A 68660-nucleotide genomic window follows, 5' to 3' on the forward strand; every position below is an offset into this window, starting at 1 on the left:
ATGCCAGCTGTGGCTGTTCTACTTCCTGTGATTCTGCTGCTTTAGAGTCACACAGGAGCTTGAGTATGTTCTTCACAGCCTTCTGGCCTTCGTTTCGTGTTTGGCTTTTGGAAATTTCCTTCTCTGTGAATTCCTTATTCACATTCTTTGCTCATTTTCTGTTGGGTTCTTAGACTCTCTCTCTCTCTCTCTCTCTCTCTCTCTCTCTCCTTTTTTTTCTGTTTTTGTTTTTGTCCTTTCTTAGCACATTGTCCTTCTAAAAATTTAACCCAGGGTGCAGGTACAGTACAATCATTAGGAACTTGCACGTGGCCGACCTGGGTTTGATCCCCAGCATTCCATATTGTCCTCCAACCACCCCCAGGAGTAATTCCTGAGTGCAGAACCAAGAGTAACCTCTGAACACAGCCAGGAGGACTGGTCCCAAAATAAAACAACAACAATAAGAACAAAATTAACCGAGGTTCAATTCCCAGCACCCCATATGGTCCCCAGAGCACTTCCAGGAGCACAAAGCCAGGGCACTTCTGGGCATGCATGACCCAAACCCTCCCCACCTCAATAAAACAAAATAAAACTAAAAAACCAAAAATTAACTTTGGGGCTGAAAAGATAGTACAGTGGATAATATATTCAATCCCTGGCACCACATATGGTCCTACAAGCCCTTCCAGGAGTGATCCCTGAGTGCAGAACACCATTGAATATGACTCATACATACACACACACACACACACACACACACACACACACATACACACCTGTAAAACAAAAAAAATGCCTAAAAATAAAATTATCAATTTAATCTCTTGTTGGAAAAGTGATCTTGACTTTTTGCATCGGAAATTTGACTAACCCAATGGATATTGTTTCTGGCACAAGGTTATTATATCCCATGTTTGTTGCTTTTGTTTGGGAGGCAACACCTGATAGTGCTCAGCTGCTGGGGGGATGTTTAGGGTCGAATAAGGAGCTGGGGACTCCGCTCAGGCTCCCTGCACTTGCTCTGTTCCCCTACAGAGGTTTTCATATCCACATGGAATGTGATTTATTTTCCCACCAGACCCTGTGGCCTTTGCCTCATGGATGGGGATGTCACCTCCACAGCTACCACTTCCTGGGTTTGTCTTCGATGATATTTTTATGGATTTCTTTCTAATGCTGAAGCCTGCTGGCCATTTTTGTAAGTGGGTGAAATCAGGTGGGAGCTTGTAGTTCTTTTCCCAGACAGGACTTTTCCAAGGATCATTTAGTATTTGGATTTGGGGCCACACCCAGCTGTGCTTAGGGCTACTCCTGGCTCATTGCTAAAGGGTCATTCCTGGTGGTGCTTGGGGGACCAGGAGAAGCCAGGAATAAACCCTGAGCCCCACGGAGTCACTGACCAAGCCTGTAGGCCAATCATTAGCTGAACCATCCTTCGTTGGTGAAGGTGTGTGTCATTGTCATAACTGTCCTAAGTGTCATATCTGTCATGGTCACATGATCACTCAGACTTGAAATTGCTCTTAGACACTTAGATCCTTGAAAGGGTCACCTGATATATTTTTCTGGTGTTGTCCACATTAATGCACCATTTGATAATTCACAATCCATAGTCCATTCTGACACTGTGTTTAAAAGTGCTCTCCCGGGGCTGGAGCGATAGCACAGCGGGTAGGGTGTTTGCCTTGCACGCAGCCAACATGGCCGACCCGGGATCGATTCCCAGCATCCCATATGGTCCCCTGAGCACCGCCAGGAGTAATTCCTGAGTGCATGAGCCAGGAGTAACCCCTGAGCATCGCCGGGTGTTACCCAAAAAGAAAAAAAAGTGCCCTCCCTCCAGCTCAGGAGAGCTCTGACACTTGACATAGGAAGAGCAGAGCAGGGATGTTGGAGTCTCTGCAGGTAGCATTGCAGGAAGCTCTTAGACTGGCACTGTCTTGGGTCACCTTCACTTCAGGTAGAGGAAGAAATGACTCATAAGGAGGGAGTTGATCGTTGAAGTGAATGTGGAGAGGGCCGGGCCTCTGCGGCTGGAGCAAGGCAAGTACCTTTCCTAGTACTAGCGCTCTGGGCCCAGAAATATACTTTGTAAAGATAAAAGATGTATGACACAAGATGCATCTCATAGTCATGATTGCAACTACAAGCCAAATAAAAAAAGCATCAGAATTTAAACATCATAAACTATATACAAGAGGAGGGAATACATAAATATATATCTGTAGAGATGCTGGAGTGATAGTACAGTGGTGAGGGTATTTGCCTGAATACAGGTTCAGTCCCTGACATCTGGGTTCAATCCCTGAATCCAATATGGTCCCCCGAGCATTGCCAGGAGTGATTCCTGAGTGCAGAGCCAGGAGTAAGCCCTGAGCACAGCTGGTTGTAGCAACACACACACACACACACACACACACACACACACACACGCTCTCATATTCATAGTAAAAACCGATTTTAATTTACCTTTATCAGGCAGTGGAGACTCCATAAATACATTAGCCAAGATGCTAGAATCTTAAGGTTTTTTTTGTTTGTTTGTTTTTTGGGTCACACCCAGCGATGCACAGGGCTTATTCCTGGCTCATGCACTCAGGAATTACTCCTGGTGGTGCTCAGGGGACTATACGGGATGCTGGGAATCGAACCCGGGTCGGTCGCATGCAAGGCAAACACCCTACCCACTGTGCTAATGCTCCAGCCCTGCTTCTTAAGTTTTTAAAGTGAAATAAATTCAAGTTTCATTTACTCAGTCACAACCGAACAAATGTTACATGGTGCATGTGGACTGCACTAGCCAGCACAGGCAGGGAATATTTTCATTACTAAGGAACACACAGGTACAGACCACATAGCAGTGTGAACACTTACATGACTCCTGACTGAAAATCAGACACCACCACCACAGCGCAAAAACTAAAATAAAATAAGAAGGAAGAAAAGCATTTTCCAACACAAGACCCAAGAGAAAAATCTAAAACATATTTCAGAATATCTAGAAAATAACCATATCATAGAATATAACCCAGCAGAATGTAGTCATCTCAGTGGCTAAAGAAATTTGAAAGTCATTAAGATAGTGGTAGACTCTAAAGTCTTCTTATGTGTGAGAAAAACAGGGGTTAGGAGGACTGGTCAATGGTTGGAACTAACCACAAGATGGGGAGGGGAACGAAGGGTAGGTAAGAGAGAGAAGAGACCAGTATGACAACAATATGACAACAATAGCTGGGAATGATCACACTGGACAAGATCTGGGGATTAAAAATAGGTAAAGGGATAGTATTGATAACCTTCCAGTATCAATATTGCAAACTACAATGCCCAAATGGGGAGAGAGAGAGAGAGAGAGAGAGAGAGAGAGAGAGAGAGAGGTAAAGCAACTAAGCACCTGGCATAGAGGCAGGCAGGGGTGGGGGGTGGGGGGTGATGGGAGGGAACCTGGGGACACTGGCGCTGGGAAATGTACACTGGTGGAGGGGTGGGTGTTGGACTATTGTATAACTGAAATCCAATCACAAGCAGCTTTGAAAGGGTCTATTTTACAGTGGTTCAGTGAAAAGGTTTCAAAAAAATAAAGTCTTTCTATGTGTGCTGAGTGGAACAATAAACACAATTATGGTTTCTCTTGACTTGCTAGGGAAGGTACTAGAAAGGAAATTGGAATGGGTGGAATATACATGAGAAATGAGAAGGCAAATAAATGATATGACTTCTCTGGAAACCCCAAAAATATCTACAGGAAAATCTTGGAGCATACCAACAGGTTCTTTGATTTGGTAAGACACATTTACATTAAGATCTTACAAAGAAGGACCCAGAGCGCTAGGACAGTGGAAAAGATATCACCTTGCATGCAGCTGATGGGGTTGGACCCCTGGCATCCCACAGGGTCCCCACCTCCTCTGAGCATAGAGCCAGAATCAGTCCTGAGCATCACCAAGTGTGGTCCCCAAACAAACAAACAAACAAACAAACAAAAAACACCAGAAAGATCTTAACAAAAGGGCCAGAGAGGTTTTAAGTGGGGAAGACCCACCCCCAGGAGAGAACCCCTAAGACCAAGACCCGAGGGACCCCTCACCTTCACACATGCCCATCCTCAACCTCCCCTGTGTTCATTGTCACCTCCCACAGGTGGCTTCTGCCTCAGAGAAACATTTCATCTGTGACTCTGGGCATTTGGGCTTCTGAACTCCATTCTCTGGTGAGTCCGCGAGTGCCACTGACTCTCTGCCTCTTTAAAAACAAGAGAAATTGTTTTTCTTTTATGGTTTGTTTGTTTGTTTGGGGACCACACCCTGCGATGCTCAGGCCTGTCTCCTGGCTCTGCACTCTACACTTAGTGGTATGCAGAGGACCACATGGGGTGCCGGGGTTCAAATCCAGGCTTGCCGCGAGCAAGGCCAGCGCCCTCCCTGCTGTGCTATGACTCTGGCCCCCAAGAGGGATTATTTTAAGGTTTTTGCAGATTGACACTGAATCCAGGTGTTTCTGTTCTGCGATTTGGAGTAGGGTGAGGGGGCACTGTGTGTCGGGGGAGGAGGAAGGGCTTCCAAGAGTCGTGCCCTCCCTCCCCTGTGACCTCACTTGATCACTTGATCACTTGACATCCTGTTACTCATCGATTTGCTCGAGCGGGTGCCAGTAACATCTCCATTCGTTCCTGTCAGTGCTAGTGTAGCCCAATGGCATCTGCTCATTCTAGGAACACGAAGAGCCTCAAACCGATCGTTCAGGGTCTTGACAAAGAAGTCCGACCATCTGGTAGGTGGGCGGCCACGCGGTCTTTTGACATCCCGTGGAATCCAATCAGTAACAGCTCTAGTCCAACGGTCGTCTCCAAATCTCATTATGTGTCCAGCCCATCTGAATTTCGACACCTTGGCAAACGAGACAGCATCCCTGATTCTTGACCATCAACTCCGGATTCTTTCTCTCATTTGAGTGAAGAGTGATACTCCAAACATAGCTCTTTCGATTCTTCTTTGGGAGATTCGAAGAGCGTTCTCATCCTATTTTCATAGGGCCCAGGTCTCTGAGGCATATGTTAATGCAGGAAGAACAGTGGAATCGAAGAGATGTGCCCGGAGCCGGAGGTTCTTCATCTTCCTAGCTATTTCTTCAATGCTCTTGAAGGTGTTCCTCCTGCACAACTCAGCTGCCAGGTCATTCGTCATGTTGACTTCTCGACCTAGGTACACATAACTGTTGCATTCGGAGATGGTCGTTCTATTGAGAGCGAATAGAACGTCAGAAACGAGACTGTTTCTCATAAACATTGTCTTTGTGAGATTCAGCTGTAGTCTAACCTTTCCACACTCACGGTCGAAGTTGGACAGCATTTGTGCCGCTTGGCTAATGTTTTGTGTGACCTCATACGTGCCAAGCACCCCATCGACACTGAGCTACATTCACAGCTTGTCCCTTGGTTATTTGGGATACGATTTTTTTTAAATTTTAATGAATCACCATGAGATGTAGTTACAGACTACAAACTTTTGTGATTAAGTTTCAGTCAATGTTCAAGTACCCATCCCTCCACCAGTGCCCATTCTCCACTACCAATGTTCCCATTGTCCCTCCTGCCACCCCCACCCCTTTCCACCCCCTGCCTCTGTGGCAGACACATTCCCTCTCACTCTCTCTCTCCTTCTGGGTGTTACAGTTTGCAGTATAGGTACTAAGCAGCCATCATGTTTGGTCCATAGTCTACTTTCAGCCCACATCTACCATCCCAAGCGATCCCTCCAACCATCATTTACCTAGTGGTCCCTTCTCCATCCTACCTACCTTTTCCCCCAGTACATGAGATTGGCTTCTAAGCCGTGGACCAATACTCCTGGCCCTTACCTCTACTATACTTAGGTGTTATTCTTCTATTATGTTACTTAATACTCCACAGATGGGTGCAGTCATTCAGTGTCTGTCCAGCTCTTTTTAATTCATTTCACTTAGTATGATACACTCCATGTTGATCCACTTATATGCAAATTTCATGGTTTCGTCTTTTCTAGGGCTGGAGCGATAACACAGCGGTATGGCGTTTGCCTTGCGCGCAGCCGACCCGGCCGAGCTGGGTTCGATTCCTCCACCCCTCTTGGAGAGCCCGGCAAGCTACTGAGAGTATCTTGCCCACACACAGCAAAGCCTGGCAAGCTACCCGTGACGTATTTGATATACCAAACACAGTAATAGAAGTCTCACAATGGAGACGTTACTGGGCCCGCTCGAGCAAATCGATGAACAACAGGAGGACAGTGCTACAGTGCTACATCTTTTCTAACAGCTGCATCATATTCCATGTGTAGACATACCAAAGATTCTTTAACCAGTCATCTGTTCTCAGGCACTCGGGTGTTTTTCAGATGCTGGCTATTGTAAATAGTGCTGCAATAAACATACAAGTGCAGATGTCATTTCTACTGTACTTTTTTGCGTCTCTGGGATATATTCCTAGAAGTGGCATTGCTGGGTCAAATGGGAGCTCAATTTCTAGTTTTTTTGAGAAATGTCCATATTGTTCTCAAAAACACTGGACCAGTTGGCATTCCCACCAGCAGTGAAGGAGAGTCCTTTTCTCCCCACATCAGGATGCGGTTTGTTTTTGGGTTTTTTTTTTTGTTTTGTTTTTGCTTTTTGGGTCACATCCGGTGATTCACAGGGGTTTCCTGGTTCATGCACTCAGGAATTACTCCTGGCGGTGCTCGGGGCACCACTGGAATGCTGGGAATCGAACCCAGGTAGGCTGTGTGCAAGGCTTGCAGCCCTACCCGCTGTGCTATCACCCTGGGATGCGTTTTTTTTGTTGTTGTTGAAGGCAGAGACTTGTGTGTCTACCCGGGGTCAAGGCTGACTGCGGAACTCCTCTGGTCCGGCAGGGGGAGCCCGACACCTTCCATCTGCTGGTCCAGCGGCGGCCAACACCCTCGGAGGCGCCCCCTGGCAGAGGCCCTGGGGCAGCCCAAAGGACAGGGCAGTGTAGCAACAGGCAGGAATCGCCCACCTTTTGCGTTGGCTTCAGGGGCAGTAACAGCAGAGTGCAAGGTCCTGGCCTTTCTCCACCTGGCTGCAGTCACCAGGGAGACCCACCGGTCCCCGATCCCCGAGGAAATCCACTTTCCTGGATCCCTACTAGCTGCGACATTTCAACTCAAGGTTTAAGATTGCTCGTCCAGGTCAGCCAGACCATGGCAGAAGATGTGCAGAGCACGCGCCTGCGTGTGTGAGGCCCGAGTGCAGCTGTCCCCAGCTGCATGAGCACACGCGCGCGCACACACACACACTCATACAAACTCACACTAATACTCATACAAACTCATACACACATTCACTCATACACACACTCATGCAAACTCATATTTATGCACACAAACACATTCATACACACACTCATACAGACTCACGCTCATACAAACACACACACTCTTACAAACTCACACACACACACTCATACACACATACTCATACAAAAGCACACTCATACACACTCTCATAATAAGACATATTCATACACACTCAAAAACTCATACAACTACATACTCATACAACCACATACTTATACAAACACACACTCACACGCTCAAACACATAAAAACTCACATACACACATCCTCATACAAACACACACTCATACATTCATGCAAACACACACAAACTCATTTTTGCACATATACTCACACAAACACACGCTCATACACACACTCCTGCACACTCACACTCATACTCAAACTCTCACATAAACACACCTCATGCAAACACACGCACTCACACTCATACAAACACACTTATACACACTCATACAAACTCACACACTCATACAAACTCTCATACACATTCATACACTTACACATGAACATACACACATTCACACACAAAACATTCATCCAATCACAAGCATTCACACACTCAAATACTCACACACACTCATACACTCACACACTCGTACACACACTTGCACATATACAAACACTCACACAAGTTCACATACTCACATAACACTTTCACACATTCACATGTATTCACACTCATACACATATACACATTCAAGTACACGCTCATACACTCACACATGCACACAAACACACATAACATTCACATACATGCACTTCCACACACGCATACACTCACACAAACACACACACACAATTCACAGGCACACATCCAGTTACACACCTGCATAAACACACACACTCCAAACCATGCCAGCCAAGTCAAGTTTAAGTGTAAACTGGTCCTGGTCCCCACAGGGACAGACAGAGAGAAGAGAGGTAGGTGCTCTGGCATCATGCATGATCTGCTTGATTCCATCCTTTCCTCCACAAAGGGGGTGGGGGAAGCAACAATATGATTTATAAGAACTCCCTGTCTGGGTATATGGATATTCCATACCTATTTCTCCTCTCTGTGAGGTCTTCATAGTTCCTGGATCCCGCCCCTAAGTGGTTAAGAGATCTGGGTGTTTCTTGGTGTGCCATGAAAGTGACTTTCAGTGGCTGAAGTGATAATACTGTGAATTCAATCCCTGGCACAATATATGGTTCCTCGAGCAGTGCCAGGAGTGATCACTGAGCACTGAGTTAGGAGTAGGTCCTGAGCACTATCGGATGTGGCTTTTTTCACTGCCACTGTCTCTGTCAGTAATCGAGTAATTATCGATTACTCGAATGGGCGTCAGTAGCGTCTCCATTTGTCCCAGCCCTGAGATTTTAGCATCGTAAACTTTATGCTCTCTCTCCACAGATGCGGCACGCCAGCTAGATGTCCTTGGACATATGGTGACGCGCTTAGTGGGGAATGCGCAGAGGTTGGTGTCCTCAAAGAGCCCCACTGGTAGGCCTCGCATGCCTCCTGCTGCGCCCTGAAGGCTCAGCTTTGGGAGCGCAGGTTAGCCTTGAAGTCCTACGCAATCTCGAGCACCAGCCGCTGGAACAGCAGCTGGTGGATCTCATGTAGCACCATGATCTCAGGCTGGTTGCGGTGTGGCTTCTTCACGCAGCCTGTGGCTGGTGTGCTCTTGCGGGCCTCCTTGGTGGCCAGCTGCTTGCTGGACACCTTCCCGCCTGTTGACTTGCACACCGTCCTGCTTAGTACGAGCCCTCTCATTCTTCCCAACTCAGCTGGAGACTCCTTCAGGGTTAGGGAAATGAGACCCATTTTAGCTACTGTTGTTGGCATATTTGGTACATCATGGGTGGCTTGCCAGGCTCTGCTGTGCGGGCTTGGATACCCTCGGTAGCTTGCCGGCAAGTGGCTTTTTTTAAAAAATGAAAAAGATTTAGATTCACTTTACCACAGCTGGAGGGAGTACTGGCCCTCCCCAGCCTGTGCTGGCCAAGTTCCTCTTCTGGGAATGGCCACAGGTTCTTGCCCAACTTCCCATTGGTGCCTGCTGGGTCCCAGCCCACCATTCTGGCTACTTCCTTCCCTGACAGAAGGACCCACTGACACTGGGTACTCGAACATGGGGTCCCCGTGGCTGCTGCTGCTGCTGCCCCTGCTGTGTGGGGGTGAGTGGGGCTGAGCCAGGGTACCAGCTGTGCCTAAGGGAGGGGGAAGAGGGGGGAGGGGAGTGGGGGTGACTCTGTGCCCCCACCCAGGGCTCAGGCAGGGGGATGAGCTGTGCCTGCAGGAGGAAGAGGGGGGAGGGGAGTGGAACTGACTCTGTGTCCCCATCCAGGGCTCCAGCAGGAGGACCAAGGGTACCAGCTAAACCTGAAGGAGCAGGTGGTGGTGGTGCAGGAGGGGCTGTGTGCCTCCGTGTCCTGCTCCTTCATCATCCCCAGATCTTATCAGTTCTATCCACTCACTGTCTACTGGTTCCGGGGAGGGGATTCACACAGGGATGATCCTGTGGCCACAAACGACCAACAGAGACAGGTGAAGAGAGAGGCCTTGGGCCGATTCCGCCTGCTTGGGAACCCCAGTGACCACAACTGCTCCCTGGGCATCAGACGTGCTAGACACACAGACCAGGGCATCTACTTCTTCCGAGTGGAGCAAGGGAATGTGAGATACAACTATAAGGCCACGATGCTGCAAGTGCTGGTGACAGGTAGGGGAACTGGGACGAGAGCAGGGCACCTGGTCCAGGGCCAAGCGGGGTCCTCTCTGGCCATGCTGCTGGCCACCCTCAGGGTGCCCCATATCCTCAGCACTCACAGAGAAACCTGCCATCCACGTGGCTGAACCACTGGTGTCGGGCCACCCAGGGCGCCTCACCTGCAGCCTGCCGGGAGCCTGTGAAACAACATCCCTCCAGTTCTCCTGGGCAGGAGAGATGCTCGGCCCCTCCCCACCCACCTCTGCAGAGCTCAGCCTCACCCCGGGACCCAGGGACCACGGCAAAAACCTCAGCTGTCAAGTGAGACTCCTGGGAACTCTGAGAACCACGGAGACGACCATCCGCCTCCACGTGTCCTGTGAGTGGGGCCTGGCAGTGTCGGTCAGGGGGGTCCCAGAAACGGGGGTCGCAGGCAGTCGCAGTCCCAGAGGTGGGGGCCCTAAAGCACCACCTCTTTCAGGGAGGGGACTCCCGGGTGCAGGGATAGCATCCCTGCCCATGGCCCCCAGCACCTCATCCCTCCCTAGACACACCAGAGTCAACGACGATTGATGTTTTCCAGCACACCCAGACAGGTATGAAATGGGGCCCCTCGCTGGCAGAGCTCAGAGTCCCCTCTCTGTGACTGTCCTGTGCCATTGCCTCCCCCCACCACCAGCTCTCCTCAATAGTTACTCTGAGCTAATCCCTGATCTGCTGCATTAACTATGACATGGGCTGAGGATCAGGGGTCAGGGGGCTCTCCCTGCAGTGCTCAGGGCTGACTCCTGGCTCTGCACTCAGAGGTCACTCATGGCGGGCTCAAGGGACCATAAGAGGTGCCGGGGGAAATCAAACCTGGGTTGACTGTGTGCAAGGCAGACACTCTTGCCACTGCCCTCTCTCTCTGGTCCCACCCGTGTTCTCTTAAACCTCTCTCTCTCTCTCTCTCTCTCTCTCTCTCTCTCTCTCTCTCTCTCTCTCTCTCTCTCTGCACCTGTGCTCTGCATGGTATTCCTTGCTTATCTTTGCCAGGAGCTTCCAAGTTCCCATCCTGTAACTGTGCTGTTGAGGGAGTCGAATCCAAAGTGCATGTCTGGCATTGAGAGACAGAACAAAGGTTCAGGGATTGGTGAACAGCCAACACAGCCCTGGTTCGAAGCCTAGCTCTGCAAATGGTCCCCTGAGCACAGCCGAGTATGGCCCCCCAAACCAGAAGGAAAATAAATACACGTTTACTTGCCGACCCGAGGGCTGGCAGGCCAGTCCAGGCTCTCCAGAATCCCACCCCTGAGGATGTGGACTGCCCCCTTTTACTGCACCCCTGGAAGCTGCCCAAGGTCATGTCACCGAGACCAAGGATGCAGCTGAGGCCATCTCGTCTGTGAGATTTAGGCACCAGCCTGTGTCAGTCGACCCTGGTTCCATCCCCAGCACCACATGGTCCGAGCACTGCTGGGAGCAACCCCTAATCACAGAGCCAGAAGTAGACCCCCCAAGTACTGTGGGATGTGGCCCAGCCCTTCAGTCATCCCCAAAGCACGTAAGGGATTCTGGGAGGCAGGCAACGGGCTGAGCACCGCGCTGCAGGGAGAGCCCCCTGATTCCAGCACAAGAGGTGCCACGAGCACCCTAGAGAGCTCCTGAGCACAGAGCTGACTTGGGACTGATATACACAGGGGTGGCCCCAAATTCCCCCAAACCTCACGAGATTCCCGTGGTGTGGCCACAGTTAAGCTAGACACTAGACGATTCCATGTACCCCACCGTCACCGCTCAACTTTATCCGTCCTTTCCTGCCCCTTGGCCCAGCTCCTGCCTTGGCCCTTCTAATGGCCATCTGCACCCCTCCCCCAGCCTGTCTGTCCCCATCCGAGCCGCGGGATCTCTCCGCTGGGAGCTGGGGGTGCAGGAGCTATGCTGGGGGGTGCAGGATCCTCTCTGCTAGGGGTTGGGGGTGCAGGATCTTCTCTGCTGGGGGTTGAGGGGTGCAGGGTCTTCTCCTAGGCACTGTGCACTGATCCCCTTTCTTGTACTGACAGTTTCCAGCCACCGTGCGTAGTGCCCAAGCCCTGGCCGGCAGTTTACCGGCACCTCAACAACCCTCAGCCCCACCTGGCCCTGTGCCATACAAGTGGGGACCCTTCCTCCACCAGGCTCAATTCTCGAAGGCTCCCTCACCCCTCCTTCCAGCCTCCACAGTGCCCCCAGAGCCCTTCGCCTCCTCTGGACACCACGACCCCCAGGACATGGAGTGGGGGGGTTTCTGAGGGGGTCCCAAATGTGCCCTCCGCTGTGCTGCTCTCCACAGTCCTGGAGACCACCAGCAAGGATTCCCTCTCACTGGCTTCCTGGAGGGCCAGTACCTGCCCAGCGCCCCCCCCCACCCTGTCCCACGAGCTGAGCTGGTCCCCAGGGGAAAGCCCTGAGCTCCCTCTGGCCCCAGAGCCCCGAGGTCCTGGAGCTGCCATGGAGCACTGCTCACCTGCCATGCCACCAGTGCTCTGCCCCCGCAGGGTTTCTGTCCTTCTATCCTGGGTATGTGCAGGGTGGAGGGGGGCGGGGGCTCCAAACATCTAGGGGTGAGGGGCAAGAGTGGGGTACGGGGTGGGTGCAGGGATGCAGGGCAGGAATGTGGAGAAGTGAGGAATGCGGGGCAGGTACAGGCAAGTGTGGGGTGCAGGGTGGGTGTGGGGTGGGTGCGGGGATGTGGGCAAGTGAAAGGGGAGGGGCAAGTGCAGGCGGTGGGGTGTGCGGTACAGGGGGTGGGAGCAGTGGTGTGGGAGAATGCAGAGATGGGGGGCAGGGGGGAAGTGCGGGTAAGGGTGCGGGCGGGTGTGGGGTGGGTGCAGCCTGCTAGGGCTTCTGGGTGGAGACAACTCCTTCCCCTCCCCTTCTCTGCAGAGCCCCGCTCCTGCAGCTGTGAGCCCCCGGAGCAGCGGGGCTCCTGGCCCCTGGTGCTCACGCTGATCCGGGGCTCCCTCATGGGGGCCGGCTACCTCCTCACCTATGGCCTCACCTGGGTCTACTACAGCAGGTGAGAGGTGCACCGAGCCCCAGCAGAGAGGAGGGGAGGTGGGACCCTGAGATTCGTGTTCCACAGATGCAGGGACACACAGGACCGCTGAGCCCCCCCCCACCCCCCACCTAGAGCTCAGGACTCAGCTGGGGAGTGGATCCCTAGGGCTGGAGGTGGTGAAGGACCCCAGCACTTGGCTTCTCCTGTCCTTAACTTGCACCTGAGTGATTTCCAGTGCAGCTGGTTTAGCCCGGATTCAAAAGCGGTTTTGGATCCACTTCATGTTCCCTGAGAAGGCGGGGTGTGTCCTGCCATGCGGGGTCAGGGGGCCCAGCCTTTCCTGGGCTTCTTTCTCCAGAATGACTGGTTGGGGGGCCCAGAGCCACATTCCAGCTGGGAGGGCGCTGGCCTTGCACGCAGGGGACCTGGGCTCAATCCCGAACAGCCCATATCGCCCCCCCCCAGAACCACCAGGAGTGATCCCTGAGCACAGAATCAGGCAGCAGCCCTGGAGCACCAGCCATGGCCCCAAACCCCCACCAAAGAGGGAAAAAAATGGAACATCACATTTGCTCACATAAGCTGACGTTTGACTAAACGGTGAAACTCAGGATTTCTGCCGGCTTTTCCAGGACAGAATGAGCAGGAATCTCCAAATCCTCGTTGCTGTTGTTGAATGTGTTTCTTTTGTTTGTTTGTTTTAATGGCTAATGTCAAATGAAATAAAATGTATGAATCCCCAAGTGTCATGACTCATGAACAGTACATGGGCACCCAAGCCTGTCACTGTCCTCCAGCTCCATACACAGGTTCTGTCTGGGCCACCAGAAAGCCTGCTGGGCCTCTTGCAGATTTAAAAATGATCATCAGGTCCCAGGTGATAGACAGCAGATTGGGCACTCGCCTTGCACACAGTTGATCCCAGCTCAGTCCCCAACTCCACATGCTGGCCCCCAAAGCCTGCCACCAGCAACTCCTGAGCACAGAACTAGGAGTAAGTTCCTGGATGACCTTGCATCCACCAGGAAGAGCCCCTAAATAAAACAGAAAAATACTAAATGCATGAAGGCCGGCGCCCACCCAAAACTGGGACCTGAGTGATAGTACAGTGTGAGGGTGTTTGCCTTCCACATGACCTACCCAGGTTCGATTCGCAGCACTGTATATGTTCCCCCAAGCACTGCCACAAGTGGTCCTTGAGCACAGAACCAGGAGTAAGCGAGCCCTGAGCACTGCTGGGTGTGGCCCAATAAACTAGCAAAGCAAACAAAAAAAATCAAAGTGAACAAAAGGTCTATTTTTGTATTATATATAATTGAGCAGAATAAAAGTCTTAAAAAATGTTGTGAGGCCAGAGTGAAAGGACTTCAGGTAAGGAAGTCACTTGCTTTATACTCAACAACCAGGTTCAAACCTAGGTGCCCCATATGGTCCCTCGAGTGCATTGGGGGGGGGGGGTGATTCCTGGCAACACCTGAGCACAGGGTCAGATCTGAGCCCTGCCTAGTGTGGCCCAAAGGCAAACAAAAACATCAATGAGGTGGAGGAGGAGGTTCCTGGTTCAGAGCCCAGGATCTCACACACAATAGACACGTGCTCCACACCTGAGCTTCACACACAAGTTTTTCATAGGGACTACACCCAGCAGCACCTGGGGCCACTCAGGTCACACTCATGATAGTCCAGGAGCTGGGGACCGACCTCAAGGCTTTGTACATGCCAGTCACGAGCTCTGACTCTCAGCTCTTTATCAGATCACTGGGCACAGAACCAGGAGTAAGCCTGAGCACCGCTTGGGCATGGCCCAGAAAATAAATGAACCAACCCCCAAGCAACATTCCTACAATCCTGGAGCAAGAGGACAGGGATGCTGACACTCCAGTGAGCTGCCCCCTAGAGCAAGAGCAAGAGTGTGCACAGGGTGGGGCACATCTGAATGTGTCCTGCACTTATTTGGAAGTTGCGTTGGGGGGTTGAACCACACTCGGCAGGGCTCAGGGCTGACTCCTGATTGCTCAAAATTCACTGCTAGGCAGGATTCATGGACCCTATGGGTGTCAGGGGTGGAACCTGGGCCAGCCTCATCAATGGCAAGTGTTTTAGCACCTGTCTATCTCTCCACCCCTCCAATGTGCTTTGATATAAGGAATCGTGTGTCATCAATTCACAACAGCACAAATCACTTGATCACTTGACTTCCCATTAATCATCGATTTGCTCGAGCGGGCACCAGTAACATCTCCATTTGTCCCTGTCACGTGCTACTGTAGCCCAACAGCATCTGCTCGTTCTGGGAACACGAAGAGCCTCGAACCGATTGTTCAGGATCTTGATGAAGAAGTCTGACGATCTGGTAGGTGGGCGGCCACGCGGTCTTTTGACGTCCTGTGGAATCCAGTCAGTAACAGCTCTAGTCCAGCGGTCATCTCCAAATCTCATTACGTGTCCAGCCCATCTGATTTTTAACACCTTGGCAAATGAGACAATGTCCCTGATTCTTGATCATCGACAGAACTCTGAATTCTTTCTCTTATTTGAGTGAAACGTGATACTCCAAGCATAGCTCTTTCAATTCCTCTTTGGGAGATCCGAATAGTATTCTCATCCTGTTTGCATAAGGCCTGGGTCTCTGAGGTGTATGTTAATGCAGGAAGAACAGTGGAATCAAAGAGATGTGCCCGAAGCCAGAGGTTCTTCATCCTCTTAGCTATTTCTTCGACACTCTTGAAGGCATTCCAAGCCGCTCTCTTCCTCCTGCGCAATTCAGGTGCCAGATCATTCATCATGTTGACTTCTCAACCTAGGTACACATAACTGTTGCATTCGGAGATGGTCATTCTGTTGAGAGCAAATGTAGCATCAGGAACGAGGCTGTTTCTCATAAACATTGTCTTCGTGAGATTCAGCTATAGCCTGACCTTTCCACACTCACGGTCGAAGTCGGCCAGCATTTGTGCCGCTTGGCTAATGTTTGGTGTTATTAGAATGATGTCATCAGCAAAGCGAAGGTGGTGTAGTTGCCGACCGTCTATCTTCACTTCCATTCCTTTCCATTCCAGTTGTCGCATGATATTCTTGAAGGTGGCACTAAAGAGTTTCGGTGAAATAGTATCACCCTGCCAAACCCCTCTCTTGACATGGATGATCACTTCCTTGCAGAATGGTGAGATCCTGGTAGTGATCCAGGTTCAATTCACCTGCCCCTCTCAGAGAGCCCGGCAAGATACCGAGAGTATCTCGCCTGCACAGCAAAGCCTGGCAAGCTACCCGTGACATATTCAATATGCCAAACACAGTAACAAGTCTCACGATGGAGATGCTACTGGGCCCGCTCGAGCTTGAGCTATCTCTCTCTTGGTGTTCCTTGCGCAATCATGGAGGTACTGAACCAGTCGATCATATTCCTCGTCAATGTTGTCAACAACGGCTTCTTCCCATGTTGCCGCAATAGTACCAAAGAGTTTCCAGTTGCTGCTCATTCTGGGAGTTCTCTTCTTAAACTTTGCAGCTCTTTCTCCCTGCTCTGTGAAGTAGAATTTTGCACAAAGGAGACGGTGGTTTGATCCCATTTGGAATTTTGGGACAACAGCGACATCGGTCAGGCAAAACCGTTGATTGAATATGATGTGGTCTATTTTGTTGTGGAACCGTCCACCGGGAGACTCCCATGTCCAACGTTTAGATTCGGCCTTCTGGAACTGTGAGTTACCATGGATGGTCTTGGCCGACATGATGAACTCAGACAGTCTCTCACCCTGTTCGTTCCATTCTAGGCCTTGGGTCCCAATGTGGAGTTCTTCGGCTGATCTTCTCGGTCCTATCTTGGCATTAAAATCACCAACAATAATCTGGTAGAAGGTGTGGTCTTCTTTATAGAACTTCTTCAGCTCCATGTATAACTTCTCAATTTCTCCATCATAATTGGATGTAGGTGCGTAGACAACGAAGATACAAACTGCCGGCAGTGAGTCACATCTATACAAGTGTAAACGTCCAATTCGGATTGTTAGGCATTCGAATGAATCAATGCTCATGGCCAAGTTCGTATTGACAAGAACACCGACGCCTCTGACACCTCTTTTATCGCATGTTCCGAGGAACAATTCTTCTCCCGTGTCGAAAACGGCGTGCTGTGATTGCTGCCTTCTTGTCTCGGTCAGACCAATGATGTCGTACTTGATCTTTCGCGCTTGTTCCATCAGGTCCTCGATGGATGCATCCGACGCTAGCGTACGTGCATGGAAAGTACAGACAATCGTTTTTGTCTTCCATCGTTTTGGCAGCCTAGTTCAGCCTTGAGATTTTATTAGTCTCTCCTTCCTCATCCTTCTCAATGCTGCCATCTTAGTGACACTTTCAGGGTCAGGGGAATGAGACCCATTGTAATTGCTGGTGTTGGCATATCGAATACACAACGGATAGCTTCGAGGCTCTGCCTTGCGGGCAGAATACTCTCGGTAGCTGATATTCGAAACGAAATAAATAGAAGAGGGGCTGGAGCGATGGTCCAGAAGGGAGGGGCTGACCTTGCATGCAGCTGACCTGGGTTTGTTCCCCAGCATCCCTTATGGTCCCCTTAGCACCACCGGGAGTCATTCCCCATCCTTCCCTCATTCCCCCAACCTCCCTCACGTCCCCCGGCAACCCCTCATGTCCCCTAACCTCCCTCATGTCCCCCAGCACCCCCTCACATCCACCTACCCAATGTCCCCTCAATTCTCATGCCCCCCTATCTCATGGCCACTCAGAAAATGTGCTTTCAGCTCAGCTCTCCTGGGGTCCCACCCTTCACCCCTTGAATCTGGACATCTCTCTGCTTCTTGCCATGGCTGTTCAAACATCCCATTGTTCTTCCTCGTGCTGGGTGAGTCTCGGCTAGATCTGGATTCGGGGAGCACCCAGTCCACTCCCATGTCCCCTGTGCTGTGGCCACCTGCGCTGGCCCTGGGGTTGGCATCATGGAAGGTGCTTCAGGCCTCGTCGGAAGAGCCAGTCCCTGGGGTCTGTGCACCAGCAGTCGATACGTGCGGGAGGGGGCTGGGTCAGGTCTCGGCCCTCCCCGGCCTGTGCTGGCCAAGTTCCTCTTCCGGGAATGGCCACAGGCTCTTGCCCCACTTCCTGTTGGTGCCTGCTGGGCCCCAGCCCACCATTCTGGATACTTCCTTCCCTGACAGAGAGACCGACCCACCCACACTGGCTCTGCCCTGGCAGGTGCAGACATGGGGTTCCCATGGCTGCTGCTGCTGCTGCTGTTGTCCCTGCTGTGTGGTGGTGAGTGGGGCTGGGCCTGTGTCCCCATCCAAGGCTTGAGCAGGGGGACCCAGGGTACCAGCTGTGCCTACTGGAGGGGGAAGAGGGAAGGGAGTGAGGGTGACTCTGTGCCCCCACCCAGGGCTCGGGCAGGGGGATAAGCTGTGCCTGAGTGAGTAAGAGGGGGGAGGGGAGTGAGGGTGACTCTGTGCCCCCACCCAGGGCTCAGGCAGGGGGATGAGCTGAGCCTGCGGGAGGAAGAGGGGGAAGGGGAGTGGAACTGACTTTGTGTCCCCATCCAGGGCTCCAGCAGGAGGACCAAGGGTACCAGCTAAACCTGAAAGAGCCGGTGTTGGTGGTGCAGGAGGGGCTGTGTGCCTCCATGTCCTGCTCCTTCATCATCCCCAGAACTTATCAGTTCTATCCACTCACTGTCTACTGGTTCCGGGAGGGGGATTCACACAGGGATGATCCTGTGGCCACAAACGACCAACAAAGACAGGTGAAGAGAGAGGCCTTGGGCCGATTCCACCTGCTTGGGAACCCCAGTGACCTGAAGTGCTCCCTGGGCATCAGACGTGCTAGACACACAGACCAGGGCAACTACTTCTTCCGAGTGGAGCAAGGGTATGTGAAATACAACTACAAGGCCACGATGCTGCGTGTGCTGGTGACAGGTAGGGGAACTGGGACGAGAGCAGGGCACCTGCTCCAGGGCCAAGCGGGGTCCTCTCTGGCCATGCTGCTGGCCACCCTCAGGGTGCCCCATATCCTCAGCACTCACAGAGAAACCTGCCATCCACGTGGCTGAACCACTGGTGTCGGGCCACCCAGGGCGCCTCACCTGCAGCCTGCCGGGAGCCTGTGAAACAACATCCCTCCAGTTCTCCTGGGCAGGAGAGATGCTCGGCCCCTCCCCACCCACCTCTGCAGAGCTCAGCCTCACCCCGGGACCCGGGGACCACGGCAAAAACCTCAGCTGTCAAGTGATACTCCTGGGAACTCTGAGAACCACGGAGACGACCATCTGCCTCAACGTGTCCTGTGAGTGGGGCCTGGCAGTGTCGGTCAGGGGGGTCCCAGAAACGGGGGTCCCAGGCAGTTGCGGTCCCAGAGGTGGGGGGCCTAAAGCACCATCTCTTCCACTTAGGGGTTCCAGCAGTGGGTTCCTGGGACTGGGGTGATGTGCAGAGGGACAGTGAGTGGGGATTTGGCTCCTGGGGCCCTGTGCCTGGATCTGATCTCAGAGGGACATGTGTGGCGCTTCTCGGATGTGTGAGGGTTCACCCTGACCTCTCTTCTGACACTGTTCTCTGTACTCCAGATCCCCCACAGAACCTCACCACCCACATCTCCTTCGAAGCCACCTCAGGTAGGAGGGACCCGGAGAGTGGGAGTGGGGGCGACCCCAGTGACCCAGCACCTCCTCCACCCCAGGGTGCCTCTCAGGGCTCTCACTAAAGCCCCATTTGACCATCTTCGCTCTGTAGACACCCAGGACCCTATTTCCCAAAGCCTGAGAGGCAGGTGTGTGCATGTAGATGAGTGCATATATGTTTATGTGCATGTATATAAACTGTGCTGCATGTGTCCATGTATGTGTCCATGCGTGTACATGTATTTCATATGTGAATGTGCACATACTGTGTACATGTGTGCATGTGCATTGCATATGTTTGCACATGCATATGTGTACAGTGTGTGCACATGTATGTGTGCATTAGTGTATGCATTATGCATGCATGTATAGTATGTGTGCATATACAGTATATGTGTGTACATGTACTATGTGTGTATGTGTGTACAGTGTTATGTGTACATGGGCAGTGTGTGTATGTGTGCATTACTGTGTGTGCACAGAGTTTATGCATGCACGTGTGTGCGTATGAATGCCCATGTGTTCACATGGTATGTCTTGGTACTCTCCATCAAACAGCCCAGGCATGTCCTACTGAGACACTGAACATCGTTTCAGACAGGACCCCCCACTTTTGGCCCTACCCAACCTTTGTGGGTGCAAAGTCTCAGCTGAGGCAGAGTGAGGAGAGGAGAGCAGGAGGAGCCCTGACCCGGGCTCTCCCGCCTTACCTCTCTCCTCCTCTCCCCAAAGTCCTGAAGATCAAGAAATCCACCTCAGCCCTATCAGTTCTGGGGGGCCAGACGGTGTGGCTGCTCTGTGGAGCTGACAGCAACCCCCCTGCAGAGCTGAGCTGGTTTCCCAGGTCCCCAGGCCTGAAGGCCACCACCCTCTCCACCAACACGGCCAAGCTGGAGCTGAGGCTTCCAGAGACCACAGAAGATGCGGAGTTCAACTGCCATGCTCAGAACCCTCTGGGCTCCCGGAACGTCTCTCTCAGGCTGTCTGTGCTCTGTGAGTGGGGTGGGGGAGGGATGGGGTGGGAGTGACACCTGGGTCCTGGGGAGGGGCCGCGCACCTGACGCTCCCCCTCCCTCCCACAGCCCCTCTGCAGCTGCTGGGCCCCTCCTGCTCCTGGGAGGCCCAGGACCTGCGATGTAGCTGCTCCTCCTGCGCCCGGCCCGCCCCTGCCCTGAGCTGGTGGCTGGATCAGCGGCTGCTGCCGGAGAACCGCAGCAACGCCTCCTTCCAGGTCACCTCCAACACCGAGGAATACTGGGCCAACAGCTCCCTGAGCCTCCGGAAGGGGTTCGGCGCCGGCCTCCCGGTCCGTTGCGAGGCCCGGAATGTCCAAGAGAGGCAGAGCGCCTGGGTCCTGCTGCAACCAGGTCGGGTCGTGGCGGGCGGGGAGGGGCAGGGCAGGGCGTGTACGTCTAGAGAAGGTGGAGGCGGGGCCTAGGGGCGGAGCCTAATGGGTGTAGACGACGTGGGCGGGGCGGGGCGTCACTGTCCGTCCGGAAGAAGAGGGAGCCGGGCCGAGGGGCGGAGCCCAGTTAGTGGGTGTGGCCTACGGGGCGAGGCAGGGCGGGGCGTGACAGTCCGTCCGGAAGAAGGTGGAGCCGGGCCCGAGTGTAGGAGCCTGGGGGGAGTGTGAAAGGGGAGGGGCAAGTGCAGGCGGTGGGGTGTGCGGTACAGGGCTGGGAGCACTGGTGTGGGAGAATGCAGAGATGGGGGTCAGGGGGGAAGTGCGGGTACGGGTGCGGGGCTGGTGCGGGGTGGGTGCATCCTGCTAGGGCTTCTGGGTGGAGACAACTCCTTCCCCTCCCCTTCTCTGCAGAGCCCCGCTCCTGCAGCTGTGAGCCCCCGGAGCAGCAGGGCTCCTGGCCCCTGGTGCTCACGCTGATCCGGGGCGCCCTCATGGGTGCCGGCTACCTCCTCACCTATGGCCTCACCTGGGTCTACTACAGCAGGTGAGAGGTGCACCGAGCCCCAGCGGAGAGGACGCGAGGTGGGACCCTGAGATTCGTGTTTCACAGATCCAGGGACACACAGGACCGCTGAGCCCCCCCCCCCCCCCCCCCCCCCCCCCCCCCCCCGCGAGCTCAGGACTCAGCTGGGGAGTGGATCCCTAGGGCTGGAGGTGGTGAAGAACCCCAGCACATGGCTTCTCCTGTCCTTACTTGCACCTGAGTGATTTCCAGTGCAGCTGGTTTAGCCCGGATTCCAAAAGCGGTTTTGGATCTACCAGGGCTGGAGCGATAGCACAGCGGGTAGGGCATTCGCCTTACAAGCGGCCAACATGGCTGACCCGAGTTCGATTCCTCCGCCCCTCTCGGAGAGCCCGGCAAGCTACCGAGAGTATTCGATATGCCAGACACAGTAACAACAAAGTCTCCAATGGAGACGTTACTGGGCCCGCTCGAGCAAATCGACGATCAACGGGAGGGCCTTTACCTTTACCTTCATATTCCCTGAGAAATCGGGGTGTGTCCTGCCATGCGGGGTCAGGGGACCCAGCCTTTCCTGGGCTTCTTCATATGAATGACTGGTTGGGGGGCCCAGAGCCACATTCCAGCTGGGAGGGCGCTGGCCTTGCACGCAGGGTATCTGGGCTCAATCCTGAACAGCCCATATCGCCCCCCCAGAACCACCAGGAATGATCCCTGAGCACAGAATCAGGCAGCAGCCCTGGAGCACCAGCCATGACCCCGAACCCCCACCAAAGAGGAAAAAAATATGGAACATCACATTTGCTCACATAAGCTGACGTTTGACTAAACGGTGAAACTCAGGATTTCTGCCGGCTTTTCCAGGACAGAATGAGCAGGAATCTCCAAATCCTCGTTGCTGTTGTTGAATGTGTTTCTTTTGTTTGTTTGTTTGTTTTAATGGCTAATGTCAAATGAAATAAAATGTATGAATCCCCAAGTGTCATGACTCATGAACACTATATGGGCACCTGTTAGGTCCCTAGGGACCCTAAGGGAGATTCCAGAGTTAAAACTCTATAAATTTTAACTCTCCCTTTCCTGCCCTCCTTATCTGTTACCTCCCTTAAGAACTATTCCCTTATCCACCTCCGGAATGCAGGGCTGAGAATCAGAGGAAGCAAGGTGATAACCAAATGTCCAAGTTACCTGATGCCCACTAGTCACAATGCCTATGTACGTAAATGCTGATCTTTGAATCTATAGGCTAAGGAGTGATGTACTTCTACATGGATTGGTTAAGAAAGCATATGTTGTTACAAATCTATTGGCTATGAAATGCGCGGGCTTTGCTGTAACGGCCAGTGAAGGCCTATATAAGATCCCCTTTGAAGAGGTTCGGGGTCTTGCCTCACCTAACTGACCTGCGTGTCTGTGTAGGCGGCTTGACCCTGGCTAGCCAGTCTTACAATAAACCTTGCTTGCTGTTTGCAGTCTCTGGAGTTTCTTTGTCGTTAAAGGGAGATCACGATCCGCGCCCTAACAACCCAAGCCTGTCACTGTCCTCCAGCTCCATACATGGGTTCTGTCTGGGCCACCAGAAAGCCTGCTGGGGCTCTTGCAGATTTAAAAATGATCATCAGGTCCCAGGTGATAGACAGCGGGTCAGGCACTTACCTTGCACATGGTTGACCCCAGCTCAGTCCCCAACTCCACATGCTGTCCCCCAAAGCTTGCCACCAGCAACTCCTGAGCACAGAACTAGAAGTAAGTCCTGAGTCCCACCAGGAATAGCCCCAAAATAAAACAGAAAAATACTAAATGCCATGAAGACCAGCAACCACCCAAAAATGATCAAACTGGAACCTGAGTGATAGTACAGTGTGAGGGGGTTTGCCTTCCACATGACCTACCCAGGTTCGATTCCAAGCACCTTATATGTTTCCCCAAGCACTGCCACAAGTGGTCCTTGAGCACAGAACCAGGAGTAAGCGAGCCCTGAGCATTGCTGGGTGTGGCCCAATAAACTAGCAAAGCAAACAAAAAAAATCAAAGTGAACAAATGGTCTATTTTTGTATTATATATAATTCAGCAAAATAAAAGTCTTAAAAAATGTTGTGAGGCCAGAGTGAAAGGACTTCGGGTAAGGAAGTCACTTTCTTTATACTCAACAACCAGGTTCAAACATAGGTACCCCATATGATCCCTCGAGTGCATTTGGCAGGGGTGGGGGGGCGGGGGCGGGGAGTGATTCCTGGCAACACCTGAGCACAGGGTCAGATCTGAGCCCTGCCTAGTGTGCCCCAAAAGCAAACAAAAACATCAATGAGGCGGAGAGGAGGTTCCTGATTCAGAGCCCAGGACCTCACACACAATAGACACGTGCTCCACACCTGAGCTTCACACACAAGTTTTTTATAGGGACTACACCCAGCAGCACCTGGGGCCACTCAGGTCACACTCATGATAGTCCAGGAGCTGGGGACCGACCTCAAGGCTTTGTACATGCCAGTCACGAGCTCTGACTCTCAGCTCTTTATCAGATCACTGGGCACAGAACCAGGAGTAAGCCTGAGCACCGCTTGGGCATGGCCCAGAAAATAAATGAACCAACCCCCAAGCAACATTCCTACAATCCTGGAGCAAGAGGACAGGGATGCTGACACTCCAGTGAGCTGCCCCCTAGAGCAAGAGCAAGAGTGTGCACGGGGTGGGGAGCATTTGAATGTGTCCTGCACTTATTTGGAAGTTGCGTTGGGGGGTTGAACCACACTCGGCAGGGCTCAGGGCTGACTCCTGATTGCTCAAAATTCACTGCTAGGCAGGATTCATGGACCCTATGGGTGTCAGGGGTGGAACCTTGGCCAGCCTCATCAATGGCAAGTGTTTTAGCACCTGTCTATCTCTCCACCCCTCCAATGTGCTTTGATATTAAGGAATCGTGTGTCATCAATTCACAAAGCACAAATCACTTGATCACTTGTCTTCCCATTAATCATCGATTTGCTCGAGCGGGCACCAGTAACTTCGATTTGTCCCTGTCACGTGCTAGTGTAGCCCAACGGCATCTGCTCGTTCTGGGAACACGAAGAGCCTCGAACCGATTGATCAGGATCTTGATGAAGAAGTCTGACCATCTGGTAGGTGGGCAACCACACGGTCTTTTGACGTCCCGTGGAATTCAGTCAGTAACAGCTCTAGTCCAGCGGTCGTCTCCAAATCTCATTACGTGTCCAGCCCATCTGATTTTTAACGCCTTGGCAAATGAGACAGTGTCCCTGATTCTTGATCATGGACAGAACTCTGAATTCTTTCTCTTATTTGAGTGAAATGTGATACTCCAAGCATAGCTCTTTCAATTCCTCTTTGGGAGATCCGAATAGTATTCTCATCCTGTTTGCATAAGGCCTGGGTCTCTGAGGTGTATGTTAATGCAAGAAGAGCAGTGGAATCAAAGAGATGTGCCCGAAGCCAAAGGTTCTTCATCCTCTTAGCTATTTCTTCGACACTCTTGAAGGCATTCCAAGCCGCTCTCTTCCTCCTGCGCAATTCAGGTGCCAGATCATTCATCATGTTGACTTCTCAACCTCGGTACACATAACTGTTGCATTCAGAGACGGTCATTCTGTTGAGAGAGAATGTAGCATCAGGAACGAGGCTGTTTCTCATAAACATTGTCTTCATGAGATTCAGCTATAGTCTGACCTTTCCACACTCACGGTCGAAGTCGGCCAGCATTTGTGCCGCTTGGCTAATGTTTGGTGTTATTAGAATGATGTCATCAGCAAAGCGAAGGTGGTGTAGTTGCCGACCATCTATCTTCACTTCCATTCCTTTCCATTCCAGTTGTCGCATGATATTCTTGAAGGTGGCACTAAAGAGTTTCGGTGAAATAGTATCACCCTGCCAAACCCCTCTCTTGACATGGATGATCACTTCCTTGCAGAATGGTGAGATCCTGGTAGTGATTCAGGTTCAATTCACCTGCCCCTCTCAGAGAGCCCGGCAAGATACCGAGAGTATCTCGCCTGCACAGCAAAGCCTGGCAAGCTACCCGTGACATATTCAATATGCCAAACACAGTAACAAGTCTCACGATGGAGATGCTACTGGGCCCGCTCGAGCTTGAGCTATCTCTCTCTTGGTGTTCCTTGCGCAATCATGGAGGTACTGAACCAGTCGATCATATTCCTCGTCAATGTTGTCAACAACGGCTTCTTCCCATGTTGCAGTAATAGTGCCATAGAGCTCCCAGTTGGTGGTCATTCTCGGAGTTCTCTTCTTAAACTTCGCAGCTCTTTCTCCCTGCTCTGTGAAGTGGAATTTTTCACAAAGGAGATGGTGGTTTGATCCCATTTGGAATTTTGGGACAACAGCGACATCGGTCAGGCAAAACCGTTGATTGAATATGATGTGGTCTATTTTGTTGTGGAACCATCCACCGGGAGACTCCCATGTCCAACGTTTAGATTTGGCCTTCTGGAACTGTGAGTTACCATGGATGGTCTTGGCCGACATGATGAACTCAGACAGTCTCTCACCCTGTTCGTTCCATTCTAGGCCTTGGGTCCCAATGTGGAGTTCTTCGGCTGATCTTCTCGGTCCTATCTTGGCATTAAAATCACCAACAATAATCTGGTAGAAGGTGTGGTCTTCTTTATAGAACTTCTTCAGCTCCATGTATAACTTCTCAATTTCTCCATCATAATTGGATGTTGGTGCGTAGACAACGAAGATACAAACTGCCGGCAGTGAGTCACATCTATACAAGTGTAAACGTCCAATTCGGATTGTTAGGCATTCGAATGAATCAATGCTCATGGCCAAGTTCGTATTGACAAGAACACCGACGCCTCTGACACCTCTTTTATCGCATGTTCCGAGGAACAATTCTTCTCCCGTGTCGAAAACGGCGTGCTGTGATTGCTGCCTTCTTGTCTCGGTCAGACCAATGATGTCGTACTTGATCTTTCGCGCTTGTTCCATCAGGTCCTCGATGGATGCATCCGACGCTAGCGTACGTGCATGGAAAGTACAGACAATCGTTTTTGTCTTCCATCGTTTTGGCAGCCTAGTTCAGCCTTGAGATTTTATTAGTCTCTCCTTCCTCATCCTTCTCAATGCTGCCATCTTAGTGACACTTTCAGGGTCAGGGGAATGAGACCCATTGTAATTGCTGGTGTTGGCATATCGAATACACAACGGATAGCTTCGAGGCTCTGCCTTGCGGGCAGAATACTCTCGGTAGCTGATATTCGAAACGAAATAAATAGAAGAGGGGCTGGAGCGATGGTCCAGAAGGGAGGGGCTGACCTTGCATGCAGCTGACCTGGGTTTGTTCCCCAGCATCCCTTATGGTCCCCTTAGCACCACCGGGAGTCATTCCCCATCCTTCCCTCATTCCCCCAACCTCCCTCACGTCCCCCGGCAACCCCTCATGTCCCCTAACCTCCCTCATGTCCCCCAGCACCCCCTCACATCCACCTACCCAATGTCCCCTCAATTCTCATGCCCCCCTATCTCATGGCCACTCAGAAAATGTGCTTTCAGCTCAGCTCTCCTGGGGTCCCACCCTTCACCCCTTGAATCTGGACATCTCTCTGCTTCTTGCCATGGCTGTTCAAACATCCCATTGTTCTTCCTCGTGCTGGGTGAGTCTCGGCTAGATCTGGATTCGGGGAGCACCCAGTCCACTCCCATGTCCCCTGTGCTGTGGCCACCTGCGCTGGCCCTGGGGTTGGCATCATGGAAGGTGCTTCAGGCCTCGTCGGAAGAGCCAGTCCCTGGGGTCTGTGCACCAGCAGTCGATACGTGCGGGAGGGGGCTGGGTCAGGTCTCGGCCCTCCCCGGCCTGTGCTGGCCAAGTTCCTCTTCCGGGAATGGCCACAGGCTCTTGCCCCACTTCCTGTTGGTGCCTGCTGGGCCCCAGCCCACCATTCTGGATACTTCCTTCCCTGACAGAGAGACCGACCCACCCACACTGGCTCTGCCCTGGCAGGTGCAGACATGGGGTTCCCATGGCTGCTGCTGCTGCTGCTGTTGTCCCTGCTGTGTGGTGGTGAGTGGGGCTGGGCCTGTGTCCCCATCCAAGGCTTGAGCAGGGGGACCCAGGGTACCAGCTGTGCCTACTGGAGGGGGAAGAGGGAAGGGAGTGAGGGTGACTCTGTGCCCCCACCCAGGGCTCGGGCAGGGGGATAAGCTGTGCCTGAGTGAGTAAGAGGGGGGAGGGGAGTGAGGGTGACTCTGTGCCCCCACCCAGGGCTCAGGCAGGGGGATGAGCTGAGCCTGCGGGAGGAAGAGGGGGAAGGGGAGTGGAACTGACTTTGTGTCCCCATCCAGGGCTCCAGCAGGAGGACCAAGGGTACCAGCTAAACCTGAAAGAGCCGGTGTTGGTGGTGCAGGAGGGGCTGTGTGCCTCCATGTCCTGCTCCTTCATCATCCCCAGAACTTATCAGTTCTATCCACTCACTGTCTACTGGTTCCGGGAGGGGGATTCACACAGGGATGATCCTGTGGCCACAAACGACCAACAAAGACAGGTGAAGAGAGAGGCCTTGGGCCGATTCCACCTGCTTGGGAACCCCAGTGACCTGAAGTGCTCCCTGGGCATCAGACGTGCTAGACACACAGACCAGGGCAACTACTTCTTCCGAGTGGAGCAAGGGTATGTGAAATACAACTACAAGGCCACGATGCTGCGTGTGCTGGTGACAGGTAGGGGAACTGGGACGAGAGCAGGGCACCTGCTCCAGGGCCAAGCGGGGTCCTCTCTGGCCATGCTGCTGGCCACCCTCAGGGTGCCCCATATCCTCAGCACTCACAGAGAAACCTGCCATCCACGTGGCTGAACCACTGGTGTCGGGCCACCCAGGGCGCCTCACCTGCAGCCTGCCGGGAGCCTGTGAAACAACATCCCTCCAGTTCTCCTGGGCAGGAGAGATGCTCGGCCCCTCCCCACCCACCTCTGCAGAGCTCAGCCTCACCCCGGGACCCGGGGACCACGGCAAAAACCTCAGCTGTCAAGTGATACTCCTGGGAACTCTGAGAACCACGGAGACGACCATCTGCCTCAACGTGTCCTGTGAGTGGGGCCTGGCAGTGTCGGTCAGGGGGGTCCCAGAAACGGGGGTCCCAGGCAGTTGCGGTCCCAGAGGTGGGGGGCCTAAAGCACCATCTCTTCCACTTAGGGGTTCCAGCAGTGGGTTCCTGGGACTGGGGTGATGTGCAGAGGGACAGTGAGTGGGGATTTGGCTCCTGGGGCCCTGTGCCTGGATCTGATCTCAGAGGGACATGTGTGGCGCTTCTCGGATGTGTGAGGGTTCACCCTGACCTCTCTTCTGACACTGTTCTCTGTACTCCAGATCCCCCACAGAACCTCACCACCCACATCTCCTTCGAAGCCACCTCAGGTAGGAGGGACCCGGAGAGTGGGAGTGGGGGCGACCCCAGTGACCCAGCACCTCCTCCACCCCAGGGTGCCTCTCAGGGCTCTCACTAAAGCCCCATTTGACCATCTTCGCTCTGTAGACACCCAGGACCCTATTTCCCAAAGCCTGAGAGGCAGGTGTGTGCATGTAGATGAGTGCATATATGTTTATGTGCATGTATATAAACTGTGCTGCATGTGTCCATGTATGTGTCCATGCGTGTACATGTATTTCATATGTGAATGTGCACATACTGTGTACATGTGTGCATGTGCATTGCATATGTTTGCACATGCATATGTGTACAGTGTGTGCACATGTATGTGTGCATTAGTGTATGCATTATGCATGCATGTATAGTATGTGTGCATATACAGTATATGTGTGTACATGTACTATGTGTGTATGTGTGTACAGTGTTATGTGTACATGGGCAGTGTGTGTATGTGTGCATTACTGTGTGTGCACAGAGTTTATGCATGCACGTGTGTGCGTATGAATGCCCATGTGTTCACATGGTATGTCTTGGTACTCTCCATCAAACAGCCCAGGCATGTCCTACTGAGACACTGAACATCGTTTCAGACAGGACCCCCCACTTTTGGCCCTACCCAACCTTTGTGGGTGCAAAGTCTCAGCTGAGGCAGAGTGAGGAGAGGAGAGCAGGAGGAGCCCTGACCCGGGCTCTCCCGCCTTACCTCTCTCCTCCTCTCCCCAAAGTCCTGAAGATCAAGAAATCCACCTCAGCCCTATCAGTTCTGGGGGGCCAGACGGTGTGGCTGCTCTGTGGAGCTGACAGCAACCCCCCTGCAGAGCTGAGCTGGTTTCCCAGGTCCCCAGGCCTGAAGGCCACCACCCTCTCCACCAACACGGCCAAGCTGGAGCTGAGGCTTCCAGAGACCACAGAAGATGCGGAGTTCAACTGCCATGCTCAGAACCCTCTGGGCTCCCGGAACGTCTCTCTCAGGCTGTCTGTGCTCTGTGAGTGGGGTGGGGGAGGGATGGGGTGGGAGTGACACCTGGGTCCTGGGGAGGGGCCGCGCACCTGACGCTCCCCCTCCCTCCCACAGCCCCTCTGCAGCTGCTGGGCCCCTCCTGCTCCTGGGAGGCCCAGGACCTGCGATGTAGCTGCTCCTCCTGCGCCCGGCCCGCCCCTGCCCTGAGCTGGTGGCTGGATCAGCGGCTGCTGCCGGAGAACCGCAGCAACGCCTCCTTCCAGGTCACCTCCAACACCGAGGAATACTGGGCCAACAGCTCCCTGAGCCTCCGGAAGGGGTTCGGCGCCGGCCTCCCGGTCCGTTGCGAGGCCCGGAATGTCCAAGAGAGGCAGAGCGCCTGGGTCCTGCTGCAACCAGGTCGGGTCGTGGCGGGCGGGGAGGGGCAGGGCAGGGCGTGTACGTCTAGAGAAGGTGGAGGCGGGGCCTAGGGGCGGAGCCTAATGGGTGTAGACGACGTGGGCGGGGCGGGGCGTCACTGTCCGTCCGGAAGAAGAGGGAGCCGGGCCGAGGGGCGGAGCCCAGTTAGTGGGTGTGGCCTACGGGGCGAGGCAGGGCGGGGCGTGACCATCCGTCCGGAAGAAGGTGGAGCCGGGCCCGAGTGTAGGAGCCTGGTGGGGGGGAGTGCGGTCGACGGGGCGGGGCGTGTCGGTCCGTGAAGGTGGAGCACGGCCGAGGGGCGGGGCCTGGAGGCGGAGGCCGCCGGATGCGCAGGCGCCCTAGCGGAGGTGGGGCGGTGGCGAGGCTCTGTGCGTCTCTCTGCAGGCAAGCCCGAGGCTCAGTCTGCGGCAGTTATCCCGATTCTCGGAGCTGCCGGTGTCCTGACTCTGCTGTCCCTCTGCTTGTGCCTTGTGGCTGTCGCCTGCGTGTAAGCACATCCAGGGTGGCTCATGGAGCGGAGCGGTGGGGAGAGCGGGGCAGCCCCCGTCCTGGCGGGCAGCGCCCAGCGGGCCGGGTCTAAGTGGGGGTCTCCGAGAGCCAGCCCTGATGTCGTCACTCGATCCGCTTCTCCTGCGCGCGAGTCTCGGCACCATTGTGTCCACTCCCCAGTTCTCTCTCCTGAGCCCCAGATCTAAAGGAAGTGTCCCTCCCCTTCTGGACCACCGTGCCCCCATCCCGAGCCCACCACGGAGCCACTGCCCGTCCCCCTGGACGGATTGCGCCATCTGTGCGCGGTGATGCACTTCTTCCAGTAGCATGGCGGGGTTTTCTTTTCTCACCCTCTTTTCGGTTTGGGGTCCACATCCAGCGATGTGGCTCCTGGCTCTGTGCTCAGGGCCACTCCCGGCGGGGCACAGCGTTGCCAGGGATCAGACCATTCAAGGTCAACACCTTCCCCACTGCCCTGTCTCTCCAGCCTCGCCTGGCATTTTTATTTCTACCTGTGGCATATGTCAGGACTTCTTTAGCATTTCCGAATCGCTTGTTCCTTTGGAGCACATTTCGCCTGTCCGTTTCACCCATGCTTGGGATCTTCCCACTATTTTTTATTGGGTGGGGGGGTGGAGAGGCACATCCAGCAGTGTCCACGGGCTATTCCTGGCTCTGTGCTTAGGGATCCACCTGGGTCAGCCATGTGTAAGGCGAATAAGTGCCTTGTCCCTGTCCTCTCTCTCCTGTGTGACTGCCATGACTGGCAGGGCAGTTGTCTAGGCCTGTCACAAGTGTCCTGGTGACAAGTTGCAGTCGTAGACAGCTCTGTGCTCCTGGAGGACAGTGCTGGCTCCAGCCTGGCTCCAGTCACCTGGTCAGTGCTCAGAGCAGTAGCTGCCCCCTTTTGCACACCTGGGCCAATAGAATCATTTTTTCCCTAGGGTGAGAGCTCGCAGGAATGTGGTCAGCGCAGGATCAGGGGCCATGGCCAATGAGGACCCCGTCATGGACTCTGTGGCCTGGGTGAGTGCGGGCATTGTTGCCACACAGAGGGCAGCCAGGGTGCCCAGGCACCGGGCCTACACTGAGCATTTCTTCCCCCACACCTCCCTGCTTCACCCACTTTAAATTCCCTCTGCGTCCACTTCCTCCCCCGGCATCAGGGGTCAGCCTCCCTCCTCCTCCCTGCTGACCCCAGAGCCCACCTTCACATCTCTCCAAATCTGCTGCTGTCCTTCCATGTCTGGGCTTCACCTTGCCACAGCTCCCAGGCATTTTTCTTGGGCCAACCAGGCCATGAGCGTCTGTACATTGCTCCTCCCTGTCCCCCCTTCTCCCAGCAGCCACATGTCTTGACCTTTTGGCTCCAGTGTCATTTTCCATTCTTCCAGGCCCCCTTCTCATCTCTCTCCTTGCCCATCGCTCCCCACTAGAATGTCCTTGTCGCTCGTGCCCATCGCTGTCCCAAATCTGTGACACTTTCCCTTTTCTGGTCCTCTCACCTGCCTGCCTTGTGAAGTCCCTTGAGAGCAGGGGCCGTGACTGTCACTCACTCTGTCACTCCATCCGCTGGCCAGCATCTTGCTCTTCCATCTCTGTGCAAGTGAGTCGTAGAGAAAAGGATTCTCCAAACTGCTGGGTCTGCTAAGCAATTGCTCCCGCCATGTTCACTCTTATGCTCGTTTTATTCATCAGCCTTGACCCCACTACCCCAAGTTCTGACTTAAGACACCAAACATTGGTGATGGTCATCCCTGCCCTTGTTGACCCCTGGCCACTGAGGACCACCTGCTCCGGATCTTCTGTCATGAGTCACAGACATGCTTGCCTGAAATAGACCGCTGACTTCATTGCTGCTTCTCTGCCAGAGTGCTCCTTCTGAGCCTGCCCCATGTCTTTTTTCCTGGACTGTCTTAGTAGACTCAGCTTGTATTGAGGGACATTTGAGGAATTTGCTGTTTTGAACATTCTTACCCTGCCCTGTGGTATTCATGCAATTTTCGTCCTTTGGCATTTCTTCAGAACCTACTTATCTAATGACCAGACTATGGGCAGTGTGACTGTCCATAAGACAACATCATGACCAGCAGCTTTTCAAATCCCTTGCATTCATTTATTCATATCCCCATCTATACCTTTCAGATTTTGATAATCAGTCATTTTCCTGGTTTTTTTTTTTGTTTGGTTGATTTGGGGACCAACATGGCAGTGTTCTGGGCTTGCTCCTGGCTGTGTTCAGGGATCATTCCTGGTGGGGATCAGGGGACCATAGGTGGTGCGGGGAATAAGACTTGGGGCAAGTGCCCACCCCACTGTCCTGTCCTTCTGACTCCCCAGTCATCTGGTACGTAGGTTTCTCTATTTTTTCCCCTGGCCCTCCCCTGCAGTGTCGTTGGTTGGTTTAAACAGGGATAAAGATCCTGACATCATGATTTGCCTCTGACCGTCTCTTCCATAAAACACCTGATCACATCCAACTCTGGTGTTCAGCTTTCCCTAATGAATTTCTTGGCAAGTTTTACACATTTTAGCACTAATTTTTCTGGTTATATGCCGTGTACATGTTTTCTACCCATGGCTATCTTGTCTCCACTTTATTTTTTAAAAGGGGCCTCTGGTGAAAATAAGTTCTGTTCTATGACAACCATTTTTACCACTTTTCATTCTTTATCCATGCCTTAAGGGTCTTATTCAAGAAAGTTGTTCTTGTTCTAGCGGGAAAGGCTTTTTAAGTTTAATGCCTCATCTCTGTGGCCTCTGTTCTATTCCAGAGGTCAATTTTTTTTTTGTCTCCATTCCTACTCCAGGACCTAAAGGAGACACAGGGTCCATAGGATTGAAAAATAAGTCCTGGTAACTGATCAAGCAAGACCTCACCCTGAAACTCTTTCAGAATCTTCCATCTTGGCCCTTCACTGTTCTTTGTAGAGTTAGAATAAGGTTTTTTTTTTCCAGTTCCCAAAACTGTTCCTGTCACTGTCTTTTAAACATTTCAATTAACCTTTTGGGGGTTAGGGGGTTGGGTCACACCCAGCGGTGCTCAGGACTTATTCCTGGCTCTGCACTCAAGAATCAGTCATGGCAGGCTTGGGGAACCATAAGGGATATCGAGGATCAAACCAGGTCACTGCATGCAAGGCAAATATTCTACTTTCTGTACTAGTGCAGGTTCCCATCCTGTCGCTGTTCTCTTTCTTTTTTTTTTTTCAATGTCTTCCACAATGTCAGCTTCTCATGCTGCCAACTGTCTTCGTTCATCTTTAGGTGCAGAATGAATGAAACACAGTTATATTCTAACTGAGCTGATATTCTTTCATCTTGCTAACTTGCTAATAACTTGCCTATAGACCTCAAAGCATCCTCACCCCTTTGCTGCCTGTGTACGGGTGAGAGAGCTGCCTGCCTTGTGCATGACTGACTCAGGCTCAACCCCTTGCAATTTGATGAGCCTGATTCCCAATGCCCAGCACCCCATATGGTCCCCTGAGCACCACCACCCAAGACTGGTGGGTGTGGTTCACAGAGATCCTGCCAATTGAGACTTCTGTGTTTTGGTTTAGTTTATTGAGCTAGTTGGCTTCTCTGTTACTCTCCCATCTAGCTTGGCAGTGCTCTTACTGGGATGTCAGTGCTGTGGAGTTGGAGATGTTGCTGATCCCTGAACTCTAGGACCTATAGAACTGGGCCGAACAGATGAGTTTACATGGCGGCGACTGTGGGTTGTGGCTGTGGCTGCCAGGGCATCTGAGAGTACTGGGGGGCACGGCTGCCACCCACACTGCTTCCTGGGTATTTCTAATCTGAGCTGTATCTTCTCTTGTGTCCTCCAACATCCTCTCTCTTTCCATATATGGCAAGGAAATGGATGCATGTTCTAATTTCCTCTTTTTGGAAAGGAAAACACACCTGTTTCTTTACTGTCATTTCATCTTGTTCAAGTCTAATAGGAGGAACCTCTACATCGCTCTGCTTTCTTTTTTGGATGTTGTGAGAAAGTATTTTTTGTTTTGGGGGGCCATATCTGGTGATACTCAGGGGTTACATCTTGCTCTATACCCAGGACTCACTCCTGATGATGCTTTGGGAACCATAAGGGATGCTGGGGATTAAACCTGGGTTGGCTTCATTCAAGACAAATGCCCTGCATGCCGTGCTATCACTCTGGCCCCTGTAAGACCAATTTCGACCATTCTGGAACTCTTTTCTTCTTTGGAAGGTGGTGGGGGGTAACACCCAGAAGTGCTCAGGAATGACTCCTGGGTCTGTGTTCAAGGATCCTCTCTGATGCTTTGTGGACCATATGGAGTACTGGGGGTTGAGCTGGGGTCAGCCACCTGCAAAGCCAGTGACTACCCAGCTGTGCTACCTTTCCAACTCCTTTGAAATCTACTATTTGGAGGCTAATGTTGCTTCTGACATATTTTACCCCATAGTGTGATGGGGTGAGTGGCAGGTGGGGAGAGGGCGGGAACCACTCTGCACAGTGACTGGATGGTGTCTCTGAGGTCCCATGGCTCCTGCTCTGTCTCTGTATTCTGGGTCCTGCACCCACGGTCTAAACTGCCATCTCTGGTCTGCTTTCTGCACCAAATTAGTTCATAAATGTACCAAAGTGTGCTGGCTCCCTTTTCACCCTGTCCCCCGTGTGTCAGCTGCTGGCCAGGGCCCATGGCCGCATTCTGTTAACTGTCCTCTCATCCAATTCCTGCCGTGCAGGGTGGGGGTGACCACAGGTGAGTTCCTTTACCTCCCCATCCTGGCTCTGTTTCCCGTGTCTGTAAAGTGGGGACCACGTGGGTGTCCGTCATACTGGGCTGTGGCTTGGGGGAGGGTAAAATCCCATTTATTCATCCCAGATGTGGTCCAATCAGCAGCCCTGGTTAGGAGAGAGAAGTTGCTTTTGGGGGGAACGTGTGCAGAACAGGAAGACAAGTGGTTAACTGTCCCGCCAGACTCACTTCATTGGGGGGCCTGGGAGCCTTTACTTCTCTCTCACCCCCTTGTAACCCCAACACAGGGCTCCAGGACAAAGCACTGGCCAGATAGCCCCCCAGACCAGATGTGCCCCGAACCAGGGGAGGCACAGGAACTCCACTACGCCAATCTCAGTTTCCATGAGAGGGCGGAGAGGGAGCCTCAGGACCGCGAGGGCTCCGAGCGCACCGAGTACTCTGAGATCAAGACCAGCAAGTGATGGTCAGGACTCCGTGCTGATGCCTGCCTGGCCTCAGGGCTGCTCATGCTCGGCTCCCAGTGGGCCCAAACACAGCACTGGCCTCAGACCAGGGTCCCTGCAGGCCCCAGCCCTGCCCAGCAGCGACTGCTCTATCCCTCAGTTCCCCTTCCAGAGACCCAGCAATGACACAGTGACTTTGAAGGCTGTTGGCGCCATGGAAGAATCAAGTGGAGACAGCGCTGGTGGCATGGTCTCCTTCCTCCAACAGAAAGACCTTGCCAGCAAGTCCCCTGAGATGCGGGTGACCCAGGGTCTGAGCATGTGTGGGCATTGTTCTCTTTCCCGGATCCTGTGAGGAACAAGACTGGCCCCTCTGAGGACTTCTGGTTCCCCAGCTGGAGATCCTCTGCCCTCTAGGTGTTCCAATCCCCCTCAGCTGTCGACTGAGTACATCCTTTCACTAGGTCACCTCTGGCCCTTCCGTTTGTCACCCGTGGACACTGATAGTTGATGTGGACCCTCCTGAGGGCCCTGGCACATTGACCAGGACAATGCGGAGTAGCAGGCCCCAGCTTGTGTTCCTGTGACCCCACTGCTGTTGACACTCCTCTGCAAGCAGCCCTTCCCCTCATTAAACTTTTGCTGCACTGACTTGGCAATTCGAGATGCCTTCCCCAGAGACTTTCAGCAGAGTCCCTCCATTGTTTTCCTTTGTGGGGGGCAGGAGGTGGGAATTTTGGGCTATGCCTGGTGATGTCTAGGGGTCACTCCTGGGCTGTGCAGTGGTGGACACTTGTGAGCCAGACGCTTAACTCTCACACTATCTTTGCAGCACTGGTTCACACCATCTCACCCTTCAAAACTGAGTTCCTGGACAAATTTGGGTTAAGGGCCAGATTGATGGCACAGTAGAGAGGGCACTTGTTTGCACATAGCTGACCCGGATGGAATCCTGGCATCCCATGTGGTCCCCAGAGCCCGCCAGGAGTGATCCTTGAGTGCAGATCCAGGAGTAACCCCTGAGTACCACCAGGTGTGGTCCAATAACAAAATACAAAGTAAACAAACAAAAATTTGGGTTGAGGGTATACTGAAGAAATGACGTCTTTAAGTTGAAGTCATTTGAGGCTGTTTTTTTTAAGGAAATAACTAAGAGGCTAGAGAGATAGTACAGTGGGGAGTGAGCTTGTCTTGCACATAGATGACCTGGGTTCAACCCCCAGCATCCCATAGGGTCCCCTCTGCCCCCAATGGGACTGATCCCTAAGTCAGAACTAGGAGTAAGCCTGAGCACCACCACGTGTGACAAAAAAAAACAACAGCAATATACACACACACATATATCACTAAAATAAAAGCAGCACAGTTGTGTCAGATATGCCATGTTAGCTCACTAGGGCGAATGTTTCTGAGACTCCATTTAGAGATACACATTGGCAGCTTCAGAGCTAAATCCAGGATCTTCAAACTTCAGACTTCAGAAAACCCCAAGTGACCTGGAGAAAAGACCCTGCTTTTCCTTTTCCTGTGCCCTGTTCCCTGCTCTTATGTTTTTTTTTCTTTTTGGGGTGCTACACCTGGTTGTACTCATGAATGACTCCTGGCTCTGTGCTCAGGGATCCTCCTGGCATAGATTAGGTGCTCGTCATCCAACTGGGATCAGTTGCCTGCAAGGCAAGCACCTCACCTGCTGTCCTATCTCTCAGCGCTCTTACATTTTAAATCACCAGTAAAGAACTGACACATGAAAACCTGCCCTCCTTGAATCCAGCACAGGAAGAATGCTAATTCCAGCTGGTGCAAACCAGCATAATGACTACTGGGTCAGAGGAAGTGTCTGTGGACCCAGGTGAGTCCCCAAGGCATTCTAGCCAACAGTATCACAGCAGTAGGCTGGGACCCACACAGAACCAGCCCCAAAACCCAAACATACCGAGAGGGCTCTGCAAGTAGCTGGGAGAAGGTGCTGGGAGCTCGACCTGGGAGACTCTGGGTCCCATTAGAGTCCCCCTTATTTGGAAGGTTGCTCTCTCCTCCTGCTTTCTGCTGCCATCATCTTCTTGGACTGTTTTAGACAGAAAACCCAGGCAGAGCACATCAACTGCTCCTCTGGTTTCCTTTGGAACCTGGCATAGCTTCCTTTGGAACTGTGCATTCTTCGTGGTGGTGGTGATGGTGGTGGTGGCTGGGTTGTGTGTGACAGCCCCAGCCTCTGAGTCAACAGTGCATCAGCGATGCAGGACCCCCTTCAGGTGCCTGTGGCCTCCCTGAATCTCAGCCTTCCACTGTTAAAAGAGAATCACTAACAACTCTTTTTTGGATTAGCTGGGATGATTAAATGGGCAGATACAGAGGAAGACACAACCAGGAATCTGGTAGGCCTTCATAGAACTTCGTCCCTTCCTAATCTCTTACCTAAACGGGCGACTCCAGCGCAGGTCTCCCACTGAAAGTGTGGTGTGGACCTTCAGCAGCAACATACCCTGGGTGCTCAGATCACAACTTTGATCTCACAATCTTCACTTGCAACTGTGAATTCCAAAGAACTCTGGGCAACCAAAAGGATGAGGGGGAAAGGAGAGATCAGTCCAACCCATTCTCACCTCCTGCTTCTGTCCTTCCCACGGGTATCCCAAACTTATAGGGGGGTTCTGTCCTTTTATTTTTTTATTTATTTTGCTTGTTTTTTAGTTTTTGGGTCACACCAGGCAAAGCTCAGGGTTACTCCTGGCTCTGCACTCAGAAATCACTCCAGGCAAAGACCATCTGAGATGTCAGGCGAGACCAGTGCCCTCCTCACTGTACTATTGCTCCATCCTGGGGGGGTGGGGCGAGCAGTCTTTCTGAAGAGACTGGGACTGGGGCAGAAGTCACTGGACCATCACTTCATGCTGTTCTACTTTGTGCCCAGGCCACTTGCCAGCACCACGGACAGCGCCGAGGACTTTGCGCCCCCTGGAGGCAGCAGTGGGACCTGCAAGAGGGCCGGGGACAGTGCAGGTGACCCTGACAAGACGGTGTGAAAGTGAATAACAGGGAGGAGGCCAGAGCGACAGTACAGCGGGTAGGACACTTGCCTTGAACACGGCTGTACAGGATTCAATCCCTGGGACCCCATAGGGTCCCCTGTGTACACCAGAAGTCAGTCCTGAGCAGGAGTCAGTCCGAAGCAGCCAGGTGTGGTCCCAAAACAAAAACCTACCAGAACCTTCCAGTTCTGTAAGGTCCAGCTCAGCCCAGCACTGACCCCTACAGTTCCCCTGAGCAGCGGATCATTCTCCGACATCGCTCTCACTGTCCTCAAGAGGGCAGGCTTCACCGTACTACATTCCAGAGAGTGGAATTTACTACAAAAGTACCAAAAATACAGAAAACAAGCAACAGGGGTCCGTTTCAACCAGAAAAACACCGTCACCCGGTGGTCCCCAACCCCATGCACCAACTCACACGACCCCCTTCCGCATCCCCCTAATCTCTCTCTCATCAGTAGGATGCATCACTCACTGCACACATACCTCATCCTTCGCCCCCCGCCCACCCGCCGACTACGCTCAACACTCACCCCCAAGCTGATTTAATCTCTCTGACCCCCCAAAACTCTCCATCACTGACGTTCGAAATCGTTTGAGAATCCAGCAATCCGGGTCAGAAGCAGCTGACAACTGAAGTGCATTGCTTCCTGTTTCTAAATCTTTAGAAACAATTGGGGTTTCATGAAATAGATAGGCGTTTCTGAGCCGGCCACCGAGGTATACGCATGCGCACTAGAATATTTGCAGCCACAGTGTGCCAGTAGCTATCATGGCGACCTTATAACTGCTTAAGCGGCTGTCATTGCCCCGCCTAGTAGGGTAACAATGGAGGCCGCCATCTTCACATAACCCGTTCCGTACAGTGAAGGAAAGTTACTTGCAAAGGCAGAGTCAAGTTTCAGGGTTAACCTAAAACTGCGAGAGACTTATTCCATATTTGTCTTTGGGGAGATGCATCACAAGGATATAAGACATTACCCAAAGGAGCAAGAGCCTGAGAGTGAATAAGTGAGGGAAAAGTGTGGCTGGAGAGATAGTACAGCTGGTAAATCACTTGCCTTGCACGTGGTTGACCCAGGTTCAATTCCCAGCATCTCCTATGGTCCCTTGAACACCACCAGGTGTAATTCCTGAGCGCAGATCCAGGCATAACCCCAGGTGTGATCCAAAAACAGAGAGAGAGAGAGAGAGAGAGAGAGAGAGAGAGAGAGAGAGGAGACAGGCAGCCACAGCCATCACCCTGTCCTCTTTGTTGACTCCTTCCTTGACTAAATGAAGGATCCTTGACCTTCTTGACCCCAAAAGAGGCCAGAAGATTCTGAGTTTATGCCCCTCTGTAGAACAGGGAGTGACCTGAGCTCAGTTACAGCACCACAGACAGCGCCAGCTCCAGGCTGGTTCCTAGAGTGGAGAGTAGATGGCGCACTTAGGTAGGTGGGTAAACAGCCTGCAGCACAAAGCTGAAGGAGTCCAGGGGGCAGGATCTGACTCGGAGTCACCGTGATTGTGTCTTTCCAACCCCTCTCGTCTGTGTGGGGTGTACAGGCAAGGATTCTTTTTGAGGGGGCCCAGACCACACCCGGCAGTGCTCAGGGCTCTTTCTGGGCCTTGCATTCAGGGATCACTCCTGGCTGTGCTCAGGAACCATATGCAGTTCTGGGGATTGAACCCAATTAGCGGTAGGCAAAGCAAGTGCCCTACCTACTGTACTATCACAGGCACTGCCAGAGTGATCCCTGAGCACAGAGCCAGAGTAACTTCTGAGCACCTCTGGCTGTGCCCAGAAACTAAGTTTAGGTGTGGGGAATAGCAAAGGAGCCATTAAAGGAGAGGAGGAGGGGCCTGAGAGTTAAAAGGCGGGTAAAGGGGTTTGACTGGCTCCCTAGGATCTTGGTACAAATCTCCCGAACTGCAATGGGTTCCCTGAGCACTGCCAGGGATCACTCCTGAGCATTGTGGCCCGGAATAGATCCTGAGCATTGTTTCCCTCCCTGCCCCCCCCAAAAAAAAGAAGAGGGAAAGAAAAGAAAGAGAGAAAGAAAAGAAAGAAACATGGGGGAGGGAGGAAGAAAGACACAGAGGGGGAAGGAAGATGTTTCTCGAGACCGCAGCAAGATGGTTTGGGAGACATGAGTCCACTGTAGGGCACTTGCCTTGCATATGACCACCCTGAGTTTGATCTCTGGCGATGCACAGGGTCCCCTGAACCTGCTAGGAGTGATCCTTGACTGCAAAGCCAAGAGTAAGCCCTAAGCTCAGCAGGATGGGGTCCAAAAACCAAATAAAGCTCCTTCTTGGCCCACCCCTAATATTGCCGTGGTTGATCGTGGATCTGGACCTTGTGGGTGAAGATTCCACCCAGCTCCGTGGTTCACACTGGGAGGGAGTCTCCTAGCCTGAGGGGTGATCCAACAACGCCCAGGGGCTGCCTGAGGAGCACTTCGAGGCTTTTCTGCTTTGCTCGTACATGGTGAGTTCTGGAGACAAACATCACCTCAGAAACCTGTGTCAGCAGCCAGAACCAACCCCCAGGGGACAAGGGATGGAGACTGAGTGCCAGAGGGATGCAGCATCTCAGGAGGAAGTTCTTACTGAGGGGGGCCAGTCCCCTGTCCTCAACACCCGTTGGGCAGTTCTGGCACGTCAGGAGAGGATGGGGGTCTAGAGACACAGTACAGCAGATATGGTGCATCCTGGCACATGGCTGACCCAGGTTCAATCCTTGGCATCGTCCCATAGGGCCCCCTGATCCCCACCAGAAGTGATCGCTGAGCACAGAGCCAGGAGTCAGCCCTGAGAACTGCAAAGTGTGCCCCCCCCCACACACACACACACAAAACAAGCAAACAGAAAGAGCTGAAAGGGCTGGTGCACAGGTTTGTATATGAGGCCTAAATTTCATCCCCTGCACCTCATGGTCCCTTCAGTACCATAAGGGGTGGCTCTGGGGACTCCGGAGCACCAGCAGACCTGAGCAGCACCTCATCATGGACTGGGCCCGGAACCAAGTGGCAGGTGCTGAAAATCAGCGAGTGCAGGCGTGGCCCAGGGCTCTTCCTGAGCATTGCTTGGGCATCTTGGGCATCTGCCCCCAGAAAGACTGGCCGAGGCCACACCCCATTCCCCCTGCTGCACCCCCCCACTACAACTGCCTCCACCAGGAACCCCCATCAAACAGTGGGTTGTGAACTTTCATTTCTGCTTTCCCCAGAGTCCACGTGCAGGGGAAGCCACCACAGACCCAGCCCCTAATGCTAGCTACCCCCAGGGGACTCAGAGGGTGGCAGGCACCCTGGGCGTGGCAAGGAGGCAGCGCTAGGACCAGTTCCCCCGGGCTTCTCCAATCAGAAGTCCCTCTCGTGACTAGGTTCCCCAGATCCTCAGCGTCCCCAACTCCCCCGTCACTTTCCTCTGCCCTGCTCAGAGACAGGTTGGGTGCTGGGGAGTGAAGCTGCCTGACTCCAGCGTGGTGGCCCTGCCCTGTACTCTCCTGGGACAAAGCTGAGATGGTCCTGCTGCTGCTCCTGGCCATGCTGTGGGGTGGTGAGTGGCCGGGGCCAGGGACAGGGGGCTTTGGGGGTGGGGGCTGAGCTGAACCTCCATCTCCTCTTAGGGTCACAGGCTCAGAACCCAAATTATAAGCTGAACATGCAGGCAGACGTGAAGCTACAGAAGGGCCTGTGTGCATTTTTGCCCTGCACGATCACCTACCCCAAAGATCACTGGGAGGAGGAGACCACAGCTTGTGGCTACTGGTACCGAGAGGTGCCCCCAAAGAGTCCTATTCTCGTGGCTACCAACTGCGAGTCTGAAAAGGTGCATCAGAGCACCAAAGGGCGGTTCCAGCTTCTGGGCGATCCCAGTGACTGGAGCTGCTCCTTGCTCATCAAGGACGTCCAGGAAAGTGACTGGGGTGTATATTACTTCCGTGTGGAGAGGGGCCCCAAAGTGCGCTTCAATTACATGAACTACAAGCTCCTCCTGCAAGTGACCGGTATGGAGGGGCGGGGCCTCCCCAAGGGCCACCCCAGGTGTTCCCCAGCTAGTGCTAGTGGCTAGGATGCCCCCCCCACCTTCTCAGATCTGACCCAGAAGCCCGACATCTACATCCTTGAGCCCCTGTGGCCGGGACGTCGGGGGACCGTCATCTGTGTGTTCAACGCGACCTCTGAGAAGTGTCCAGCCCCCACCTTCTCCTGGGAGGGGGCTGCCGTCTCCTCGAGGAGGACCCAAGCCAGCACCCACATGTCCTCGGTGCTCACGCTCGAACCCAGAGCCCAGGACCGCAGCATCGACCTCACCTGCCGTGTGCGCTTCGCCCCAAGCGGCGCGCGTGCAGAGAGGACCCGGCAACTGGAAGTGGCCTGTGAGAAGCTGGCGGGCTGCGGGACTGCGTGGAGGGGAAAGGGGGTGTGGTGCAGAGCCAGGCGGGGTGTGGGAGGACCGCGCTGTCCAAGCGTGCCCCCATCACTGGCTGCGGGGAGCCCCGCGTGCCTCTCCCAAGCCACCTTCCTGCTTACAGATTCCCCCAAAGACCTGGTCATCAGCGTTTCTCAGGCGGAAGGGGCAGGTAAGGCACCAGGCTTCCCTCGGGGGGCGGGCGTGGAGTGGGTGGGGAAGGCGCTCGGGAAGCTCCCCCGCCTCTGTCTCCGCAGCCCCGCAGCCCCAGGGAAGAGACTCCCCCCTTCCACTGCAGGCCCGGAAAGGGCAGTTTCTGCAGCTGCTCTGTGAGGCCGACAGCAAACCCGACGCCACTCTAAGCTGGGCCCTGGAGGACCGAGTGGTGTCGTTCTCCCGTCCGCAGGGCCCCAAGGCCCTAGCGCTGGTGCTGCCCGCTGTGACCGAGCGAGACGCGGGGACCTACACCTGCCGGGCCGAGAACCTGCTGGGCGCGCAGAGTCGCGCGCTCCACCTGGATGTGCAGTGTGAGTGCGGCGCGGAGGGGGCCGGGGCTAAGAGGTGGGACTGGCCAATTGGAGGGCGGGCCTGAGGGGGTGGGCGGGGAATTTGGACCAATACGGGGCCATCAGGAAGGGGCGAGTCTGGGGCGGGGCAAAAGGGGCAGCATCTCGGAGCTGTCAGGAACCCAAGCCCAGTTCCCACGTGGGGATCCCTCAACCCACACACATTTACACACCCAACCAAGCACTTCTCTGCAACTAAACCGGGCGTGAGAATTGAGAACTCAGTTTTGTGCTCTAAGGGGTCCACAGGATAGGGGCTCTGCCCCCCAGGGCACTCCTCACTGGGCTGGTGACCCGCTCTGAACCCGGGGAGAGTACACTTGTGACTAGCGGTTACTGTGAAGGACCGAGATTCCGGTGGGAGAGATGAGAAGCCCGCTGAGATGAGGTGCCTCCAGGCCCCTCCAGTGCCAGCCTCAGCTCACCAGCTCCCACACACAGGCGACTGTAGCTCCCACCTATTATTGGCCACTGGTTCAGTCTCAACCCAAATTCTGGCCATGGAATTGGTTCCCCTGGCACCCAGCCCCCAACTTCCTGCTTTTTCCCACCCTTCCCCAAGTCACTTCATTAGGACGCACGCCTGTGCTTGTGGAGGGAGGTTCACTAGCCAGGTCAGACCACAGCAGGTAATGTATTTGCCTTGCATGGGTTGATATCCGTTTAATCTTCGAAAACTGCCAGGAGTGCTCCCTGAGCACAGAACCAGAAGTAACCCCTGAGTACTGCCAGGTGAGTTCCCCACCCCCACCCCCCAAAAAAGAATTACAGTTTGCTCTGTCAGGACCCCTTAGGTTTCAAGGTTTTAAAGGCAGTTTGTGGTTGAGCAAACATCTTGCATTAGATCCTGGTACTGGGGGCATTTGGTCTCCATGATTTTAAGAACTTTCATTTCTTTTTCTCCTGTGATTCAGGGTATGAATCCCAGGATCTCCCTTACTGGAGATCTGTAGCACTGTAGCACTGAGTAGAGATTTCTTTTCTTTTTTTTTTAATTTTTTATAAGTGAATCACCGTGAAGTACAAACTTAAAAACTTTCGTGCTTGCATTTCAGTCATACAATGATCAAGTACCCATCCCTTCACCAGTGCCCATTTTCCACCACCAATAGTCCCAGCATCCCTCCCACCACCCCCATCCCATCCCCTCCACCCCACCCTGCCTCTATGCAGGGCATTTCCTTTTGCTCGCTCTCTCTCCTTTTGGGTGTTGTGGTTTGGAATAGAGGTACTAAGTGGCCATCGTGTTTGGTCTATAGTCTACTTTCAGCCCGCAATTCCCATCGGGAATGGGCCCTCCTAACACCCTTTACTTGGTGGTTCCTTCTCTATCTGAGCTGCCTTTTCCCCCAGCATGTGAGGTCAGTTTCTAAGCTGTAGAGTAATCCTCCTGGTAATTATCTCTACTATTCTTGGGTGTTAGTCTCCCATTCTATTACCTTATGTTCCACAAATGAGTGCAATCTTTTTATGTCTGTCTCTCTCTTTCTGACTCATTTCACTTAACATGATACTTTCCATGTTGATCCACCTATATGCAAATTTCATGACTTCTTCTTTTCCAACAGCTGCATATCCATTGTGTAGATGTACCAAAGTTTCTTTAACCAGTCATCTGTTCTCGGGCACTCAGGATTTTTCCAGATTCTGGCTATTGTAAACATTGCTGCAATAAACACATAAGTGCAGATGTCATTTCTACTCTACTTTTTTTTAGCAGAAATTTCTTATTGCAACTCACAGGCCTAAGAGCCCTTCCTGTCCCTTTCGGGGCTGTTATTTAGATTTGGGGGAAGAGCCCACACCCACAGTGCTCAGGGGCACTCCTGGAGAAACTAAGGTTGGAGCCAGGGTCTCTGGCACAGTAGCCAGTGCTCCTTTGGGTGTTCCATATGCTTCAACCCAGAACGCCTTAGTGCTACAACCAGGGCCTTGTCTATTTAGATCCCCCTGAAAACCTGAGAGTGATGATCTCCCTGGAAAACAGGACAGGTAAGAAAGGGGGGCAATGGGTCAAACTTGGGGGCAGCCTCTGGCCTGTGAGCACCAGAGGGTCCCCGAGCCCTCACAGTCCCTCTGTCCTGCTCTCTGCCCGGCACACCACAGTCCTGGAAACCTCCAGCAGAGCCACAAGCTTCGGGGTGCTCCAGGGCCAGAGCCTGCAGCTGCTCTGCGTGGCCCAGGGCAACCCTCCAGCCAATGTGAGCTGGGCTGGGAGCCAGCTGGTGCCGAGCCCTGCGCAGCCCCCGGATCCGGGGCTCCTGCTCCTGCCCCAGGTCCAGCTGGACCAGGAAGGAGAATTCACCTGCACTGCTCAGAACCTGCTCGGCGTCCAGCGCGTGTCTGTGGACATCCGCGTGCACTGTGAGAGCCGTGGGGGCTTCTGCGGCTGGGACCCCCTGGGCCAGGGGCAGAGGGACCCCCCGCTGACGCTGCCCCTCCCTCCCACAGCCCCCCCGCAGCTGCTGGGCCCCTCCTGCTCCTGGGAGGCTCGGGTTCTGAACTGTAGCTGCTCCTCCCACGCCCGACCCGCCCCTGCCCTGCGCTGGTGGCTGGATCAGGAGCTGCTGCAGGAGAACCGCAGCAACGCCTCCTTCCAGGTCACCTCCCGCTCCCAGGGGCCCTTGGCCAACAGCTCCCTGAGCCTCCCGGAGGGGTTCGGCGCCGGCCTCACGGTCCGCTGCGAGGCCCGGAATGTCCATGGATCCCAGAGCGCCTGGGTCCTGCTGCTGCCAGGTCGGGGCAGGGAGGAGGAGGGATGGAGTGGGGCAGCGGGCAGCGCCTACCTCCCACTTGGCGCCTGGGGAGGTCGGGGAGAAGCTCCAAATGGAGAGGTCTGGGCGGGAGAGAGGTCAGGTGCTCCCTTACACACGGCAGACCCCTGCGGCCTCCCCAGCACTGCAGGTCTCCCCAGAACAGCCAGGGGTCACTCCTGAGCACAGACCTGGAAGAGGCTTGAGCACTGCCAGGAGTGCCCCACTAATATAGCACTATAGTTATATTGTTCATTGTTTTCTCTTGTTCATCGGTTTGCTCAAGCGGCCACCAGTAACGTCTCTATTGTGAAACTTCTTGTTACTGTTTTTGGCTTATCAAATATGCCCCGGGGAGCTTGCCAGGCTCTGCAGTGCAGGCAGGATACTCTTGGTAGCCTGCCGGGGCCATCTGAGAGGGACGGAGGAGTTGAACCCAGGTCAGCCATGTGTAATGCAAATGCCCTACCTGCTGTGCTATCGCTCCAGCTACATATGCGTATATGTAGTTCTCTCAAGAGGCTTGACACTGAGGCCTGGGAGACAGAGGTGTAAAGGGCGCTGCAGAGAGAAGCAGCATCCCAGCAGGGTTGCAGGGGTGCACCCCTGGTCCCCGCCTTGACGTCCCCTCCGTCCCCGGGTTCCTGGCGCAGATGAGAAGGGATCCCTATCCAAGGCTTTCTCCAGTGGAGCCCTCATGAGTGGTGGCGTGTCGGCGCTCCTGTGCCTCTGTATCATCCTGATTCTGTGAGTTGGAGTGCAGGATTGGGGGTTGGAGGGACACCTGGCCCAGGAGCGGGTGCGACAGGGGCCATGCGGGCATCTACTCTGTAGAGTGAAGACACTGAAGAGGAAGAAGACGAAAGGGGAGAAGGCAGAGAGGCTGTCCCGGAGGAGCACCATCCTGGACTACATCAATGTGTTTCCCCGCGTGGGCCCCCGGGTGAGTGCCCCCAGGCTGCCCTCCATTCCCAGCTCCAAGGCCAGCTCTCTCCACTACACCCCTCTGTGGGATGGCTCCCTGGGCCGGAGAGTCATCATGGTGCTTTGAGTCCTTAAGGGAGTTACCCCCCACCAATCCCAATCCTTGCAGAGCAGGTTTGGGGGTTAGTACCAGGCACTGTTTCTATCCAGACCCGCTACTCTGCTGCTTTCGTGCTTCTGACATGAGTCATGATCATGCAGGGAGATAGTACAGCAGGGAAAGTGTTTTCTGTTTGTGCAGCTGATCTGCACTGTGCATCACTGGGTGTGCCCCCCCCCCACCAATAAAAGGAAGAGGAGGAAGAGGAGGAGGAAGAGGAAGAGATAAGACTGGAAAGACAGCACCGTGGCTGAGGCAAATGCCTTGCAAGCAACTGACAGGGGTTGGAATTCGGCCCAACATAGGGTCCACTTAGCTTCCCTAGGGGGGTCACTCCTGAACACAGAGCCAGGATTAGTGCCTGAGCATAACTGGGTGAGGGCCCAAAGTCCACCCCACCTCCAATTTTTCTTTTTTGGCCTTTTGGGCCACAACTGGCATGCTCAGGGCTTACTCCTGACTCTGCACTCGGGGGTCACTCTTGATGAGCTCAGGGAACCATATGGGGTGCTGGGGATTGAAGCCGGGTGGGCTGCATGCAGGCAAGCGCCCTTCCTGTTGTACTGCCACTTAAGCCCCCAACTGCAATTTTTCTAATCAAACCAAGGGTGTGATTCCATGGTAGAGCACATGCCTCATGCATGTGAGGCCCTAGGCACAATTCCTCACACTGGGAAAGAAAAAGCAGACAAAGGAACAAAGGAAGCAGGCCACCTCTGCCTGGAGATCCAACCCTATGACAGAAAATGTGCAGCAGGTCATGTAGATCTCTGGGTCAAGAACAGAAACAAAAGAAAAAAAAAAAGAAAAAAAGAGACAGGAATCTGGAAGGGTCATACCTGACTTTCAGGTGTTGGGAGAACAGGAGTCAGAGGTTGGGGTTAGGGAAGGAAGTTGTCGCGAGGGGCGGGAGAGGGCTGGCAGGAGGGCAGTGGGGGGAGGGCACGGGGGCATGTGGTGGCAGCTGGATCCGTTTGCCTGGGCGGCCACAGATGTAAACCACAGACTGGGGGGCAGAAGTAGACACAGGGTTCTTGTTTGTTCCTGTCCCCGCAAGCTCTTGGTTTTGCCCTCCGATGTTGCCCCAGTATCCTGTGTGTGCTTCTTCCGTATCCTGCATGTGCTCAGGGCTGTGCTGAATATTGCATGCATGAGCCAGTGAGCGAGTGATTGCATGCACGAGCCAGTGAGTTAGAGAGTGTGTCTCTGATGCCAGTGTATGAGTGATTGTGTCCCTGATGCCAGTGGATGAGTGATTGTGTGATCATGACCAATGTTCCCTTTCCCCTTAGACTCAGAATCGAGAGACCAAGCCAAGTGGTCCTCAGCCTCCTGTCCCGGCTCCTTCCTCACAAGCCTGGACCAACCGGAAGCAGAAGCAGCAGTGTCCCGTGGGTCCCAGAGGCCACCCAGGACCCACAGCATCCACACAGGCCCTGCAGAGCATCCAGGATGAGGTCCATTACTCAAGTCTCTGTTTCCATGAGTGCCGGGCTCAGGAACCCCAGGAACCCAAAGAGAGGCAAGAGGAGTATGCAGAAATCAGGTTCCGCTGAGCCCGCCGGGACAGAGGGCCGGGGGCCAGGGGGAGAGAACATTAAAGAGAAGGAACCCAGAGAAAAGTCTCCTCAAAAACTAATCCTGGGATCAGAGAGATAGTGCAGCAGGGAAGGTGCTTGCTTTGCTCGTGGTTGACCCTGGTTCAAGTTCCGGCACCAACTAGGGTTCCCTGAGCACTGCCAGGGTGGTCCCTGAGCATAGAGCCAGGAGTAAGGCCTGAGCACCACCAGGTGTGCCCCCCCCCCAAATCCTCCAAGGATGATCCGATCTGCTAGACAAGTCTCTCCTCCAGAACCAAGAAGCTTCTGGAAAAACCCCATCAGGGGCATCATGTCTCACATGCCTCAGAGACTGGCAGTCCCTAAGAGAACATGAGGCAGTTCTCTCTGCCAGCTGGCCAGTGGATCTCCTGGGTGCCTGGGCATCGCCCTGCTAGGAGCAGAACGTTGGTTTGGTTAGTTTACATGTTGAAAGTCCCAGGTGCACACATTAAAAGAGGAAGACCATTTGGTCTTTGGTCTTTTGTTGTTTGTTTTTTACATTTTTTTAAAACTGAAATTTATTTTTTAATTGAATCATGGTGAATACACAGCTACAAAGTTGTTCATGATTGGGTTTTAGTTACATAATGTTCCAAGACCTGTCTCTTCACCAGTGCACAGTTCCCGCCACCAATGGCCCCAGTTTCTTCTTCTCTTTATTTTTCTTCTTTCTCCTTCTCCTCCTCCTCATCTTCCTTCTCTCTTCTCTCTCTGTCTCTGTCTCTCTCTGTCTCTGTCTCTCTCTCCTCCCCTTCCCGCCACTTTTGGGCATTATGGTTTGCAATAACTGAAAGGTTATCAGATATATTCCTTTGCCTATTTCCAACACTTAGTTCCTGCCCAAAGCCATCATTTCCAACTATTACTGTCATACTGGTCCCTTCTCTAGTCTAACTGGCCTCCACCCCCACCCCCCACACACTTGCTGTTGTCTGTTTCCTGGTGATTCCTGAAGAAGAAATTTAAATTTCAGTCACGGTCACGGTCACGGTCACGGTCCTCCCGTTGTTCATCAATTTGCTCGAGCGTGCCCAGTAATGTCTCCATCGTGAGACTTCTTGTTACTGTGTTTGGCATATCGAATATGTCACGGGGAGCTTGCCAGTGTATGAAAAAATTTAAAAAAAGAAAGGAATGGAGGGAGGAAGGAAGGAAGAAAAAGAAAGAAAGAAAGAAAGAAAGAAAGAAAGAAAGAAAGAAAGTTCTTGAGGCAGAGTATAGTCAGGGGTAACGTGGGGCTGCCGTTTAGGACTCATGCATTTATAGAGAGGAAACAAAAGTGGGGGGCAGAGGAGGCTCAGGGGCAATCATGGGGAGACCGTCTGGCTCCTTGAACCGAGGGAAACCCCCTTCCTCTTTGCATGCCTCAGCGCCTGCTTCTCTTGGCTGCACGGAAAATCTCTCGGGCAGAAAAATGTCTTGGGCAGAAAAAAAGGCACCGGAAGAAGACTGACCTTTGCATCTGAAAAGAAAAGGTTACAAAACTGGACGGTGGAAGGACTGGGGAGAAGAGAGCCCGCCCCAAACTCCAGGGTCACCACACAGAGAGATGGCACAAGTTGGTGTGCTTGCTTCACAGAGGGACACCCAGACAGGGCCCCCTCAGCATGTCCCCCAGGGAACCCCGGCAGGGTGAAGCACTGCCAGGTGCAATCCTCAAATAAAGACAAATAAGCATCCACAAGGCAGGGGCTGGAGAGAGCAACAGGGGAGCTGTCAGAACAAGCTCCGTCCTGCCGTGCTGTCTCTCAGGCAAAGCTTTTAAGGCAGAGAAGCAACTCATTCTTTTTATTCCTTTTCTTGGCTATAGACATAATACTGTTCCTGAGAGTGAGACCAGCACTGTAGCTATGTAGCACTGTCTTCCCGTTGTTCATCGATTTGCTCGAGCGGGCACCAGTAACGTCTCTATTGTGAGATTTGTTGTTACTGTTTTTGGCATATCAAATACGCCCCGGGGAGCTTGCCAGGCTCCCCTGTGCAGGCAGGATACCCTCAGTAGCTTGCCGGGCTCTCTCCGAGAGGGACGGAGGAAGCGAACCCAACTGAGTGCAAGGCAAACGCCCTACCCACTGTGCTATCCTCCAGCCTGAGACCAGCACTAGACAAATAAAAGGGGTGGAAGAGACTAGGGGCTGGGGGCGGGGGCGGGGGGGGCTGGGGGTTGGGAAAGAGGAAGAGAAAAGGGGGAAAGGGAAGGCAGGGGCCAGGGCCAGCATGAAGAGAAAGCAAGGGAGAATGGATTTTGAGTTGCTATTTTCCTAGGGGTGGGCTAGAGTGATAGCACAGCGGTAGGGCATTTGCCTGCTCAGCCAAGCCGGGTTCGATTCCTCCGCCCCTCTCAGAGAGCCCAGCAAGCTACCGAGAGTATTTCGCCTGCACAGCAAAGCCTTGCAAGCTCCCCGTGACATATTCGATATGCCAAACACAGTAACAAGTCTCACAATGGAGACATTACTGGGCCCACTCAAAATCGATGAACAATGGGAGGACAGTGCTGCAGTGTGACAGTGCTATTTTCCTAGGGGTGACTTTCAATATGATCTCACAGATAGCAAAAAGAGGCCCCCAAAGGTTCTAGACCTAGGAAAGTGTCACAATTAGGAAATTGCAACACATCCCTCCCCCACCTCATCATCTGACTCAGTCCTAACTCAGCCAGGCACTCCATGACCTGCCCCAGGGGCCCTGACCAGAGGCCCTGAGTGTCTAAGATTTTGTTTGGGGGCTGCACCCACCTGGCAGCTTATTCCTAGCAAGGTGGGAGGGTGCGGGGGACCCTATGTGGTTTTGGGGAGATGAGCTTGCATTGGCAGGGTCACCACTTTCCCCATGTTCTGTCTCTGGGCCTCAAGATGCAAGTCTCTGGGCGTGAGGCAAAGCAGAGAAAATTCCCCAGTGAAAAGTGAAACTCATCCTCTCCTTGGGAGGCTGGCAGGGTCCCCCAGAGCCTGACACAGATGAGACACGGGGAGCCGCACCCCTCTCAACTCAGTCCCTTTTTCACTGTTGTCCAGTGACTGGGACCACACAGGACACCAGGCATCACCTCCTTCATGGTGGCCGCAAGGCCTCTCGCTTGGCAGTGGGGGACGCTGTGGGAATCCAGCCAGCAGCCTCTTGCTTGCAGGAAAGGAAGTAGGCTGACTTCTCCGAGCCCCATCTCGGGGCTCCAACCAGCTCATTTTATTATTTGGGGGACTCCCCAGCAGATCTCAGGGAACCCATTGCCATTTCTGGTAATTCTCAGCTACAGTTGGTGGTTCAGAGGAGGGTGTGGGGGGATGCAGAGCTGCTGGGGGGGTTGTTCCTGGGGTCCCCTGGGGCTTCTGCAGCAGTGGTCAGGGGTCACTAGAACTTCACTTAGCAATCGGGAACCTTGTGGTGCTGGGGATTAAACCAGTGACAGCTGCACGCAAGGTGTGTGCTTCAAACTCTATTCATCTCCCCAGACCTCAGCCACCGTGTTTGTACATGGAACTCAGATGGGGCTCAGCAGGCACCGGGGGGTCCCAGTACAAAGTCGCTGAGATACAGCTCTGCCAAAGACAGGCCTGCAAACGGATGAGCCAGGCAGTCAAACATTCTTTTAATTATTTTTTAAATTTTAATATTTTGTTTTTAGGGCCACACTGGTCTGTACTAAGGGTTTGTGCTCAGGGGTCACTCCTGGCAGTGCCAGGGATCCAGCCCAGGTCAGCTCACGCCAGCCGCACGCCTTCCCCACTGTACTTTCTCTCCACCCCTATGCATTCCTTTTAGCACAGAAAAAGTGGGTTGGATGTTGGCAGGGCAGCGAGAAAACAAGGGTGTGCTATGAGTGACCCCAGGGTGGAGAGAGCCATCGCAGCTGTCCTCTACCCCCAAACCTGTGGCATAGGCAGTCCTTCTAAGATTGATGGGCCTCAGAAATTACAACATCCCATTGCCAGGGAAACTGGTTAGACCAAGGGTCAGTGCATGTGAAATACATTTGTCAAGGTCCCACTTGACTTCTGCAATGAAGACTTGGGACTTGGGGTGGGGGCTGAGTCAGAAGTCTGGGGGAAAGGGGAAAGTCCGCTGTGTGGAGGCCAGAGGCGCTGCATGCCCCTGACCTCTCATTAGCCGTTGAGAGCAGGAAGTACCAAGATCCGCTCCGGCCCCTGCCAAGGCTCCTCGACTTCTATGATGGGAAACCCAGGGCCATGAGAACAGGAAAAAGAAGGAAAGTGAGCCTCCTCTTTTCATTTTGGTGTCACCCAGCCATGCTCAGGAATTACTCCTGGCTCTGTGCTCAGGAATCACTCCTGGCTGGGCTCAAATTCAAGTCAGCGGTGCGCAAGGCCAGTGCCTTAACAATATCATCTCTCTAACCCTCTTTCTGGGATTTTTTTAATGGATATTTTCAGGTCACAGCAGTCCACCCCCTTTCTGAAGGCTCCTCTTGAAGATGGTCTCAGCCAAGAATTTCTCTGGTAGGTCCCCGACCCATTAGGCACCCTCTGCCTCCTTGAGTTCTCAGGGTTCAAGGTAAAGGGGTTCATCTCTGTCCCAGGAAGGTTGTTCCTGTGAGAAGGGAGCCCCTCAGCCTACTGCCAAGAGGGTGTAGGATTCAGGGTGGAAACTCTCATTGGAGGTTGCCCTTGTTTGTGACTCTGGCATGCGACTGGGTCTGTCTTTCTGTTCCGTTTTCAGTCCCCTGAAAAAGAGAGCTGGGGGTGAAGGGGGCTTCCCCACACTGGACAACCCATGCACACAGCACCTCCGGGGCACACCAGGACCCCCTCCAAAAGCAGAAGTTCCCTGGGTGAGCCAGGCCTCCCTCGGCCTCTTTAGCCTCCAGAGGGCGTAGCCGCCTGCAGACTTTCTCCTCTCTCTCACCCTCTATGCTTTCTGGAAGACTCTGTGCCAGCCTCAGCCATCTGCATCCAGAAGTTCACTCAAGGGGAACCAGGATGATAGGACAGGGGAAGTATTAGCTTTGGACGTGGCTGGCTGTAGTTCAATCCCTTCGCATCACCTGAGCCCCTCCACATGATTGGTGGAAGGGACATGGTGGGGGAAGGAGGGGCTGGAGCCATAGCACAGGGGGTAGGGCGTTTGCCTTGCATTCGGCCAACCCGGGTTCGATTCACAGCATCCCATATGGTACCCTGAGCACAGTCAGGAATAATTCCTGAGTGCGTGAGCTAGGAGTAACCCCTGTGCATTGCTGGGTGTGACCCAAAAAGCAAAAGAAAGAAAGAAAGAAAGAAAGAAAGAAAGAAAGAAAGAAAGAAAGAAAATATGGGGCTGGTGCAATAGTACAGCGGGTAGGGTGTTTGCCTTGCAAGCGGCCAACATGGTGGACCCAAGTTCAATTCCTCCGCCCCTCGCAGAGAGCCCCGCAAGCTAGAGAGTATCTCGCCCACACGGCAAAGCCTGGCAAGCTACCCATGACGTATTTGATATGCCAAACACAGTAACAATTGTCACAACGGAGACGTTACTGGGCCTGCTTGAGCAAATCGATGAACAATGGGAGGACAGTGACAGTGACCCAAAAAGAAAAAAAAAAGGAAAGAAACAAGAAATGTGGGGTAATCCTGACAACCGCTTCTTGGGAGTCTGAAGATGCCCCCATCCTCCAAAAGGACAGTGAGGAGGAAAGGAGAACTTTCCTTCTCAAAATTTAAATAGGGGTAGATGAAGACAGAACCAGAGCCAGTCACCCGTCATGGAGCGGTTCCGCTGAGCCAAAGATGACAGTGAATATACACTCAACGTCAGTCACCAGTGATAATCTGAGTTGATATGACATGCTTGCCTGGATCAATGAGTCTCTACAGTTGAACTGGGGAAGATTGAACAGCTGTGCTCAGGGACTTCGCGTTGTCAGTTTATGGACACGCTGTTTCCTGGCTCCATTGCCTTGAAGAAAGGGAAATTTCAAGCTAACCTAGAACATGAATATATCCAGAACTTCAAAATGCTGCAAGCAGGTTTCAAGGGGATGGGTGTTGACAAAATAATTCCTGAGGACAAATTACTTAAAGGGAAGTTTCAGGACAATTTTGAATTTATTCAGTGGTTCAAGAAATTCTTTGGAGGACTGGAATGCTAGCACAGCAGGTAGGGTGTTTGCCTTGCATACGGCCAACTTGGGTTGATTCCCAGCATCCCATATGGTCCCCTGAGCACCGCCAGGAGTAACTCCTGAGTGCAGAGCCAGAAGTAACCCCTGTGCATCGCTGGGTGTGACAAAAAAAAAAAAAAAGAAATTCTTTGACGCAAACTATTATGGGAAAGACTATGACCCTGTCGCAGTCAGACGAAGCCAGGAGATTGCAGTGGCACCTCTCTCGTCTCCTGCTGGAAACAAACCCAAGAAACCTCTCAGCTCTAGCAGCACAGCTCCATAGAAGTCCACTGCAACACACAGAACTACTGCAATGCCTAGGCTGGACCAGGAACGGTGCGGAAGAACCCAGGTGTGGGCAATGGGGATGATGAAGCAGCCGAATTAACGCAGCAGATCAATGTATTGAAACTCACCACTGAAGATTTGGAGAGAGAGAGAGAGAGAGAGAGAGAGAGATTTCTACTTCTGTAAACTGAGGAACATTGAGTTGATTTGTCAGAACGAGAGGGAGAACAGTCCTGTATCACAGAGGGACATTCTGTAGGCCATGGATGAAGGCTTTGTGATAGCTGATGAAGGGGGCCCTCAGGAGGATCAAGAAGAGTATTAACAGCCTGAACCAGCAGAGCAACATCAATATTCTTCACTGCAAATCATGTGTTTAATTGTAAAATACTCCCTTTTATTCTTAGAGGCTTAGAGGACTCTCTGGTTTCTTTTCCTAAGCAAAACGTTCCTCCTTTTTTTTTTTTTTTTTGCTTTTTGGGTCACACCCAGCAATGCACAGGGGTTACTCCTGGCAGTGGTCAGGGGACCATATGGGATGCTGGGAATCGAACCCGGGTCGGCCGCATGCAAGGCAAATACCCTGCCCGCTGTGCTATCGCTCCAGTCCCAAAAAACGTACCTCTTCTTAAAGTGCGCTTTGCAGAAGTTTCACTCCTTTTCCAATAAGTTTGAGTTGGGAGCTTTTACTTTGTAGCAGAGCAGTATTATTAACTTCTAGTTGGTTCACCCAGAGAACAGAGAGGCTGGCCATGGGTTCACCACGTGGACGCTGGTTAACACTGAGTGCTGGAAAAGGTGTTTCTGTGTAATACTAGCACAGCGGGTAGGGCGTTTGCCTTGCACGCAGCCAACATGGCCGACCCGAGATCGATTCCTCCGCCCCTCTCGGAGAGCCTGGCAAGCTACCGAGAGTATCTCGCCCATAAGGCAAAGCCTGGCAAGTTCCCCATGACGTATTCGATATGCCAAACACAGTAACAAGTGTCACAATGAAGACGTTACTGGGCCCCCTCGAGCAAATCGATGAACAAGGGGAGGACCGTGACTGTGACGCTGAGGTGGTGACCTCTGGGAGAAAAATGTAAAGGCTGAATTCAACTTATAAACTAATGTGAAATTTTGGCAGAGAACATTTTAATAAATAAATGCCTTAAGAGTAAATTTAAAAAATTAAACAGGGACCCCTGGGGCGCAGTGGGGGCTTCTGCAAGTGAGGAGGTCTATGGCAGGGACAAGGTTGACAGGAAGTCGGGAGGAAGGCGCATGTCACGAGCCCTAAGAGTTCCCAAGTTGGAGGGATTGAATGAGTGGGTAGTGCTCAGAGAGAGAAGGTCCGGCGGAGGAACGGCGGGGCTATCAGTGGGCTCTGGAGTTTGGGGAAACGCTAAGAGGTCGAGTCTTGAGGCTTTGGGTCGCATCCTTGGGGCAGTGAAAGGAAGGGGTTGATCCTAAGGCGGTGATGGGGCTCTGGGTCCCCTGGAGGGGAGGGTCGCTAAGAGAGGCTCCTCCACTCCACCCTGGAACCCCTCCCCACTCTAAGCTTTGCTCGACAGGTCCACGAGTGGGACAAGTCTCCGGGATAAGGCGACAGTTTGCCCACCAGAGCTCGGACGATCTGCACTGCAGGCAGTGCCCAGCTAGGTCAATTACAGAGCGGAGAAAGCGCGAAGGCAGGCAGCCAATCAGAGGGCGAGAGCCAGAGCTCTCTGACCAATCAGAGACGAGAATGACCTAGCCCACGCAACGCAGGAATGGGCGGGTTCAAATCAACCACTGGCAGGCTTGGCCGGGGGAAATGAGAGACTTACTCAGAAGTTGATTGGTCGCTTTTCAAAAGTTTCCTGTCAATTTTGTCTGCAGCGAAAGATCTTTCCTTAGAGACGCAGATCCCGCCTCCGAGCCTGGGGTGACCCTTAAAGGGCCAGGCACAAGGTACAAGAAGTTAAAACGGACTGGAACGAACAAAATTAGAAGCAATCTCATTACTCCAAGATTGATCAATCTTGTTAAAAGACAGGCAACTTAGAAAGTTTAAGCAGCTCTCCATGCGTCTGTAAGTAGAGGAGATGGGATTAAAATCCTTCATTCGTGTTGGATTATAGTTCTAAGCATTTTAGGTTTAACTTTGGTTTGTCCTTGCTCCTCCCCACTAACAAACCTAAGCAGGGAACGTAGGTTTATTGAGTTACTCCCACCACAGTGCTCTCTAGGCACACCCAGTTCCATCAGGAACTCCCAATCCTCTGTGTTTATCTTTAACCTCTCCTTTGTGCTCTTCTTCCCCTAACTGTTAATCACAACTATCCCCAAGTCAGACCCAGAAACTTGTAAAGTGAAATTCTTCTGAGGGCTCTGGATTTTGTATGTGTAAGTGAAATATTGCTTTTCTCTTTCCGTTATGTCCTTTGCATAGTTTATTTTAGAGCTCTGTCCTTTTTGCATAGACATGGGAAGACAATTGATCATATGCTTTTGTGACATGGGAGTTAATTGACTTCGAATAATATTTACTCCTGGGCACCCATCATATTTACCTGACTTAAGCCTCAATTGTCTTTACTTCCTAACATCCCCAAAAGGAGTGGACTGGGGGAATTGAATAGACCCAGGACAAGCTGTAAGCTAAGCGGCATAGAAAAGGGACAGCCTATGTGTCATAAGAAGTATAATAAGAGTGGGGTCATGGAACAAACTCTGACATGACCCAAAAAGATGTGACTGAATAAGGACCTGTGGGGTTAGGAAAGATTAACCTGAGGACTGTAGTCTGGGATATATAGCTGGATGTCCCCAGGAAGAGCCTCCATTTAAGCTTAATATATCTCTTATTGTTTCCATACTGCACTGTCCTCCCGTTGTTCATCGATTTGCTCGAGCGGACCCAGTAACGTCTCCATTTTGAGACTTGCTGTTACTGTTTGGCATATTGAATACGTAATGGGTAGCTTACCAGGCTTTGCCGTGAAGGTGAGATACTCTCGGTAGCTTGCCGGGCTCTCCGAGAGGGGCAGAGGAATGGAACCTGACTTGGCCGGGCCAGCCGCGTGCAAGGCAAACGCCCTACCACTGTGCTATCGCTCCAGCCCATTGTTTCCATACAAAATAAATAAAAATATTATTAAGAAGCAAACTTAAGATAACTGTTTAAATAGATTTATAGCTAAGGAAAGGAGAAAGCAATACACTCTTAGATGGAATTCCGCCCTTGAGCAGATCTCCTAGTAGAGATCTAGAATGCTGAGCCCTTAGATGAGATTTTGTCCTTGAATAAATCTAGAAGAACTTCCCCTGAAGGAGAGAGGCTTTACATCTGTTCGTTGTTTATGATAATGTTCAGCCACACCTATGTGTAATTGTTTCCCCCAACTCTTCATGATTTCTCGATAATTAATGGCGTGAGACTTGAATAAATGGAAACTGATTATCAATCAGCCTGGTGGCCCCTGTTCCTTCGTTTGTCAGTTGCCATCAGCCATTGGGGTGGGAGTGGGGGGATGGTGATCAGCCTAAACGCATCAGGACACCCTTGTTCACTGCCCTCGGGTCACCGCAGGCAGACTGGTCACCCCTAAGAACAACAACACATTCACATCAGCTCCCTCTCTGGAAGATGACAGGACTGGGTGGTTGAGACCCCAATCTTAATCATAAGTCCCAGGAAAGAAAAGTCAGCATTTTCGATTAAACAAACAAACAAAAAACCTTTTAATTCAGCCACCTATTAAGTCCAGTCTTGCTCAAGTCGTGTTTTCTACATCAAATACAGGTACACCCCTAGATTTTTCTCAAATACCTCTCCTAGCAAAATAAATAAATAAAAGTCCTTGACCTCTTTTCCCGAACCCCTTTACCCGCCCACTTGGACTCTCACTGTTCAGCTAGCTGCTACTTTGTGCTCAGGCTCTGTCTCCCTCCAACGAGACTCTTCCTGGCATCCTCCACCCCTGCCCCCATGCTCAAGAGTCCTTCCTGGCAAGTACTGTTTCCGCACCAGTGGATGTCACCAGTGTCATCCAGTACAGAGTCGAACCTAGAGAACCCAGAAAACTGGTACCTGCATTTCTCATCCTTAAAGTGAGATTTTGCAAACCTCTTGTAAAACAAAAACACCTACCAGCAAAAAGCTTTGATCAGGCTGAAGATGGCACCAGCCAGGATTCTCCATGATCCTCAGATTCAAAGAAAATCCTGAGACTCTTCCTACAAAGTACACTCTAGGGGCAGGAGAGACATTCCAGGAAGTAAGGCCTTATGTGTGGGGGGACCTGGATTTGACCCCCAAATGCCCATACCTCACTCTTTACCCTACTTATATCACAGATACCAGTGATATGATAGTTTGTTTGGCGTCCACACTAGCAGTGCTCAGGGCTTATTCCTGGCTCTGTGCTCAGAGGTTACTCCTGGCAGGGCTCGTGGAACTGCATCAGGTGTTAGGAGATCGAACTTGGGTCAGCCACATGCAAGGTAAGCACCCTACTCCAGCTCCAGTGATGGAATTTCACACATACAATGTTCTGACACCACACCCACTGCCGTGGATCAATCAGAAACAGCACACATTCATCTCAGCAAATCAGGCAGCTGGGAGTTAGGCGACTGCTTGTTGGCTGAACGAACATTTATTGAGCAAGAACAAAAGTGGTTTCATGCCAAGGGGCAGGAACTGTGTGCAGGAACAGAAAAACAGGAAACTAAAAAACGATTCCTAAGGTTAATGTGTAAGCCTCTATTAGGGTCCATTCTCGTGGAGACTCAGGAGTATGCAGGTTGGGGGTGACACTGCAAATCCACAGACAATGAGTCTCATGCTTGTCCCTATTCCCCATGTCCTTGGGAGACTGTTGTGTTCTTCCAAGAAGTCTGTGATTGCTTTGACCATGCCATGCCTCCAGCACCCACCACCAGTGTCAACTTTTCACCATCACCGTGCCCAGGAGGTTCCCAGATCTACTTAAACCACCCCCACGATACAGCCGGTCCCAGAAGCTCTCAAGTTCCACTGCCATTGGCCGCTTTGGATTCTGCAGGATAACATTGGTTTGTTCATTCTCCCTGACCACAGGGAGCTTGGGTTTGTCGGATTGCACCCATTCACAGTGCTCCCAAGGCACTCCCATTCCTCTGTGTTTATCTTTAACTTCTCTGTGCTCTCTTCCACAACCTATTTCCCCTGTGACTTGTAAAGTCAAATTCCTCAGAAATCTCTGGATTTGTATTTGTAAGTGAAATATTGCTTTTCTCCTTCCCTTATGTCCTTTTGCATAGTTTACTTTAGAGGAAAGTTCTTTTTGTATAGACACAGGAAGACAGTAACTTGGGAGTTAATTAACTCCAGATAATATTCACTCCTGGGCATCTGTTTTCTGAACTTAAACCTCAGTTTCCCTTAGTTCCTAGCACCCCAAAAGCAGGGTCTTAACCAGGGACTGGATGGACCCAGGGCAAGCTGTGAGCTACCCTGGCATCAAAACGGACCAGGCCAAGCACTATAAAACTTAACTACAAGCTAAGAACGCAGCCATGGACAAATTCTGTCATGATCCAAAGAGTAACAACTGGATTAGGGCCCTGCTAGAGTTAGGAAAGACTAAACTGGTCTGAGAACTGTAGTCTGGGATCTATCACGGGATGTTCCCAAGAGAGCCACTCTACACGCTTACCGTATCTCTTACTGTATCCGTACAAAATGACTCTAATAAATCTAAGTTGGTTGTTGGGCTAAGTAAAGGAGAAACACTCTCCTAGATGGTATTTTGGCCTTTTACGGATCTCCTGGCTGCAGATCTTTGTTTTAGCAGAGCCTCCCTGGAAGGAAGGGCTTTCATATGTTGACTCTGCTACCTGACCTAGGTTGCTACCTGGTTGCTTGGAGGTTGGGTGCGAGATCAAGGCGGTGAGACTGAGCACGAAGAGACTAGCATGGGGGACAGGAGGAGACGGAAATAGGGCGCTTGGTGAGACTGGACCAGGCGTGGGGGGTAGATTGGAATAAACGGCAGCTGATCCCCAACCAGCCTGGCGACCCTGTTCCCTCCTTCATGTGTCTATTGGTGGCTGTGGCAGGCCAGGGTGGGGAAGCGGCTCATGGCCACCGAACACACATGGCGGCCAAGAGGGAGCACACCATTGCCATGCTCACTCATTTGTTTTGTGATTACACGGGATTCCTTTACTATTTCTTTGTAGCCACCTATGAAAGAAACTGTTCTGTGTGTGCCCCTTTCCTTCAGATTGATTTTACTCAGCATCACCCCCTCTAGTTCCATTCCCGTAGAGGCAAAACGCATGAGCTCATCTTTTTTTTTTTTTTTTTTTGCTTTTTGCTTTTTGGGTCACACCCAGCGATGCTAAGGGGTTACTCCTGGCTCTGCACTCAGGAATTACTCCTGGCATTGCTCAGGGATGCTGGGGATCAAACCCAGGTCAGCTGCATGCAAGGCAAATGCCCGCCCCACTATAACCATCACTCCAAGCTGATGGTAAACTAACAGAGTACCCCTCAACTGTACCAGTGGCTACTACCACTCCCTGGATTTTCCCAGCCACTCCTGTACCACCACAGGCTATTATGGCTCCCTGGGAGTTTCCAGAACCCCACCCCTTGACAAGGGGCTATTGTCCACTTTTTAAATAGCTGGATGGTATTCCATTGTGGACATATACCACTTTTTACCTTTTTTTTTTTTTTTTTTTTTTTTTTGAGGAAGGATTGGGTCATACCCAGCAGTGCTGAGTGGCTGTTCCTGGCTCTGTTCAGGGGTGCCCCCTGGTGGTGCTTAGGAGACTATATGTGGTACCAGGGACTGAACCAGGGTGGACCTCAGGGGAAGGCAAGTGCTTTAACCCCTTTTTGATTTATCTGACCCCTGAAATCTACCTTCTTTAAACTAACAGAGTACCCCTCAACTGTACCAGTGGCTACTACCACTCCTTGGATTTTTCCAGCCACCCCAGTAGCAATGACTGACTCGGCCTGGGCCCTACTCTCAGCTTGAAGGGAAAAAACCTGGAAACCAGGATTTCTCCCAGCCCTGAAGAAGGGATGGGATGGACTCCTTTCTGCCAGGACATCTCTGTGGAAAATGAGGCCCAAAGCCACGTCCAGTTCAACCTGAAAGCTCGAGGCCATCCAGTTCATCATGGGACATCTTATGACCAGGGCTGGGTAACTCTGACATGCCAGATAAGGTTAATGCCGTTATTGGTGTGTCTCCTGTCTTTAGCCGACCCCCAGTACGTCTCAGTAAATAATGGGGTATCCCAAATGGAGAGTTATCTAATCTTGCTGTGTTTATACAAAAGAACAAGTCGGGTTTGTTAAGGCACCTGGAAAAATTTTGAAATGAAGGTACATGTTTCTGTAACTTGCTTTTTGTAAGAATCAGATTCTAATTCTACAGAAATGATTGAATAAAATTAATCTAATCTGGGTTTAAAAGGCACCCCCTTTGGTAGTTTAGATTAAACTTTATTTACTGGCTATAGGTAAGTAGCCTAGTCTATAAAGGAACTCAATGTTGTACATGCTATCACTAGTCTGATCAGGGCATTGGAAGCCAGAGCTTTACTAGGGGGAACCTCAACTCAAAGTGCAGAATTAACTGCTTTCCCCCAGCCTGTGAATTGGCCAAAGTGTCAAGAATGGGTATCTAAATTTGTTCTAAGTATTCATCCTTAGTTCTATGAACACATATAGTTGCTTGGAGAGAACAAGGATTTTTAACAGCCTTTAAGTCTCGCTGCATCATGGGATTAATACCCCATCCAGAGAATATTTCCTCTAAGCTAGAATATTCTGCAGAAGAGAAACAATAGGCATCTGAACAAGGTTTTCAAAATAGGAAATCGATGGTTGAAGGGTTACATGAAACTTCCAACTTGCGAAGAGATTCTTTAATTACACTATGAAAACCATCTTCCATGGGAAGGAACTGAATAGGAAAGTAAGAGAATTTCTCAGAACTGTGCTTTCTGTGCCATTAATGAACCTAGTGGAAATCCTGGGCCTCCTTTCCTAACACCTGTTCAGCATCGAGGAACTTACCAAGCAGAGGATTGGCAGCTTGACTTCATGCAAATAATCATATGCCCAAATGTTCAAGGTATAAATATCTATTGGTTCTTATTGATAGCTTCAGTGGATGGGCAGAAGCTTTTCCAATATGTACTGAGAAAGCCAGAGCGGTGGTTTGGTGTTTCTGTGTCCATTAGAAAAATCTGGACATAGGAAGTCATTTTCTACCAACTATGAGTAAGGCAGTTATTCCTTTCTTTCCATTATTTTTATGAATAGAAGTGAGTATGGCATTATGTTGATTCAGTTTCTGTTGCTTTAACTCATGTTCTAAGACAGCAAACTGCTATGTCCTTACTGGGTCAGAAAGGACCTTCTACTCTTCCAGGGTCTGATCATTTCAAAGTGACATTCCTCAGTCCACCGATATCAGAGGCTCTTGACTGCTTCATATGCCTGGTGGCCTTTGAGTCTTTCAGGAGCCTGGTAAGTGAGAGCAGCCCCACTTCTCAGAGGGGCAAACTGAGGCAGATACCAGGATACAAGCTCAATGCTTTGGAATCATTCCTGTCAGGGCCAGAGATGGAACCAAATCAAGTCACTTTGAAGCAAACCTTCACCTACACCTCAACCAAAAATAGTAGTAGTAGTAGTAGTAGTAATAGTGAGGCTAGAGCGATAGCACAGTGGTAGTGCGTTTGCCTTGCATGCAGCCAGCCCGGCTGAGACAGGTTCGATTCCTCTGCCCCTCTCGGAGAGCCCGGCAAGCTACTGAGAGTATCTCACCCGCCCGGCAAAGCCTGGCAAGCTACCTGTGGTGTATTCGATATGCCAAACACAGTAACAGCAAGTCTCACAATGGAGACATTACTGGGCCCGCTCAAGCAAATAAATGAACAACGGGAGGACAATGACAGTGACAGTGACACAATGACAGTAGTAGTAGTAATATTCACCTTTGCCCTGGGGAGTGACAGATGCCCACACTTCCCTGTCAATAGTTAATTTAATTTTTATTTTAATTTTCCCTGTATAGTTAATTTAATTTTTGGTTATGGGGAAAAACCCAGAAGTGCTCAGGGCTGACTCCTGGCTCTGCACTCAGGGATCACTCCTGGCCAGGCTCGGGGGACCCTATGTGGTGCTGGGGATAGGGGGGCAGGGTGAAACCCTGATGAGCAGCGTGCAGTACAAGTGCCCTATCCGCTGTACTATGGCTCCAGCCTTCAAAGTCCCTTCATTACTTTTAGGACTTTCTGAGAGCCCTGAGGTTTAGGTGTTACCTGCGGAGACACCAGGAGTGCAAATGGAAACAAAGAGGAGAGACGAGGGTACAGGAAGTTCTGAAACCCTGGGTCTGAGGGAGGAGGTGGGAGTGAATAACTGGAATCTGGACTCGGGAAGCCCCGCCCAGCACGCCCAGCACCATTGCCCCGCCCACTGCTATGGCCCCGCCTTCACCGTATCCCCCCACAGCCTAGCCCGCCCATCACCAGTGCACCCCACTGCTGCTGTAGCCCCACCCACCGCCGTCGCCCCGCCTCCCGGAGCCCTAGAAAATTCCAGGCGAAGGTGCTAGAAGAAACTCTTACGAAACCCAGTAAAGATGGAACAGCAAAAGGAAGGCACCGTGCAGGAGGGGTAAGAGACACGCGAGACTCGTGGGAGGCCCGAGAGAGGAGGGGAGGGGGTAAATGAGAAGATGGGACTCTGCAAAGCTGGAGGGACCCGGCCCCCAGCACGACCCGCATGGGGGGAGGGAGGTGAGGGGTGGAAAGGCCTCGAAAGAGTGGGGACAGGGGCTGGCGCGATTGCACAGTAGGGAGGGCGTTTGCCTTGCATGCAGCCGACCCAGGTTCAATTCCCAGCATCCCATATGGTCCCCTGAGCACCGCCAGGGGTAATTCCTGAGTGCAGAGCCAGGAGTAACCCCTGAGCATCTCCGGGTGTCACCCAAAAAGCAAATAAATACATAAATAAACAAAGAGCTGGGATAGGGAGGATGCTTGGGACAGCAGTGGGGTTGCGGACATACCACTCTGCTTGTTTGCTGGGTGGAAGCTGGGGACTCGCCCCGCGGTGCTCAGGGGCTGCTCCTGACGCAGTGCTCAGGGGTTGTTTCTGGTACACTGCTCATGGGTGGCCCCGGGTGCTGGGAGGGCCATGTGCGGGCCCAGGGATCGGGGGTGCAGCTTCCTGCAGGTCAGATGCTCCGAGGCCTGCAGGATCTCTCAGGCCGCCAGTCCCAGCCTTTTAATCCGCACCTTCATTATGATTATTATCCATTTTATTTTTTAAATTATTGTAATTAATTATTTTTGGTCTTGTTTGGTTTGTGGGGCTACACTGGCAGTGCCCAGGGTTTATTTATGGCAGGACCAGGGGGTCCCTTTGTGAGGCAGGGGATCAAACCTGGGTCAGCTGTCCTGTTCTCTGCCCCCACAATCTCATTTTGGGATTGGAACCCTGGCCAGGCCATCTGCTGGGAGAGACAGGAAGGAATAGAAGGAGTGGAGGGGTGAGGAAGTTGGGGAGGTGGGGGCAGAGAAACGAGGAGGGGCAGCAAGCACTCTGGAGACCCCGGAGCCAAGGAGGCAGACAGGGACACTGTCAACCGTTGCCCCGTTCTTTCTAGAAACAGCTCGTCCCTGCCACCGCCTGGCACGGAGCCATGGCCCACTGCGTCCTTCCCAGGCCTGCCACCTGCTCTCCTGGGCACCCCAAATCCTGCCCACCTGGGGCTCCCGGAAAACCTGGCCTCAGTCACCGTCCCCATCCGGCTGGACGCCCTGTCCTCTCTGCTGCACAGTGCGTTGTTGGGGGCTTACGCCCTGCCTGCCTGCCCCTGTGCGCCCCCCTGCCACCCCCCACAGCCCGGGCCTGCTGGCAGCGCACCCCAAGCCCGGGGCAGGTGGGACAGGCAACCAAGGCCTGGCCGGGGTCCCAGGCAGCAGCCCTGGGGCTCCGGGCGGGCTGAGCAGCCAGAGAGAGGACACAGAGGATACCCTGGGTCTCGCCCCAGGACCCCACCGACGCCATCACAGACCTCACCCACCCAGGAAGGGAAGAAGGAACCCGGACAGCCGGAAGCAGCCCCAGACACAGCCCCTGTGGAGGAGGACTGGGAGGCTGAGTATTAGGCTCCTAAGACCCCCTCCGCACCAGGAGACCTGTTCCTGTCAGATGTACCCCAAACTTCCACCCTTCTCCCCAAACCTCAGGGACCAGACCCTAAACCCCATACCCACACCGCAAATCATGCCCAGCACCACGCCCCATATCACTCCTGACAACATTGACACCCCTGCCCCTTCTTCACATTTCCCACCAACCACTGAGCCTTGAGCCTTCTCCTCTTGCCCCCTGGCTTCCTCATCCCCCCCCCCCTCCAACCAGGCCAGTCCAGCCCTCAGCCCTGACTCCACCCCAGCTCAGTCCAAACCTGCCCAGACACCCCACTCCTCCGTTCACTTCGTCCCGTCCAGGCCAGCTGGGACAAGCCCTGTGCACCCCCATCACTCCCTTTGGTCCGAAGCATCCAGACCCCCCACCCCATTTCCCAGCCCCCAGGCGGGGAGGGAATCCTGCTGGAGCAATAAAAGGTGCATCCCACTTCTTGTGCGTGAGTCTGCGTGCGCGTGGGCGGCTGGGTGGTGTGCGTGCGGGCCGTGGGTGGGGGCTCGTGGGCGGGGCCGGGAGGGCAGCGGGGCGCTGGGACCCTTGCTTCAGCAGTTTCCATTGGGGCCTCTGCAAACACTGCACTTCTGCGCGCTGGAAGTTGCTGGTCCACGGGGCCATTGTGTGGGCAGGCTTAAGGGATTTGGGGGGCCCAGGGCAGAGAGGCCAGCAGTCTGTCCAACTCAGTCTGCAGAGAGAGGCTGAGCAGGCTGGGGCTCTGGGCAGGCTCTGCACACAGGTAAGGGCTAGGGGGGCAGCTCTGCGCCCCTCCTCTTTCCAGGCCCCCCAGCCCCTTCCCCACAGGGTCCTGCCCCCCCCAGCCCACCCTGCAGCCCCCAGAGATGGGTACCCTAGGGTCCAGCCCACCCTGACTTAGAACTGTAACTCCCCACTTCTCCCTGAGGCCCAGGGGTCCAGAACCCGCAGCCTCCTCCCTCAGACCTAGGGCTCAGACCTCCCTGGCTTCCTCCCTCAGATTCAGAGTCCAAACTCCCCAGCCTCCTCCCTTAGACCTGGAGTCCCAACCCCCAGCCTCCTCCCTCAGATCTGGTGGAGGTCCCTGACCACCTCTCCTCTCCCCCACAGGCCACCATGCACAGCTTCATGGGTGGCGGCCTCTTCTGTGCCTGGGTGGGGACCATCCTCCTGGTGGTGGCCACTGCGACTGACCACTGGATGCAGTACCGGCTGTCGGGGGCCTTTGCCCACCAGGGCCTGTGGCGATACTGCCTGGGCAGCAAGTGCTTCCAGCAGACGGAGGGCATCGGTGAGGATCCACGGCCCTCCTGCTGGACAGGGACAGTGGCCGGCACGCACGCCCGGACAGGCTCTCCCTGGGACAGGGCCAGCATGGAGGGTTGAGGGCTGAGCAGGGAGCACCAGCTCCAGCCATGTGGAGAAGGGAGGGTGACCGATGGCCGAGATGGCACTTCTCTACTTTTGTTTTTATTTTTCATTTTTATTTAACTTTTGATGTTGTTTAGGGGGTCAAACCTCATGGTGCTCAGAGCTGAGTCCTGACTCTGCTCAGGGGTCTCTCCTGGCAGGCTCAGGGGACCATGTGGGTGCCAGGGATTGAACCTAG

The 68660-nt window shown here is 52.8% G+C and overlaps 5 protein-coding genes and 1 pseudogene across 5 annotated transcripts in view; all 6 read left to right on the plus strand.

Moving 5' to 3' along the window:
• The first annotated feature begins 9451 nt into the window (after nt 1-9451).
• On the plus strand, nt 9452-21788 carry LOC130043285 (sialic acid-binding Ig-like lectin 5). The gene is made up of 14 exons (XM_056135540.1): nt 9452-9497; nt 9668-10042; nt 10143-10409; nt 12224-12284; nt 12951-13067; nt 17252-17279; nt 18224-18320; nt 18602-18976; nt 19077-19343; nt 19624-19671; nt 20410-20670; nt 20760-21044; nt 21494-21626; nt 21758-21788. The coding sequence occupies exons 1-14, from the start codon at nt 9452-9454 to the stop codon at nt 21786-21788; spliced, it is 2391 nt and encodes a 796-aa protein (XP_055991515.1).
• Nucleotides 21789-27590: 5802 nt separating this feature from the next.
• Nucleotides 27591-36074, plus strand: LOC130043286 (sialic acid-binding Ig-like lectin 5). The gene is made up of 9 exons (XM_056135541.1): nt 27591-27643; nt 27925-28299; nt 28400-28666; nt 28947-28994; nt 29733-29993; nt 30083-30367; nt 30773-30875; nt 31822-31903; nt 35898-36074. Exons 1-9 carry the CDS (start codon nt 27592-27594, stop codon nt 36072-36074), a joined length of 1650 nt encoding a protein of 549 aa, XP_055991516.1. The 5' UTR covers nt 27591.
• A 6474-nt stretch (nt 36075-42548) lies between these two features.
• LOC130043287 (sialic acid-binding Ig-like lectin 10) lies at nt 42549-49445 on the plus strand. The gene is made up of 10 exons (XM_056135542.1): nt 42549-42631; nt 42702-43082; nt 43170-43454; nt 43611-43658; nt 43744-44013; nt 45997-46044; nt 46159-46416; nt 47459-47552; nt 47640-47748; nt 49182-49445. The coding sequence occupies exons 1-10, from the start codon at nt 42595-42597 to the stop codon at nt 49443-49445; spliced, it is 1794 nt and encodes a 597-aa protein (XP_055991517.1). The 5' UTR covers nt 42549-42594.
• A 5768-nt stretch (nt 49446-55213) lies between these two features.
• On the plus strand, nt 55214-56277 carry LOC130044261 (microtubule-associated protein RP/EB family member 1-like; annotated as a pseudogene).
• Nucleotides 56278-65504: 9227 nt separating this feature from the next.
• CUNH19orf84 (chromosome unknown C19orf84 homolog) lies at nt 65505-67038 on the plus strand. The gene is made up of 2 exons (XM_056135543.1): nt 65505-65539; nt 66534-67038. Exons 1-2 carry the CDS (start codon nt 65505-65507, stop codon nt 67036-67038), a joined length of 540 nt encoding a protein of 179 aa, XP_055991518.1.
• A 1129-nt stretch (nt 67039-68167) lies between these two features.
• LOC130044339 (lens fiber membrane intrinsic protein) overlaps nt 68168-68660 on the plus strand; it is a 3402-nt gene continuing 2909 nt past the window's right edge. The window contains exon 1 of the mRNA XM_056137045.1: nt 68168-68342. Coding sequence (XP_055993020.1) covers nt 68168-68342 — 175 coding nt within the window. The remainder of the gene's footprint in view (nt 68343-68660) is intronic.

Source organism: Sorex fumeus, unplaced genomic scaffold (genome assembly GCF_029834395.1).
Source record: "Sorex fumeus unplaced genomic scaffold, SorFum_2.1 ptg000122l, whole genome shotgun sequence".
Lineage (NCBI taxonomy): Eukaryota > Metazoa > Chordata > Mammalia > Eulipotyphla > Soricidae > Sorex > Sorex fumeus.

Bases quoted from the DNA above. Each gene is read 5' to 3' on its own strand.
- LOC130043287 (XM_056135542.1), top strand. From the start codon at position 42,595: ATGGTCCTGCTGCTGCTCCTGGCCATGCTGTGGGGTG. The intron at 43,083-43,169 runs GTATGGAGGGGC...CCACCTTCTCAG, and splicing joins GCTCCTCCTGCAAGTGACCG to ATCTGACCCAGAAGCCCGAC. The intron at 43,455-43,610 runs GTGAGAAGCTGG...TCCTGCTTACAG, and splicing joins CCGGCAACTGGAAGTGGCCT to ATTCCCCCAAAGACCTGGTC.
- CUNH19orf84 (XM_056135543.1), top strand. From the start codon at position 65,505: ATGGAACAGCAAAAGGAAGGCACCGTGCAGGAGGG. The intron at 65,540-66,533 runs GTAAGAGACACG...CGTTCTTTCTAG, and splicing joins GAAGGCACCGTGCAGGAGGG to AAACAGCTCGTCCCTGCCAC.
- LOC130043286 (XM_056135541.1), top strand. From the start codon at position 27,592: ATGGGGTTCCCATGGCTGCTGCTGCTGCTGCTGTTGTCCCTGCTGTGT. The intron at 27,644-27,924 runs GTGAGTGGGGCT...GTCCCCATCCAG, and splicing joins GTTGTCCCTGCTGTGTGGTG to GGCTCCAGCAGGAGGACCAA. The intron at 30,368-30,772 runs GTCGGGTCGTGG...GTCTCTCTGCAG, and splicing joins CTGGGTCCTGCTGCAACCAG to GCAAGCCCGAGGCTCAGTCT.
- LOC130043285 (XM_056135540.1), top strand. From the start codon at position 9,452: ATGGGGTCCCCGTGGCTGCTGCTGCTGCTGCCCCTGCTGTGTGGGG. The intron at 9,498-9,667 runs GTGAGTGGGGCT...GTCCCCATCCAG, and splicing joins GCTGCCCCTGCTGTGTGGGG to GGCTCCAGCAGGAGGACCAA. The intron at 18,977-19,076 runs GTAGGGGAACTG...CCATATCCTCAG, and splicing joins GCTGCGTGTGCTGGTGACAG to CACTCACAGAGAAACCTGCC.